The 72,089-nt window shown below is 43.5% G+C and overlaps 2 protein-coding genes across 4 annotated transcripts; one reads left to right on the forward strand and one right to left on the reverse strand.

The window, feature by feature from the left end:
- Positions 1 to 17,198: 17,198 nt before the first annotated feature.
- On the reverse strand, positions 17,199 to 47,751 carry LOC120528206 (zinc finger protein OZF-like). Of its 3 annotated transcripts, none has more exons than XM_039752291.1 (3): positions 47,642 to 47,751; positions 41,508 to 42,043; positions 17,199 to 19,324 (listed from the first exon to the last, which is right to left on the reverse strand). In XM_039752291.1, the coding sequence occupies exons 2-3, from the start codon at positions 41,902 to 41,904 to the stop codon at positions 18,147 to 18,149; spliced, it is 1,575 nt and encodes a 524-aa protein (XP_039608225.1). In that variant the 5' UTR covers positions 41,905 to 42,043; positions 47,642 to 47,751; the 3' UTR covers positions 17,199 to 18,146. The 3 variants fall into 3 exon arrangements, with proteins under 3 accessions (XP_039608225.1, XP_039608226.1, XP_039608228.1); XM_039752292.1 differs by lacking the exon at positions 47,642 to 47,751 and adding an exon at positions 47,492 to 47,617; XM_039752294.1 differs by lacking the exon at positions 47,642 to 47,751 and adding an exon at positions 43,956 to 44,072.
- A 13,094-nt stretch (positions 47,752 to 60,845) lies between these two features.
- On the forward strand, positions 60,846 to 68,702 carry LOC120528199 (oocyte zinc finger protein XlCOF6-like). The gene is made up of 3 exons (XM_039752284.1): positions 60,846 to 61,024; positions 64,256 to 64,789; positions 66,592 to 68,702. The coding sequence occupies exons 2-3, from the start codon at positions 64,411 to 64,413 to the stop codon at positions 68,253 to 68,255; spliced, it is 2,043 nt and encodes a 680-aa protein (XP_039608218.1). The 5' UTR covers positions 60,846 to 61,024; positions 64,256 to 64,410; the 3' UTR covers positions 68,256 to 68,702.
- Positions 68,703 to 72,089: the final 3,387 nt, after the last annotated feature.

Here is a 72,089-nt window from a genome sequence, read left to right on the forward strand (position 1 = left end):
GAAAGTTTGAGACAGTGCCACTGAACTACTGTACTTCACATTATTAACAAATTGCTCTTCCAAAACCCAGAACAATGACAGGCTGTCCTCATCCCCTTTAATTGTCACCATCTGCCAGGCTCTAAAAAGACTCTTATAAAAGTCCGGTATGTCCGACACATCAAATTTATTCACCTGGCACAGCAGCAGAGTTTTTCCAAATTTCAGGTTTTCAATGTGGTCAAAGAAACGTTGTGCCAAATCCATCCACGGCTGGTGCTCAGAAGGATACAACAATTTCTGTAAAGTCTGTAGCCGAAATGCAGCAACTCTCCCGAACACATCTATAATGCCTTGCCCACCTTCATCCAGTGGCTGAAACAGGACACTTCTCCTAAGCCAATGCAGGCCATCCCAAAAAAAGTTGATTAAAACTTCCTGAATATTTTGAAGCAGCTGTGCAGGAGGCTCTAAACAAATGCATTTATGCCACAGTCCTGAGGCTATGAGGTTGTTAATGATGAGCATCCTGCCTCTGTAGGATAACTGAGGTAGAATCCACCTCCACCGAGCAAGCCGATCCTTCACCTTCTGCAGTACTCCATCCCAGTTCTTTCGTATGAAGTGTTCATCCCCAAGAAACACTCCTAAATATAACAATCCTTCAGAGGACCACTGCAGGTCACCAACCAGTTGTGGTGGTTTTAAACCAGTCCAGTTGCCCAGTAAGATAGCACTGCTCTTTCCCCAGTTTATTTTAGCTGATGAAACAATTTCAAAAGATCTCTGGCATTGAAGCAAAATGTCAACGTCCTCCTGATTTTTAATGATGATGATGATGTCATCAGCGTATGCTGAAACCTTAACAGGCTCCGCAGTGCAACATGGAATTGATAGACCAGTCAACACTCCTCTCAGTTTCACCAGAAAAGGTTCTAAGGCCAACACGTAGAGCATTCCAGACAAAGGGCACCCCTGCCTGACTCCTCTTCTGACATCAAAAGGTTCGCACAAACCACCATTGACCTTAACTACACCAGAAATGTCACTATACAATAGCTGAATATATTTAACAAAACGGTCCCCAAACCCAAAAGCCTGCATGACTTCCCATAAATATGAATGTCTGACCCTGTCAAAGGCCTTCTCTTGATCTAAAGAAATAAGACCAATTGGAAAGTTAAAGAGTTTGGATACTGCAAAAATATCTCGAATTAAGAAAATATTATTAAAAATCATTCTATGAGGGACACAATAGCTCTGATCAGGATGCACCACCTGAGCTAAAACAGTTCGCAATCTGTTAGCCAGCGCCTTTGACAGGATTTTGTAATCAGCACAAAGGAGGGACACAGGCCGCCAGTTTTTGAGATTTTGTAGGTCACCTTTTTGGCAGTAGTGTTATTAGCTGCCAAGGCAACTCTGAGGTAACACACCCATTTTAATACTGTAGAGGAATACCTCCAATACATCAGGACCAATGATATCCCAGAAGTCTTTATAAAATTCCACTGGAATGCCGTCAATGCCTGGGACTTTTCCATTATTCAATTCATTCAGTGCATCAGTGAGCTCTCCTAAGCACAACTCCTTCTCCAGCTCTTCGGAGTCTGCATCATGAAGGTGAGGTAAATCCTTCAAGAAGGTCTGCTGTTCCTCAGCCTCACCGTCCTCTGTTGCAAAAAGAGTCTCATAATAGATAGATAGATAGATAGATAGATAGATAGATAGATAGATAGATAGATAGATAGATAGATAGATAGATAGATAGATAGATATGAATGGCACTATATAATATATAGATAGATAGATAGATAGATAGATAGATAGATAGATAGAAAGATAGATAGATAGATAGATAGATAGATAGATAGATAGATATGAAAGGCACTATATAATAGATAGATAGATAGATAGATAGATAGATAGATAGATAGATAGATAGATAGATAGATAGATAGATAGAGTGACAGGCACTATATGATAGATAGATAGATAGATAGATAGATAGATAAATAGATAGATAGATAGATATGAAAGGCACTATATAATAGATAGATAGATAGATAGATAGATATGAAAGGCACTATATAATAGATAGATATGAAAGGCACTATATGATAGATAGATAGATAGATAGATAGATAGATAGATAGATAGATAGAGTGACAGGCACTATATGATAGATAGATAGATAGATAGATAGATAGATAAATAGATAGATAGATAGATAGATAGATATGAATGGCACTATATAATAGATAGATAGATAGATAGATAGATAGATAGATAGATATGAAAGGCACTATATAGATAGAGATAGATAGATATGAAAGGCACTATAGATAGATAGATAGATAGATAGATACTGTGAATACTATAGATAGATAGATAGATAGATAGATAGATATGAAAGGCTATATAATAGATAGATAGATAGATATGATAGATAGATAGATAGATAGATAGATAGATAGATAGATAGATAGATAGATAGATAGATAGATAGATAGATAGATAGTAAAACTTAGCAGCAGCTACGGGGTCCAACCAAAACCTTACAATCATACACTGTATTAAAATAAATAAATAAAATACTCCAAACATCACATTAATTTCCATTAACTCATTAAATGTCAGAAATTGTTAATTTCACTGAAGAAAAGAAAGTCTTTAGCTCAACAAGCATCATATACGAGGATGAAAATTGACTGTTTAATAGAACGAGCTTTCCTGACTTATTTAAGAAATTTATTCAACACAACGTATGGATTAAACATGGAATTTGGGGAATAAAAAAGAGGAAAAAAAATAGACAATTGAATGTAATGTTGATGGCTATTTGAGCCCAGACAATTTTTGAATTTTTGATGTTGGGGTCCTCCAAGATGACTTCTCCACACACTCACATCAAATCATCATCCTTCGTTCAACAAGCAAACATCTTGCAGAGATGACTGGAGCGACACACGCATAGAGGAGCGTCACCCTTACTCTGTGCACTTCGGGATTTACCTGAACACAAAGCTACCTGCTGCATTTTGGAACCAGTTTATCTATTTATTTTTAGTACTGGGGGCTCTGCCCTCTGCTCGCTTCACTCACCAACCCCCGGGTTTAGTTAACCACATATACAATTTAAAGAGTTGGTTATTTTCATGGGAATTGTTACATATGCAGGATTTTCACTTTTACTTTAAAACTTCGGCTAAAAGAATATTTGGAATGAACTTTTCTTCAAAATCGCAATGAATTTTGCCTTTCTATCTATCTATCTATCTATCTATCTATCTATCTATCTATCTATCTATCTATCTATCTATCAGTATAGTGCTATAGTCCTAAAATAATCTTTCTTAATTACAACACAACATCAATCATCCTCCCCTTTTTGTCACCTGTGTCACTTTTCTTACTAGTGTTACTAATGAGAATGGGGAGCCACTGGGTATCAGTCCTTCAAACCAGTCCTATTAATGTAATGTTTTGTCCAGCGTTACATGGTTAAAATCTCCAGCGATTAGCACAAGCGCCTCAGGGTGCCGTTTGTAATTTAGTAACAGCGGAATGGATGATGTCACCCGCTATCTCCACGTCCACCCGAGGAGGGATGTAAAGAATAATTACACATCTCTAACATCTCAAAGGCTTCATCAATCCCAGGGAGCCCAGTAAAGTCCATCATAAAGAAGTGTTTGGTACTACTAGGACCCTTCCAACTGGATGGAAGAGCAAGGAGGACACTAGTAAGACAGGCTACCGAGAGGCCACTGTGAAGGAGTTCCAGGATCTGATGGCACAGAGAGGTCATTAATGGTGTGCCTGTGACAACAATTTGACAAGCGCTGCACCATTGTGACTTGTTCGGGAGGGTCGCACTTCTCAAGAAAGGCCACATGAAGGTTCGTTTGAGCTTTGCCAGAATGCATCTTGAAGATTCTGATGCCAAGTGGAAAAAAGGTCTTCTGGTCAGAGGAGACCAAAATCAAACTATTTGGCCTCAACACCAAACGGTCCACCAATGCAGCTCACCATCCACAATACACCATACCTACAGTAAAGCATGGAGGGGGCAGCATCCTGTTGTGGGGGGCCAGGGGCTCTCGTTAGAGTAGATGGAGAAATGGAGGGGGCAAAATACCATCAAATTCTGGAGGAAAACCTGCTACTCTCTGGCAGAACGTTGAAGATGGGCAGAATGTTCACCTTTCAACACGACAACGACACGAAGCACACAGCAGAATGGAGCACACAGTGGCTGACGGACACAAAAGTGAATGTCCTGGTGTGGCCAGTAAGAGCCCAGACCTAAATCACACTGAAAATCTGTGGAAAGATCTGAAGATAGCAGACCACCAACGCTCACCATCCAATGTGAGTGAACTTGAACAGTTCAACTGTAAAGAAGAGTGGGGGGCAAATATTGAGGGGGCTCAATCTAGGAGTGCAAAGCTGATCGAAAAGAATCAACAGACTCAAGGCTGGCATTAAAGCAAAGGGGGGGGGGTCAACAAAATGACATGGGGGTCCTTTATTCATCTCAGCAGGTCTTGTGTTTGATTTGTTATCAATCTTCTGAACTGTAGCTGTGATATCCTTCACTTGGATGTTAGAGGGTGCATTGAGTAAGTAAAGCTGGGAATAAATATTAGTTTGTGTGTTTACATTTAAGGCTGTAAAGCAAAAAAAAAAAGTGAGAATATTCCATGGGTGGTTGGGGGTCTTCTCTATACCCACTGTACATAACAGGTTAATTTAACAGCAAGAATTGGCTTCTTATTAAGAAATTGGTGATCTGTCGTCTCGTTTCACGTCTCTATTCCATAGACCCTGTGATTCCACTGATTGTTGCTGCTCTCATTCTGCCACAGCAGACATTTCCAAAACTGTTGATTTTCTGTTGTTTTCTAAGAACACCATCATTGAAGTTGGAGTCCAGTTTCTCAGCCTTGTTGGGTACCGTGGGTGCCGCCAGGGGCAGATAAGTAAGGACCTGGGCAGTCATGCTTCCTTAACAGCTTGGAAGGGCTTGGAAGTCATGAGGACGGAAGCCCCACAATACTATTACTGGGCTGATTAAAGACTTGAGATTCTCCGTCTGAACCGGAAGTGCTGGCAAGTCACACGGGAAGAAGAGCAGGAGCACTTCCGGGTCCAGAACTATATAAAGGACTGATGGAGATGGAGTTGACAGAGCTTGCTGGGAGGCGTGGAGGAGAACAATAATTATTGTATTTATTATATTACTTGCCTGTGGATTGTGGCTGTGGTGCTTTAAAGGCACTATCTACTAAAGAGCTCATTAATAGAATAATTCTTGGTGCTTTTACCTGGCGTCCTGGACGTTTATCTGTCGGGTTAGAGGAGCGACAGCGCCCTCTAGTGTCACAGGGAAGGGTGGAGTCGAGTGAATTAGCAGCAAAAACAGGTCACCAATTAAGTAAAGGATTAGAATGAAAACCTGCAGCCGCTGGGGCCCTCCAGGAGCGGAGCTCAACAGCCCTATTGCCAATGCTACACAATGACAAAACGCTGAAAGATGGATTCCCAGAACCTCCCCTCCTGGCATACAGACGACCTCCAACCCAGCAGCCACTAATTGTCTGAAACTCCCTAAGTGAACCAACAGATAATGGCACAACTCCCTGCCCATAGAAAAGCTGTAAAACGTGGGCTCACATTTATAATACAGATTGTGCGATTATATCACACTGACGACTAGAACATCACATAATGGGATCATTGTCCTGCAGATCATCTAATTCTGGGTATGAAACGTCCTGACACTGCACCAGTGACCTCCTCATCCGAGTCATCAGATGTGTCTGTGTCTTCTGGATGATACTCCACATTGTCTTCCTCCTCATAGACCTGCTCATCTGAATCGCTATGCTGCTCTGTGTCCTCTCCTTCATTTTCACCACAAATATGATCCAGAACTTGGCTCACTGTGAATCTTCATCTCATTTTTGCATGCTGTAAATTGTAAATGTGCACTCTGCAAGTCAAATGGCCACTCAAATGAGTGAATTCACCTCACATGTCTGGACATGGCCGTCTTTGTTTGTTTTGTTTTTGTGCAGGTATCCTGGAAAGCCACGCAAAATGAGAAAGCTCACATGATTAGGAGCGGAGCTGGTTGTCAGTGTGTCAGCTGACAGTGCGCTTAGGATTTCAGTTTTGGCTCTAATTATTGCTTTATCATCGTATTATCATAACTGGGTCGAAACCGACCCTAACAACACAAAGGTCATAATTTCAACCAGAGCATTTTATAATTTAGTAAAAATATTATTTTTTTTGCTTTATTTTGTCAAAAAGCCTTGATGCAATAAACAAATTTATGTGATTCTTGTATGCATTTAAAATTTAAAATGGGTCGGTGCAGACCCTAACACAAGAGGAGGGATAATGGGATATCATTGGATCAGCCCAATCACCTTTTTATATAATAACTTTGGATCCGCCCAATCACCTTCTTATACAGTATAACAGGATTTCTTTGGATTCCAATCATTTAATTAAACAACGGATATCTTTGGATCCGCCCAATCACCTTATTATATAATATCATTTGATCCGCCCAATTACCTTCTTATATAATATAATTGATCCCAATCACCTTCTTATATAACAGGGTATCTTTGGATCCACCCAATCACCTTCTTATATATTATCATTGGATCAGCCCAATCACCTTTTTATATAATAACTTTGATCCGCCCAATCACCTTCTTATACAGTATAACAGGATTTCTTTGAATTCGCCCAATCATTTAATTAAACAACGGGATATCTTTGGATCCGCCCAATCACCTTCTTATATAATATCATTTGATCCGCCCAATTACCTTCTTATATAATATAATTGGATCCACCCAATCACCTTCTTATATAATATCATTGGATCCGCCCAATCACCTTCTTATATAATGGGATATCATTGGATTCACCCAATCACATTCTCATGTAATATCATTGGATCAGCCCAATCACCTTTTATATAATAACTTTGGATCCGCCCAATCACCTTCTTATACAGTATAACAGGATTTCTTTGGATTCGCCCAATCATTTAATTAAACAACGGGATATCTTTGGATCCGCCCAATCACCTTCTTATATAATATCATTGGATCCGCCCAATCATGTTCTTATATAATACCTTTGGATCCATCCAATCACCTTCTTATATTACAGGGTATCTGCTAACCCCCAGTCTTTAGGTACTTCCTTAGTATGCAAAGATTTCTGCGAAGAAAAAATAAAAAACATAACCTAACAAAACATATGTACAGCATAGAAAATAAGCATTGGAAGTGTTAACGTTTCTCTCAGTACATCTATTTCTAATGGGGATATTGATATGAAATTTCCCCCAGATGTCAGAAACAACCCAAGTATTCCACACATACAAAGAAATCCAAACCAAAAAGTGATGTGTGATATAAAGTAGAATGAGACGGGGACTAAGTACTGAACACATGAAGGAAAGGAGGTGCAGAAAGGCCTAAAAAGCCAAGAAAGCAGTTGACTCCTGATCGCCCCCACAGTGCCAATGAATCTCAGCTGCTTTAGTCCTAATTGGTGGCTTCTTATTCCCAAGGTGTCACCCAAGAAGCATCTCATGATGGGTAAAAGCACAGAGCGCTCTCAAGACCTTCACAAACACACTGATGGCACTGGTGACAGATGAACTTCTAAACTTCTGAATGTTCCTGTGAGCACCGTGGGGGGCCATAATCCGCAAGTGGAAACAACATCAGTTCACCATAAACCGGCCACGACCAGCTGCTCCTCGATTTCTGAGTCAAAAGAAGAATCTGAGGACCACCCGCCGAGAGCTCCAGAAAGACCTGGAATGAGCAGGTCCAGTAAGTGATGCACTCCACCGCCATGGCCTCTATGCACACTCACCATGCTGAAGAAAACTCATTTGGACAAACCAGTGAAATAACTGGGAAAGTAGAGTCTGGTCAGAAGAGACCACAATGGAACTCTTTAGATGTCACTGCACATGCCATGTTGGGAGGAGAAATGGCGCTGCACATCATCATCAACCGAAAACACCACAGCAACAGTGAAGTCTGGCGGGGGGAACATCACTGTGTGTGTGCTGGCAGACTTCACAGAATTGAAGGAAGGATGAATGGAGAAATGTAGCGGGACATCCTGGATAAGAATCTGCTGCCATCTACCAGGATGCTGGACATTTCAGAGAGACAAGCCAAGGAAACTCTCAGTTGGTTTCAGAAAATCAAGAAGCTGCTAGAATGGCCCAGTCAGTCAGTCACCCAACTTGAATCCAATTGGAAAGAACTGAAGATCAGAGTTCATAGAAGAGGCCACCAGAACCTTCCAGATTTGAAGACAGTTTGGGCCCAAATCCCACCTGAGCAATGCGCATACTTCGCTTCTCCACACAGGAGGCGTCTTGAAGCCGTCATCACCAACAAAGGCTTCCCTACTAAGGATGAAATAAATTTCCGTCAGCGTGTTCAATCCTCAGTCACGGTGTCATTCCACTTTATTACACATCGCTTACTAGTTTTGATTTCTTTCTACGTGTGGATTACTTGGAATGTTACCGACACCTGGTGAACATTTCATGTCAGTAGCCCCATCAGAATTACATTGACGGAGAAAACCGTTGACACGTTCAGTACTTACTTGTAGCAAGGCTACATAACTTGACAGTCGGGTTGGCCTCCTGGACTGTCTGTCACTTTATTATGTCGCCCTCCAGGCTTCTTTGGTGACGTCCCAGTGCTGGGAGGACCCGCCCGGTAAACATTCCAGCTGCCTGTTGCCGGCGTGAGGTTTCCATAACAACCGAGAGGGGCAAGGATGTTTCGGTGGGAAACTTTTTCTATTTAAGGGGAATGGCGGATCAAGGCAGGAGGGAAGAAAAAAAAGGAAGGAAAAGGCTGAAGGCAAGGCAGAGACTATCCACGCTCAAAGGATCATTCGGGATCTTTCTTCACTGGACGCCTGCTATTTGTGGGTGGCCACCCCGGAGAAATAATCTGGTGACGAATCCCCGAGAAGAGGCCAGGTGCTGGTGTTCCCCGGGTGCTCCCGTCTGGCGAGTCAGATTCCTGAATCTGCATTTCTTCGTGATAGTCAGCGGAGAAGCCGTTTCGCCAGAGGACTGTTGTGTTTTCCTCCTGCCCTACTGGAAGGAACTGAACTGCAGGATTTATTGTTTTCTGATATGCGGACTTAGTACATTTTTTATTTACAGTTTTTAGTTTTTTTATTGTCTACGCCAAACCAGGGATTACGAGGGCTGGGTAGGGCGTAGGGAATGGGGTTCACTAATGAGCACTCAGGCACCGGGCAAGTAAATGTTAACAGCAAATGTCAATAGATTTTTCAGTCCCACTTTCTTTTGCCAGTTATATAAGGGGACAAGAGGGGCTGAGGACCGAATATGGTAACGCTTCTTTAACTTTCTATTATCGTCCACTTCCCTTTGGGTGGTGAAGTGTAGGAATCAAGGTGCCAGATCTTGCAGTTGTTATCTACAGTGGGGTAATGGAAAGTATTCAGACCCCCTTCAATTTTTCACTCTTTGTTATATTGCAGCCATTTGTTAAAATCATTTAAATTCCTCATTAATGTACACACTGCACCCCATATTGACAGACAAAAAAAAATTTTTTAAATTGTTGCAGATTTATTAAAAAAGACAAACTGAACTATCACCTGGTCCTAAGTATTCAGACCCTTTGCTCGGTATTTAGTAGAAGCCCCCTTTTGAGCTCATACAGCCAGGAGTCTTCTTATGAAAGATGCAACAAGTTTTTCACACCTGATTTGGAGATCTTCTGCCATTCCTCCTTGCAGATCCTCTCCAGTTCTGTCAGGTTGGATGGTAAACGCTGGTGGACAGCCATCTTTAGGTCTCTCCAGAGATGCTCCATTGGGTTTAAGTCAGAGCTCTGGCTGGGCCATTCAAGAACAGTCACAGAGTTGTTGTGAAGCCACTCCTTCGTTATTTTAGCTGTGTGCTTAGGGTCATTGTCTTGTTGGAAGGTAAACCGTCGGCCCAGTCTGAGGTCCTTAGCACCCTGGAGAAGGTTTTTGTCCAGGATATCCCTGTACTTGGCCGCATTCATCTTTCCCTCGATTACAACCAGTCGTCCTGTCCCTGCAGCTGAAAAACACCCCCACAGCATGATGCTGCCACCGCCATGCTTCACTGTGGGGCATGATTAGGAGCGGAGCTGGTTGTCAGTGTGTCAGCTGACAGTGCGCTTAGGATTTCAGTTTTGGCTCTAATTATTGCTTTATCATCGTATTATCATAACTGGGTCGAAACCGACCCTAACAACACAAAGGTCATAATTTCAACCAGAGCATTTTATAATTTAGTAAAAATATATATTTTTTTGCTTTATTTTGTCAAAAAGCCTTGATGCAATAAACAAATTTATGTGATTCTTGTATGCATTTAAAATTTAAAATGGGTCGGTGCAGACCCTAACACAAGAGGAGGGATAATGGGATATCATTGGATCAGCCCAATCACCTTTTTATATAATATCATTTGATCCGCCCAATTACCTTCTTATATAATATAATTGGATCCACCCAATCACCTTCTTATATAACAGGGTATCTTTGGATCCACCCAATCACCTTCTTATATAATGGGATATCTTTGGATCCACCGAAAAACCTTCTTATATATTATCATTGGATCCACCCAATCACCATCTTATATAATGGGATATCATTGGATTCACCCAATCACATTCTCATGTAATATCATTGGATCAGCCCAATCACCTTTTTATATAATATCATTTGATCCGCCCAATTACCTTCTTATATAATATAATTGGATCCACCCAATCACCTTCTTATATAATATCATTGGATCCGCCCAATCACCTTCTTATATAATGGGATATCATTGGATTCACCCAATCACATTCTCATGTAATATCATTGGATCAGCCCAATCACCTTTTTATATAATATCATTTGATCCGCCCAATCATGTTCTTATATAATACCTTTGGATCCATCCAATCACCTTCTTATATTACAGGGTATCTGCTAACCCCCAGTCTTTAGGTACTTCCTTAGTATGCAAAGATTTCTGCGAAGAAAAAATAAAAAACATAACCTAACAAAACATATGTACAGCATAGAAAATAAGCATTGGAAGTGTTAACGTTTCTCTCAGTACATCTATTTCTAATGGGGATATTGATATGAAATTTCCCCCAGATGTCAGAAACAACCCAAGTATTCCACACATACAAAGAAATCCAAACCAAAAAGTGATGTGTGATATAAAGTAGAATGAGACGGGGACTAAGTACTGAACACATGAAGGAAAGGAGGTGCAGAAAGGCCTAAAAAGCCAAGAAAGCAGTTGACTCCTGATCGCCCCGTCAGTGCCAATGAATCTCAGCTGCTTTAGTCCTAATTGGTGGCTTCTTATTCCCAAGGTGTCACCCAAGAAGCATCTCATGATGGGTAAAAGCACAGAGCGCTCTCAAGACCTTCACAAACACACTGATGGCACTGGTGACAGATGAACTTCTAAACTTCTGAATGTTCCTGTGAGCACCGTGGGGGGCCATAATCCGCAAGTGGAAACAACATCAGTTCACCATAAACCGGCCACGACCAGCTGCTCCTCGCACGATTTCTGAGTCAAAAGAAGAATCTGAGGACCACCCGCCGAGAGCTCCAGAAAGACCTGGAATGAGCAGGTCCAGTAAGTGATGCACTCCACCGCCATGGCCTCTATGCACACTCACCATGCTGAAGAAAACTCATTTGGACAAACCAGTGAAATAACTGGGAAAGTAGAGTCTGGTCAGAAGAGACCACAATGGAACTCTTTAGATGTCACTGCACATGCCATGTTGGGAGGAGAAATGGCGCTGCACATCATCATCAACCGAAAACACCACAGCAACAGTGAAGTCTGGCGGGGGGAACATCACTGTGTGTGTGCTGGCAGACTTCACAGAATTGAAGGAAGGATGAATGGAGAAATGTAGCGGGACATCCTGGATAAGAATCTGCTGCCATCTACCAGGATGCTGGACATTTCAGAGAGACAAGCCAAGGAAACTCTCAGTTGGTTTCAGAAAATCAAGAAGCTGCTAGAATGGCCCAGTCAGTCAGTCACCCAACTTGAATCCAATTGGAAAGAACTGAAGATCAGAGTTCATAGAAGAGGCCACCAGAACCTTCCAGATTTGAAGACAGTTTGGGCCCAAATCCCACCTGAGCAATGCGTGCGACTCGTTTCTCCACACAGGAGGCGTCTTGAAGCCGTCATCACCAACAAAGGCTTCCCTACTAAGGATGAAATAAATTTCCGTCAGCGTGTTCAATCCTCAGTCACGGTGTCATTCCACTTTATTACACATCGCTTACTAGTTTTGATTTCTTTCTACGTGTGGATTACTTGGAATGTTACCGACACCTGGTGAACATTTCATGTCAGTAGCCCCATCAGAATTACATTGACGGAGAAAACCGTTGACACGTTCAGTACTTACTTGTAGCAAGGCTACATAACTTGACAGTCGGGTTGGCCTCCTGGACTGTCTGTCACTTTATTATGTCGCCCTCCAGGCTTCTTTGGTGACGTCCCAGTGCTGGGAGGACCCCGCCCGGTAAACATTCCAGCTGCCTGTTGCCGGCGTGAGGTTTCCATAACAACCGAGAGGGGCAAGGATGTTTCGGTGGGAAACTTTTTCTATTTAAGGGGAATGGCGGATCAAGGCAGGAGGGAAGAAAAAAAAAAAGGAAGGAAAAGGCTGAAGGCAAGGCAGAGACTATCCACGCTCAAAGGATCATTCGGGATCTTTCTTCACTCGGGACGTCTGCTATTTGTGGGTGGCCACCCCGGAGAAATAATCTGGTGACGAATCCCCGAGAAGAGGCCAGGTGCTGGTGTTCCCCGGGTGCTCCCGTCTGGCGAGTCAGATTCCTGAATCTGCATTTCTTCGTGATAGTCAGCGGAGAAGCCGTTTCGCCAGAGGACTGTTGTGTTTTCCTCCTGCCCTACGGAAGGAACTGAACTGCAGGATTTATTGTTTTCTGATATGCGGACTTAGTACATTTTTTTATTTACAGTTTTTTTAGTTTTTTTTATTGTCTACGTCAAACCAGGGATTACGATTTGGGCGCTGGGTAGGGCGTCAGGGAATGGGGTTCACTAATGAGCACTCAGGCACCGGGCAAGTAAATGTTAACAGCAAATGTCAATAGATTTTTCAGTCCCACTTTCTTTTGCCAGTTATATAAGGGGACAAGAGGGGCTGAGGACCGAATATGGTAACGCTTCTTTAACTTTCTATTATCGTCCACTTCCCTTTGGGTGGTGAAGTGTAGGAATCGCGTGCCCGTATCTTGCAGTTGCTATCTACAGTGGGGGTACGGAAAGTATTCAGACCCCCTTCAATTTTTCACTCTTTGTTATATTGCAGCCATTTGTTAAAATCATTTAAATTCCTCATTAATGTACACACTGCACCCCATATTGACAGACAAAAAAAAAGAATTTTTTAAATTGTTGCAGATTTATTAAAAAAGACAAACTGAACTATCACCTGGTCCTAAGTATTCAGACCCTTTGCTCGGTATTTAGTAGAAGCCCCCTTTTGAGCTCATACAGCCAGGAGTCTTCTTATGAAAGATGCAACAAGTTTTTCACACCTGATTTGGAGATCTTCTGCCATTCCTCCTTGCAGATCCTCTCCAGTTCTGTCAGGTTGGATGGTAAACGTTGGTGGACAGCCATCTTTAGGTCTCTCCAGAGATGCTCCATTGGGTTTAAGTCAGAGCTCTGGCTGGGCCATTCAAGAACAGTCACAGAGTTGTTGTGAAGCCACTCCTTCGTTATTTTAGCTGTGTGCTTAGGGTCATTGTCTTGTTGGAAGGTAAACCGTCGGCCCAGTCTGAGGTCCTTAGCACCCTGGAGAAGGTTTTTGTCCAGGATATCCCTGTACTTGGCCGCATTCATCTTTCCCTCGATTACAACCAGTCGTCCTGTCCCTGCAGCTGAAAAACACCCCCACAGCATGATGCTGCCACCGCCATGCTTCACTGTGGGGACTGTATTGGACAAGTGATGAGCAGTGCCTGGTTGTCTCCACACATACCGCTTAGAATTAAGGCCAAAAAGTTCTCTCTTGGTCTCATCACCATCTCAGAGTCCTTCAGGTGTCTTTTAGCAAACTCCATGCGGGCTGTCATGTGTCTTGCACTGAGGAGAGGCGTCCGACAGGCCACTCTGCCATAAAGCCCTGACTGGTGGAGGGCTGCAGTGATGGTTGACTTTCTACAACTTTCTCCCATCTCCTGACTGCATCTCTGGAGCTCAGCCAAAGTGATCTTTGGGATCTCCTTTACCTCTCTCACCAAGGTTCTTCTCCCCCGGTAGCTCAGCTCTAGGAAGGGTTCTGGTCGTCCCAAACGTCTTCTATTTAAGGATTATGGAGGCCACTGTGCTCTTGGGAACCTTAAGTGCAGCAGAAATTTTTGTGTAACCTTGGCCAGATCTGTGCCTTGCCACAATTCTGTCTCTGAGCTCTTCAGGCAGTTCCTTTGACCTCATGATTCTCATTTGCTCTGACGTGCATTGTGAGCTGTAAGGTCTTATATAGACAGACAGGTGTGTGGCTTTTCTAATCAAGTCCAGTCAGTAGAATCAAACACAGCTGGACTCAAATGAAGGAGATCTCAAGGATGAGCAGAAGAAATGGAAAGCACCGGAGTTAAATATACGAGTGTCACAGCAAAGGGGCTGAATACTTAGGACCAGGTGATAGTTCAGTTTTTCTTTTTTAATCTGCAGCAATTTCAAAAATTATTTTTTTTTTGTCTGTCAATATGGGGTGCTGTGTGTACATTAATGAGGAAAAAAAATAATTTAAATGATTATAGCAAATGGTTGCAATATGACAAAGAGTAAAAGACTAAAGGGGGTCTGAATACTTTCCGTGCCCACTGTACTTTCCCTGCTGTATTTGTATTTACTGCCTCCCTTAGTCCCTCCTTGATAAATAATGCAAGGCCATGATGATTTGTTTGATGTCAGCCAATTTAATCTTAGCCGCGCGTCTCCCTCAGCACCTCCTTAGTAGTCCCCGTTACTGCCAGAGGATCTACAAAACCCATCAAAAGTTTTACTTTTTTCCCCCCAGTTGCTCTTCAAATGTCAACAACTGAAATGCAATGAATGGCCTAAAAATGGTACAAAGGTAAGCAGTAAACTGGAAGGAGGTTTACATTTAAAGTTTAGGTTAGCAACAACCGGATTAAAAACCAGAATATTACAAATGGACCTTCTTCAGGAAGCAACTAATCGATGACAACCTCCAGAAGTTCTGCAGCAACTGAAGCAAAACAATTTGCACAGGTGTCCCAACTTGTGTCGATGACTTAAAACCCCTCCGGCCGGCCGGCCTGTCTGACTGTCTGTCTGTCTTAAAGCAGAGTTGGCACAGACTGTGTCGCTGCTCCCTCTCAAGTAAGCCACACTGCTTCTTCACAGACACAACACTTCCGTTTATCTTCTTGTCCATCAAGTCTCTTAAGAATTGCGCCAGTCTATAGCAAGCAAGTCCTCCATCTTAGAGGGAAAACTGGGGGGGGCGGGTGGCAGGATTGGCACTCCAGCCACCATAAAAATAAAAAGTCGCATTGTTCCAGGGCGGTGCTGCCACCCACTCGGGTCTCAATCCGGATGGTTCACCGTGTGCTGGGTGCGGCAATGCGCTGTACAGTCAGCACATGCGCCCAACCTGAACCCGATAGCGGTGCTTTCACCGATTGATGATCTCCCATTGTGAAGGGGATGCAACATTTATGACATGAAACCGTAAAGGAGTTAAATCCGTTAAAGACTTGGACGTGGACAATAATTTTTAATACCAATTGCTCGATGCTGCAAAAAAATGATGATCCAAAGCCAAATTTCTTCTGTCGCTTGTAAGTCTGTGCTTTTCTTTAAAATGGATCGCCATCCCTCTACCTCTCCACCAGAACCTTGTCCCATTGACCCGACACTACAGAAGTAGGACACCGAACTCCACGTCAGCTCCTCAGCCCTCGTCACTTGCTGTTATGAGGTGCTTGTGCGAGTTTTTGGATGAGGTGTCCAACAGTGCTCTCCCAACAGGCTCAGTCACCCTGCGTCTGCGGCAGACTTTGCCTGACGCACTTTTTAAGATCTTACGCCAAATCCGCTTTCGTAAAGGGAGAGTTTAGCCAGTGTTTTCTCCAGAAATTCCCTGGTACTTTTAGCACATTTACTTGGGGAACTGAGCCAGCCAGACAAAACATTCCAGTCTTTTCTTTCATTAGAATTATTAAGAGGCTTAGTTATGTTTGCTGTGAAAATTTCAATAGCTTCTTAAACAAAACAGTGCCATCTGGTGGAATTCTGAGGCTTGTGCCTCACTGGCCCTTAATACAGAGAGGCCACTAATTGAGAAATTGAGGTCAGTATGAATTCCATTATGAATTCCTCCAAAATGTCCACCTTTAAGGGCGGCACGGTGGCGCCAGTGGCATGGCACTCCGATTTCCTCCCATGGTCCAAAGACATGCAGGTCAGGTGAACTGGCGATCCTAAATTGTCCCTAGTGTGTGCCCTGCAGTGGGCTGGCGCCCTGCCCGGGGTTTGTTTCCTGCCTTGCGCCCTGGTGTTGGCTGGGATTGGCTCCAGCAGACCCCGTGACCTTCGTGAACCTGTAGTTAGGATATAGCGGGTTGGATAATGGATGGATGGATGGATGTCCACCTTTAATTTGAGAATCAATTACTTTTCAGGACTTCTGAGAGATAATCATTTTCCGAGTGTGTCTGCTCATATTTGGGTGTTTCTGATTTTTTTTTTTTTGTTTTGTTTGTTTGTTTTCCCTCACATTTGGCTGCTGATGCTTTCATGTTGAGAGAGAGAAAATCAGAGTCATTTCAAAGTAATTTAGAGCACAGGTTCATATAAGGGCAGGTAAGATAGACAGACAGATAGATATGAAAGGCACTGATAGATAGAAAGCAATTTCAAAGTAATTTAGAGCACAAGTTCAGATAAACCAGCAGGTGGGTACAGCGGACAGGGCAGGGGGCAGGGCAGGGCAGGGCGACAGACAGACAGACAGATAGACAGATAGATAGATAATCAATCCCAAGGGGAAATTCACATACTCCAGCAGCAACATACTAATAATAAAAAAAAAAAAAAACAATATTAAATTAAAGAGTGATGCCACCCTATATGAGGTTTTCCTCTTTTCTTCTTCTCTCTGCCAGTTCTATACTCATGGCTTACAACTGTGCCTTTTTTCACTATTATTTCTTTTGCTGTTTCTTGATGACATTCTCATTTATCTTCATTTATTTGCCATCTTACTAAAGTTATTTCAATTAGAGATTTTAAGTTTGCATCAGTTCCCTCAGTGAATTTGGAGGCCAGGACTGGTTTTCTGTGAGCCCACCTGGCATATCTTTTTCTGGAATTCTTTCTCCTCTGTAACTTCAGTCGACTGCTGGAATGTGCCCAGTTCTCTTACATTTGAGCTAAAGTTGCACTTTTCTGGTCTCCACTGCCACACTGTTCATCTGCCACCACGTTGGTGGCCTTCGTCTTTCATTTGAAGATGTCACAATATCACTACCACTGCACTGAGGCCGCCCATGGGGACCATTTTATCCTGGGAGATGTGTGTGTCAGTAAGGAGGACTTTTTTAGGCCCTTCTCATACTGGAAAAGTATATTTGCTTGGATGACTTGTACAACATAGCCCTCTGGGTGAAGGAACTTATCAAGACCTGAGCAGTTAGAGGAGTATGACATTTCAGTCATCCCCCCATTCTTTCATTCTTCTCCTATCTTCGACCTTGAGCATGGAAAAGTTGCTATATAAATAAAATGAATTATTATTATTATTATTATTATTCCTGCGGCATTCTCCAGTGTGAACTGTTAACCACACTCAGTTAAACAATAAAGCTTCCCTGCGGTCATTACTTCAAAGTGAGAATCCTTTACCACGTTGACCACAGCGATAAGGTTTGTCTTCTGTGCGAGTTCTTAAATGACTGCGATGGCTACTGTTAGGGGAACACAGTGTGACTTATTTTCTATGTTGGGAGAATCGTTTGCCACATTAAGGAGAGCATTATGGCTTCTCTCCAGTATGAATCACTGTGTGGCTCTGAACGGGGCTACTGTCCACATATGTTTTTTCACATTCAGAACTATCATAGGGCTTTTGTTGAGTGTGGGTTCTTTTATGTCTTTGGAGGCTGCTGCTGTCAGAAAATCTCTTGTCACATTCAGGGCAGCTATGAGGTTTTTCTCCGGTATGAATTCTTATGTGTGCCTGAAGTTTGCCACTTTGGGTGAATCTTCTGCCACACTCAGGACAGCCATATGGCTTCTCTCCGGTATGAATCCGTGTGTGCTGCCAAAGGCTACTACTGCTGGTGAAGCGTTTGCCACATTCAGGACAGCCATATGGCTTCTCTCCTGTATGAATTCTTTTGTGACTCTTAAGAGCGCTAGCCCCAGAAAATCTTTTTCCACATTCAGAACAACAATATAGCTTCTCTCTGGGATTAATTTCTCCTCCAGAATGAATTTTCATGTGCTGCTGAAGATTGCTACTGACAGTAAACTGCTTTCCGCACTCTGAACAGCAATATGGCTTCTCTCCTGTATGAATTCTTTTGTGACTCAGAAGATTACTACAGATACTGAACTGTTTGCCACATTCAGAACAGACATACGGCTTCTCGCCAGTATGAATTCTTGTGTGGCACTGAAGATAGCTACGTTTAGAGAATCGTTTGCCACATTCAGGACAGTAATATGGCTTTTCGCCAGTATGAATTCTTCTGTGGTTCTGCAGACGGCCACTATCAATGAATCTTTTCCCACAATCAACACAGCCATAGGGTTTTTCTCCAGTGTGGATTCTAGTATGTGTTTGGAGACTGCAGCTATGGGAAAATCGTTTGCCACATACGGAGCAGGAATGAGGTTTTTCTCCAGTATGAATTCTGACGTGTGTCTCAAGTCTGCTCTTATGGAGGAATTCTTTGCCACAGTCAGAACAGCAAAACGGCTTTGGTTTTGTTCGGATCAACTTGAAATCCGTGTAATACCCATGATGTTGGTCAGGGTTGACGGTTTCTCTCACAGGAAGAGAGTTGCACTGGAAAGAGGTTGCCGTCAAATTCTCTGATCCTCTTGTTGCTTTTTTCATCTTTTCCTTGTCCCGTTTGTGTTGCAGTCGGCACTCAAGAGAGGGCTGAGGAAGCGAAGATGGGGAGAAGCTGCCGTTCTCTTTGAAATCTGCAATGATACAAAGAGTTTGGTTACACGCTTTGTAATTGATAAAAAAAAAAAAAAAAATGAGCTAGGAGGAGCAAGGGTTGGTGTTTCTACCTCACTCTTTCATTCCATTCCTGGGACTATTCCATGAAGAGCACTTAAGAAACTGAGACTTGGCTGAGTAAGGAGCAGGAGCTCACAGGGTGTTAGGCCAACACCCGGATTGGGACACTCCGGTTGAGCTTTTCAGAGGAGCAGGAGTGACCAGGATCATAGACGGCTCGCCGCGTAAGGCCAAGAAGGCAGCAGGAGTCTGAAAGGTTGAGCTCCAGCTTGAGCAGCCTGGCCGTTGGGGGAACCGGGGCATCGGATCAGGAGGAGAGTCGGCTGCACCTGCGGATAGGGCTACTCCCCAGTTGCAAGGCCCGTATGGGAGAAGCAGTTAAAAAGAGAAGGCACCAGGGCTTTTTTAAAATAAAAGGACAGCTTCCAGCCAGTATTTTAACCTCATTTTATTTTACGGAATTATTTATTGGGATTTTAGCCTCCACTTTTTCCAGTACTGTTTTTTTTTTCTCGAGTATTTGTGCACTACACTTTAATTGGACACTGCTTTGGTTTAGTTTTGTTATAATAAAAGCACTGGGCACACTTTCCACCTTCCCCTTGCTCCAAGTGTGATTTGTCCTCATTGCACAGCTCATCCGGTGACATTACCAACAGGTCAGTTGGGTTCAATTGGCTCCCAAAACAAGAAGAGGGAGAGCAGGACCGTCACACTAGCACAAAGCGGGACTGAGGCAATCCATAATTTTGTGTGCACTCGTGATTTTTAAGAAATGCTGACAAGCCCATCACGCCTCAAAAAACAGAGGAAAGCGTGTTATCTGCAGGAGAGCTCGATAATTGTTAGATTGAACATCTGTGATTTGAAACCTTCTTAATGTTAACTGTGTTTCTGTGTGAAACTCTTACCTGGGATAACTTGTAATGATCTTCTTTACAATGGTAAGTCTGAACAACTCTCAGGACCCAGGGCCGGATTGAGGTGGGTGCTATCGATGCTGCAGCATTAGGCCCAGATGAAAACAGACGAGAATTTTCCGGAAGCTGAACAGTTTTCCTTTTGCTATATTAACCTCAAAATAATTCTTAGAATGAAATTTGGAGTCCGACTTTTGGTCGCCTAGACACAGCGCTACTTATTATAACGTTTGTTTTTTGCGCTGTGACGAAACTATAACGTCATTGTCTGTGTATTGTTAACCGAAGATTTCAAGTTAACGCTATTAATTTTACGTTACACCGTTTACTTAGTAATTTAGCTGCGTTTTTTTTGTAATATCTTAGGGATTCTTGCCACTTTATTATTGTCTGGTGACGGCCACGTAGTCAATTTTTCACCTTGAAAGTTAGTTGTATACAGTAAAAATCGATGGCTACTTAAATGGTTATCTGTAAAGTTAAAACTAAAAGGCGGCCCGCAGGCCCGGCATGGATGTTTAGAATTTTTAAAATCATCGACGGGATTCTGGTCTATTATGAAATTTAAATCGTGGACAGATTTTTACCCTCAAGAGCCTGAACGGAGTCACTTTGACCCAACGTCTGTGCAAATTCATTTTTTCTTACTCTGTTTGGTAAGAGAATTGCAACATTTTGCGTATTTCATTGTTAGGTTTTCTGCATTAATACTTTAAACCGGCATGAGAGACACCAAATGGCTGTCGTGACGTCATCTGTCCCGTCAAATGCTTGAGGTTATACTGTAGATCAATGGTTACTTTTCTAGAACTCAACTGAACTGCCTGAGATTTTATTTCAAAGGAAAACGGCCGCATACGACACCCCTGCCGCGATATGTTCTGGTAACTCCGGTCGCGTGGACGTGTCCGGCTGCAGCCTGCTGAAAAATGATTGCGATCTCGGAAAAGGATAAGAAAGACGTTAGCGTCCCAAGCAGTTTTCACAATTCAGCAACTGTTAGGGAAATGTGGAAGACACTAAGCCTTGTGCTGCGGACAGGCCACGATAACACAAGGGGCTCGTCGATCGCGCCGGTCAGGTACAAGCAACAGGACAAATATAACAAACCAAGTCTCACGACGTCTGCTCAAAGAATGCCTGTGCGTGACGGCGACCGTCTCAGAACACACTGTTAAAGAACGGCATGTGGGGAACGCTGGGGGCGGAAACCAATCAGGGTGCACACATTTTCGGTGGGACAGGAAGGCGGTGATTCCCAACGTGAGACCCACTGGGGGGGGGGCAATTCAAGAATTTAGATACGCTAAACAATTTATAAAATGAAAGAGAGAAATTCACTGTTAAAAATGACAGAAAAAAAAAAGAGACATTTATATAGGGCGGCACGGTGGCGCAGAGGGTAGCGCTGCTGTTTCGCAGTTAGGAGACCTGCGGGTTCGCTTCTCGGGTCCTCCTGCGTGGAGTCTGCACGTCTCTACGTGGGTTTCCTCCATCAGTCCAAAGACATGCAGGTTAAGTGCGTTGGCGATCCTAACTTGTCCCGAGTGTGTGTGGGTGTGTGAGTGCCCTGCCCCGGGGTTTGTTTCCTGCTTTGCGCCCTGTGCTGGCTGGGATTGGCTCCAGCAGACCATCGTGACCCTGTAGTTAGGATATAGCAGATTGGATACTGGATGGATGGACATTAATATATTTATATAAACATAGAAGGGATGGCAAAGAACTCTTTTATTTAGGATTTTACAACCAGCTTGGTTCTCCTACTTAGAAATCATTTTTAACATCAAAATAATAAGAACTGTAACAATGACTGTAAAATTGTGCAATACAACAAAAATATAAAGTAATCAAAAAATTACAGAAAAAGTGGTCATTAAAGTTATTTTATATTTACGAATATCACATTTCTTATTATAGGTTTTCAAAACTGTATTTTCATATTACTTCATATTTTTTTTTTTATAATTTCTTAGTGATTTCTTTGTCAGTACTTCAACTATCCTTTCCCTCTTTTGTCCTTCGTAAGCTTGCTGCGTCCAAATGACTGACATAACGTGAGTAGGAGTTCACTTTTTGAAGAGGTAATAAATTAATAAGAATAAGGTACAGCCATATAAAAAAGTTTGGGACCCCCCCTCAGCCTGCATAATAATGGACTCTCCTCTCAACAATAAAGATACCAGTGGTCTGTCTTTCATTTCCTAGGACCATCTGAGCACTGCAGTGTTTTCTGAACAAAGATTTTTAGTGAAGCCGTATTTAGTTATGAAATGAAATCAAATGTGAAAAACTGGCTGTGCACAAATGTGGGTCCCCTTGCCATTGTGCTGATTTGAATGGCTGTCACTGCTCAATGCTGATTACTTACAACACCAAATTGGTTGGATGAGCTCATCAAGCCTTGAACTTCATAGACAGGAGTGTCCAATCATGAGTGGTCAAAGGTATTTAAGGTGGTCAGTCGCATGTTGTGCTTCCTTCCCTTTGACTCTCCTCTGAAGAGTGACAGACAGCATGGGATCCTCAAAGCAACTCTCCAAAGATCTGAAAACAAAGATTGTTGAGTCTCCTGGTTTAGGGGAAGGCTACAAAAAGCCATCTCGGAGGATTAAACTGTCAGTTTCAAGTGTAAGGAATGGAATCAGGAAATGGAAGGCCACAGGCACAGTTGATGTTAAACCAGCAGGTCTGGCAGGCCAAGAAAAATACAGGAGCGGCATATGAGCAGGATTGTGAGAATGGTTACAGACAACCATAGATCACCTCCAAAGACCTGCAAGAACATCTCGCTGCAGATGGTGTATCTGTACATCGTTCTACAATTCAGAACATCTGTATGGCAGGGTGATGAGAAAGACGCAAACAAACAGTCGCTTGTTGTATCAAATGCTCATTTAGACGAGCCAGATTCATTTAGGAACAAAGTGCTTTGGACTGATGTGACAAAAATGGAGTTATTTGATCAGAACTAAAAGCGATTTGCATGGTGGAAGAAGAACACAGCATTGCAAGACAAATACCTGCTACCTACTGTCAAATTTGGTGGAGGTCCCATCATGCTGTGGGGCTGTGTGGCCAGTTCAGGGACTGGGGCCCTTGTTAAAGTCGAGGGTCCGATGAATTCAACCCAATATCAACCAATTCTTCAGGATAATGTTCAGGCATCAGTCACAAAGTTGAAGTTACGCAGGGGTTGGATAGTCCAACAAGACAATGACCCAAAACACAAAGGCATTCATGCAGAGGGAGAAGTACAATGTTCTGCAATGGCCGTCACAGTCCACTGACTTGAATATCATCAAAAATCTGTGGGATGATCTGAAGCAGGCTGTCCATGCAATTGAACTGAACTGGAGAGATCTTGTATGAAGAATGGTCAGAAATACCTCCATCCAGAATCCAGACACTCATCACAGGCTACAGGAGGACAGCGTCGAGAGGCAAAAGGAGGCTCCACTGAGTATTGATGTCATCTCTCTGTTGGGTGCCCACATTTATGCACCTGTCTAATTTTGTTATGATGCATATTGAGATTTTCTGTTAATCCAATAAACTTCATGTCACTGCTGAAATCCTACTGTGTCCATAAGGTATGTCAGATATTAAAAGGAAGTTGCTACTTTGAAAGCTCAGCCAATGAGAAACAAAAATCCGACGAATTAGGAGGGGGTCCCAAACGTTTTCATATGACTGTATATGTCACAGTGGAGGACATCATGATTTGAGAGAGGCCTAGGTGGGACATGGCCAAAAAAAAAGGTTGGGACACAACTGATCTAGGGTGGCATGGTGGTGCAGTGCCATGCAGTTAGGAGACCAGTGGTTCGCTTCCCGGGTCCTCCCTGTGTGGAGTTTGCATGTTCTCCCCGTCTCTGCGTGGGTTTCCTCCCACTGTCCAAAGACATGCATTGGCGATCCTAAATTATCCCTAGTGTGTGCTTGGTGTGTGTGTGTGCCCTGCTGTGGGCAGGGATTGGCTCCAGCAGACCCCCACGACCCTGTGTTAGGATATAGTTGGTTGCATGATGACTGACTGACCACCGATCTACGCTTTGTGCTTAGGGCTAAAGCGCCACAACCCTGATGGTGATAACCTGCACCTTTGCCGTTTATTGTTTTCCTGAACAAACTCTTGGTGCCGAAAGGTGTTTCTCGTGCAACTACCTCACCTGCGCCGATTTGGAGGAAGCTCACGACAATCTTTCCCAAACAACAGTGGACACCAGACCTCGAATTCCTACCCAGATTACGGTGTTAGATATTTTTTTGCTGTTGAAAACGTTCAATGTTTTTGGGCTAGTTGATTGTTTGTACCAGGAGGAAACAAAGCGTGTGAAACTGTCGTCTTATGGGCCAGCGTGGAAAAGATTTACAGCTCCATTGGAAGAGGGCGCAGAAAAAGACCACCACCATCTCCCTTCAAAATAGTCAAACTCTGGTGCTTTCCAGCCTGAAACTGAAGACTGCAGGAGAACAGTTTGGACCCTGGCTTGGCGTTAGGGTGGAGTGGTGGCCTGGCGGCGAGGGATCTGCACTGGATATCGGAAAGGTTGCCGGTTGGAATCCCGTAAACGCCAAAAGTGACTCTGCTAGTCGATTGAGCAGGGCCCTTAATCTGCTATTGCTAAGTCCTGGGTATGACGTTACTCTGTATCTCCAACCACCTGGGGCCTCATGTATAAACATTGCGCACGCACAGAAATGTTGCGTAAGAACTTTTCCATGTTCAAATCGCGATGTATAAAACCTACACTTGGCGTAAAGCCACACACTTTTCCACGGTACCTCATGCCTTGTCGTACACAAGTTCTCCGCTCGGTTTTGCAAACTGGCGGCACCCAGCGTCAAAGCAGTGCTACTGTTCCTGTGTGGTTACTCTTTATTTTCCTGGCGCGGCTTTATAAATACACAGAAACTAACCGCATATTGTTTATTAGTGTAATGCATCTGATTGTAATTAACTCGTAACAATATAATGGTCCAGGGAACAGCCATAGTATTCCAAATACCATAACTGCTTTAGCGTTGTTACTCTCACTTCTTCTTCTTCTTCTTCTTCTTCTTTCAGCTCCTCCCGTTAGGAGTTGCCACAGCGGATCATCTTTTTCCATATTCCTCTCACTGCACCACTCGGAGTATTTATATCACTGTATCTGAGTGTGAATCACAGCAGCAGCTGATCAGAAAGAGAATTATCGGTATACAGCTTCAAGGACACGCTGTCTCAGCCACTGCAAAATGTTTTAAAGCCTTTCCTGTAATGGACCTCGCGGTTCACAAACAGTTTAATCCCAAGAACTTTAAATGCACTCAATCAATTGCTCCTTGTAGAACTGTCTTGACTTATAAGTACAATCACCTCACTGTAAACTTGCACTACAGTTATAATATCTCACAACCTGAGCCACTTTATAAAGCGCGTATTTACATATGATGACGATATCATTTTTAAGGTGAAATGCAGCAAAATATGTTTGTTAAATTATACACATAAAACTTGAACTTCATTTAAATAATCTCTATTCTTCACTGGGAGTGTCGTGAAGGATAGAATAATTAAACATGTACTACGAAGATATTTCAATGTTCTTTAAACGTTTTGAAGAATCAGCTAAGCTTACAGATGGCTTAACTTCTATTACAGAGCTGATTGTGTGGCGATCGGTTACTTGGGGAAAGAAAAGCAAGAACTGCAGTGACGGCTACGCCAATATATATTGAATATAAAACAGAAAGAGAAAATAACAACACAGCTAAAACGCAGCGACAAATTTCGGCAAAAGTTAAATGCTTGTGTCCTGAGCACGAGGCGGCTATGCAGTGTCCGCAACGGACGTGGCCATCCACCGTGATAAGCTACCTTACTGACGGGCGGGCGAAGGAGCCACCGATTCTTCCTCTGCCCAGTGCCACCACAAGCCTAGAGTCGCCCCTGATTGTACTGCTGCAATAAATTATTTCATCGAAGTGAAACACATGTTTAATAACGTGCTTTAACTCCTATCATCATGAAAATGATATCACGTATACATCTCAGTATTTTAGTTATTCAGAGAGCTGTAATATCACGAATGTAATGGACTCTGTGTCCAGTTGGAGGAAGAGAGCCAGTTTAAGAAGCAAGTAGTGATTCACACACACAGAGCACATACGAGTAGAAGATCAAATACAAAACAAAGCATTTAACGTGCTACTTTAATTACGATGTGATTTGAGAAACTGGTTAATTAAACGATTTTAAGATGAAGTTTATGATGTTCTACTAAATGACAAAATAAACTACGTGATTAAAGTGGAAATGTCGAGATTGAAGTTGACATTTCGTGTTTTTTCCCCACCGTGTGCCTTTTTTCTCTGTACCCTAATAAACTTTCATATGACACTCAGACAGTGGGCTACAACTCTTCTTTTCACGACAACTTTGATATGTGACTTCTTTTTTATTTCCGGCACTGTGCGATTTTGTGAACTTGAGCTTTCAAGTTTCTCCAACACGCTATGTCACTCGATCAACTTCCTTTTGTTGATTATACCACGGTTTATTTGAACAAATTGTATGTTTTTCCTTTGCCTCCACTTGGTATTCGCTGAAATTCTTATATTTTCCCCGTGCTTTTCCCATTGTCTTTTCACAGAAGGCTGCGCTTAAGGGCGATTTATATTGATTTGCATATTCAAAGAGGCGTAATTCTGGGAGGAGTTACATAAAGCGTGCACGAGCGTTAGTTTTCACGCTGATCGGGATTTATGTAGCGGAAGAACGTGGAAGTTGGAGTACGCACAGATTCCTGCATCTGGATTTTTCTGTGCGTAAACACATTTCAGCTTTTGTGCTTACGCCATGTTATAGTGCGAGTTCTACGCACGGCGTTATACAGGAGGCCCCAGGGTTGTTTGCATCGTGGACGGGCACAAAAAAACATCTCAAAGGCTTCATCAATCCCTTAATCAAGAATTGCAAAGGGTTTGGTGCTCCTTCCCAGATCAGGCCCTGACCCTCCAAACTGGGTGGAAAAGAGAGGAGGAAACTGGCAACAGGGGGGTACCAAGAGGTCTATATGCCAACTTTGAGGCAGTAACAAGACTTGTGGAATGGACGGCAGGCAGCGGGCAGGTAGAATGAACATCCTTTCCATAGCAAGACGTGAAAAAGAGGCAGGAGGTCCCCCTGCCTACAACAAGGATCTGGGCATAGGATGCCATATGAGGGAAGGGGGGTACGCTGGCATCCCATTACATTTGCTTTTCTCCGAGACAACTTGCAACATTTCTGATCCAATGGGTTCCATTTTCTTTTCTTGTTCCAATCGCAGCCCAGGCGGGTCAAGTGACTTGCTGACTGGTGTCAGCAGTGGGATTGGAACCCACAACCTCAGGGGTTTGAGGTATTTGGGGCTGAATATTAAATTTTCCCAAAATCTCAATTTTTCCGAAAAGTAATGGTTTCAACACATAAAATTTGACTGAAAATGTCCGTTTCCATGCGCCGTGGCTACTGTCGGCACCCGTTTGCCGTCGTAAGCGGCAGCTCGATGGCCAGCAGAAATAAATGGGCGGTGGGCGGGCTGGCTAGCTGTCTTTATGTAAGCAGGCGGGCAGCGGTGGCAGTTGCAGGGCGACGCCACATTTTATCGTAAATGGCAGCCCATCCAGGGCTAGCGGTGCCGTAGGCGCATCCGCTACATTAACGTCAGATGATCCTGGTACCTCGCTTTCATTTTTCCAATCTCCAGATCACTTGCGCCAAAATGGGAGTCCGACAAGTCAGCGTGCGATGATAACGCAAATCATAATCTATGGCAGGGGTGTCAAACTCCCGTCCTGGAGGGCCGCAGTGGCTGCAGCTTTTCATTCTAACCATCTTCTTAATTAGTGACCACTTTTTGCTGCTACTTCTTTTTAATTAACGTGACTCAGGCCCTTTAGTTGTTTCTTTTTCCTTAATAAGCAGCCAAACAATAATGAGACACAAAACAAGCCGCCACATCACACAATATCTGAAAATAAAGACAGGTGAAGGTCTCAGTAAGGTTGATCTCTCAACTGCCCAAAACACTTTTGACGATGTTCTTATGAGAAACAGAAAATCATCAGCTTTGGAAATGTCAGCTGTGGCAGAACGAGAGCAGCAACAAGCCGTAGAATTAAAGAGCGAGTTTAATTAACAGCAAGAATTGGCTTCCCATTAAGAAACTGGTTAGAGTTTGAAGCCCCAGTTTAACTGGTCATCTGTTGGCTCGTTTCACGTCTCATTTCTGTTTGGCTGCATTTCAATGAGGAAACAAATCAGTTCAGAGGACTGAATCCTTCTAACAGGGCTATTAAAACGTGAATTAGCAGTGAAAACAGCTCACTGATTAAGAAAAGGGTTAGAATGAAAACCTGTAGCCGCTGCGGCCCTTTCAGGCCTGGAGTTCGACACCTGTGATCTATGGAGATATTTGACTTTACACATTTGCTTTGGTCTCTCACTAGACGTCGATGTCGTTTTAGAGGTTGTTTGCTCTTCGCTATTCATGGGCGGGCGGGGAATTGAAGTTAAAAATCAGCAGGGCTAACTTTCCTTCTAACTTAGGCAAAGAATTTCTAAGTCTTAGAAAGTTCAAATTTTGTGTTATTGGTGTCTGGTTAATAACTTTTTCGGGGCGGATGTCGACTTTTGTCGAAATTCAGCGGTAGAGGATGGTAATCTATTCATAAACGGCGAGTGTGGTCTGTTTTAGCTCGACTCTCTCTAACGTTAGCTTCGTTGATTTGACCGAGGTTTCCCGGCTCGTGCGCGAGTAGCAAAGAGCCCCTCGAACGGCATCGACATCTGGCGAGAGACCAAAGCGAATGAATGCGCAAAGCAAAATACTCTGCGGACGACGTTTTCCGTATCATATTGCCAAGTCAGACTCTTTGAGTTGTCGGATTTTGATGTAATAATTCTTTAAATAATCATTGTTTGCATTTATATGGCACTTTTCTCACTAGTCAAAGCGCTCAGCAATTGCAGGTTAAGGGCCTTCCTTACTCAAGGGCCCAACAGAGCAGAGTCCCTAATGGCGTTTACGTGATTCGAGCCATCGCAGATCCCTAACCTCAGAGCCACCACTGATCTAGTGATCTGGAGATCAAAAACGAAAGTGAGGGGCCAGCATCACCTGATCGTGTCTGTGGAGCTGATGCCCCCCCACGCCAACGTTCACCCGGGAGGACCACCAGAGGTACAAACCTGATTGTGTCCCACTGTGACTGCTACTGCCGTGCAAAGCCAGCCAGGCAAGCCGGTCCATCGCGTATTCCTGCTGGTCACCGAGCTGCCCCCCCCTGCAGCCGCTGCAGCTAAAGACGTTTTATATTGACTTATACGTGAAACCAGTGCTTTGTGTGCTTTTCAGAAAACTGGAAAAAATATTCAGCCATCAAAGAGTTAATCTGAATAGAATATCATTTCCTTTCACAGTCGTAGACCAAGGGTGTCAAACTCCAGGCCTGGAGGTTCTCATTCTCCCCCTTTTCCTAATCAGTTTTCACTGCTAATGAACTCCTTTTCCCTTCATTTGAATAGCCCTGTTTTTGAGGATTCAGTCCTCTGAATGGATTCCTTTCTTCATTCAATGAGAGCCAAACAGAAATGAGACGTGAAACGAGATGACCAGCTAAACTGGGATTTCAAACTCCAACCAATTTCACTCCAACCAGTCTCTTAATGAGAAGCCAATTAAACTCGTCATTTAATTCCATGGCTTGTTGCTGCTCTCGTTCTGCCACAGCAGACATTCCCAGAACTGTTCATTTTCTGTTTTTTTTTCCCTAAGACCACCATCAAAACATTTTGGTGACCTGGGAGATCAGTGTTACTGAGACCACCTTCACCTTTCTTTATTTTCAGATAGATAGATAGATAGATATCTATTGTGTCTTGAGCACAGGTGAGCTGGTCGTGTGGCAGCTTGTTTTGTGTCTCATTATTCTTTGGCTGCTAGAGATGGGAGTAGATTCACACCTGGTGGCATGGATCGTGGACCATCTTACAGACAGACCTCAGTATGTGTGTCTCAGGAACTGCAGGTCTGACATTGTGGTCAGCAGCACCGCAGGGGACTGGACTTTCTCCAGTCCTGTTCAGCCAACATACATCGGACTTACAATACAACTCGGAGTCCTGACACGTACAAAAGTTCACCGATGACACTGCTATCGTAGGCTGCATCAGGAGAGGGCAGGAGGAGGAGTATAGGAACCTAATCAAGGACTTTGTTAAATGGTGCGACTCAAACCACCTATAACTGAACACCAGCAAAACCAAGGAACTGGTGGTGGATTTCAGGAGACCCAGGACCCTCATGGACCCCGTGATCATCGGAGGTGACTGCAGAGGGTGCAGACCTATAAATACCTGGGAGTGCAGCTGGATGAAAAATTGGACTGGACTGCCAATACTGATGATCTGTGTAAGAGAGGACAGAGCCGACTAAACTTCATTAGAAGGCTGGCATCCTTCAACATCTCCAATAAGATGCTGCAGATGTTCTACCAGACGGTTGTGGTAAGCGCCCTCTTCTACACGGTGGTGTGCTGGGGAGGCAGCATAAAGAAGAAGGACGCCTCACGCCTGGACAAACTGGTGAGGAAGGCAGGCTCTATTGTAGGCATGGAGCTGGACATTTTAAAATCTGTGGCAGAGCGACGGGCGCTGAGCAGACTCCTGTCAATCATGGAGAATCCACTGAACAGGATCGTCTCCAGACAGAGGAGCAGCTTCAGCGACAGACTGCTGTCACCATCCTGCTCCACTGACAGACTGAGGAGACCCCACACTATGCGACTCTTCAATTCCACCCCAGGGGGGTAAATGTTAACATTATACAAAGTTATTGTCTGTTTTTTTATACCTTCATTGTTATCACTCTTTAATTTAATATTGTTCTTTATCAGTATGCTGCTGCTGGGGTATGGGAATATCCCCTTGGGATTAATAAAGTATCTATCTATCATATAGAGTCTTTTCTATCTATCTATCTATCTATCTATCTATCTATCTATCACTCCATCTGAACTAGTGTGGTGCCGAGGTGTCACCCGTCACGTGGCTGCACTCGGGTCCTAATCTGGGATCCTAACTTGGTTTGTCGTGCGGTGGGTGCGGCAATGTGCTGTATCAGCGCCTGCTCCTAACCGCTCTCTCTTTCTGTCTCTTCATCCTTTAAAGTACTTTCAGCGACATCTTTTGTATGAAAATGTACTCTAGAAATAAATGTTGTTGTCATAATTGTAGCAAAGACGGTCAAACCCTCAGCAGGGTCACCACCTGTGCCATCTCAGTGAGGTTGGGTGGCTCACAGCTAATTGGAGGATCAGCCTCAAGAACTGTGGGCCCAGAGATATCCTCCAGCTAGGACCTTGGGTATGTACACAATACAGTACAATCTCTCGCATTAACCGGTCTGTTAAAATAAAACATTATATATATATATATATATATAGAGAGAGAGAGAGAGAGAGAGAGAGATTTAATCCCGAGTTTTTCTTTATATTATATGTATGTACCTACTTCTTTCCTGGAAGGTGACAGGGCTCCTACGCTCAGAGTCGATTTCCGTTTACATATTCTTTTATGAATTTTCCACGGTGCCGCCTTCTTTCTACCTGCCGGCTCCCCTGCTTCTCCCATCGGGCTACGCAACAAGGGAGTCGCCCTACCTGTGGGTGCAGCTGCCTGCCGATCCCTAGGCTACGTCGGGCTCCATCCGGACCGAGACTTGGGTTCTTGCCCCAGCGGCAAGGGCGCTCACGCTGGGGGTAAACCAGCCCAAAGCCTCCATGACTCCCGCGGCCTTTCGATGGCCAGTCGCCTTCAATACCGGTCACTCCAGCTCCGTCATCACTCAGCTGGAGCGACCGCTTTCTTCAGCCCCACCGAGTGTCGGCCAAACACTCCTCTGCAGGGGGTTCACCTCCCAGCTGCCTGCCTTTGCTCCATCGAATCTGCTCGCTCTCCTTCCTGCACCAGCTTTCCTCTATCTGCTTCCTTCTCCATTAACCTCCCTTTCTTTCCTGTTCTCCCTCTATCCGCCTCGCGCTTCTATTTATCACAGGGACGTGGATCAGTTGTGACAATTAGCAGTTCCCGGGAACAATTACGGTTGCGGACAACTCCTCACCTACACGTACTCGCTAAGCCGTGAGTTTGGCGATTATTTTGAGGATTTGTTCTGTTCTGTGTACTGTACTGTATTGTATTGACCCCCTTCTTTTTGACACCCACTGCACGCACAACCTACCTACAAACTGCCTTTCCCCTAAGGTTTCTTCCATTTTTTTCCTTACAAGGGTTTCTTCTTAGAGAGTCAAGGCTGGGGGCTGTCAAGAGGCAGGGCCTGATAAAGCCCACTGCAGCATTTCTTGTGTGATTTTTGGCTATACAACAAATAAATTGTATTGTATTGTATTTCAAATCCCGGCTGTAGACTCACTACTTCAGTTTAGCACACCCTGACTAGAGCTGCTGATTAACTCTACAGACTGCATCTCTGTTGTCAGTCATTAGCACTAAAACACAAGTAACATGATAGTTCGAATAGGTGAGGGTTAGTATCAAATTCTGTTTCTCAGCTGGATGGCCGAGGTCTCCAGGACTCTAAACAAATCCAAATCCTATTATGGGATATCATCTACTGTTGAATTCTGCTCTGTCCTTGTACTACTACTGTTGCACTATTGTATTGTATCAGGGATGACTTGTGTTCTGTTCATTGTATTGACTGCCATTTTTTTTTTTTTTGACACCCACTGTCTGTCCAACCTACCTGGGAAGGGGTTTCATCTCTAAATTGCCTTTCCTAAGGTTTCTTCCATATTTTTTTCCCCCGTCTTCTTAGAGAGTCGAGGCTGGGGGCCTGTCAAGAGGCAGGGCCTGATGAAGCCCATTGCAGCACTTCTTGTGTAATTTTGGGGCTATACAACAAGTAAATTGTATTGTATTTCAGATCCCGGGTGAAGACTCACTACTTCAGTTCAGCACACCCTGACTAGAGCTGCTGATTAACTCTACACACTGCATCTCTGTGGTCAGTCATTAGCACTAAAACATAAGTAACATGATAGTTAGAATTTGTTAGTAACCCTCACCTGTTCTGTTTCTCAGCTGGATGGCCGCGGTCTCCAGGACTCTAAAAACAAATCCAAATCCTATTATGGGATATCATCTACTGTTAAATTCTGCTCTGTCCTTGTAATATTTTTAATTTAACTGTTATACTGTATTGAAGATTACTTGTCTTCTGTGTATTGTTTTGATCACCCCTCCCCCTTTTTTTTTTGACACCCACTGCACGCCCAACCTACCTGGAAAGGGGTCTCTCTCTGAACTGCCTTTCCTAAGGTTTCTTCCATTTTTTCCTTACAAGGGTTTCTTCTTAGAGAGTCGAGGCTGGGGGCCTGTCAAGAGGCAGGGCCTGATAAAACCCATTGCAGCACTTCTTGTGTGATTTTTGGCTATACAACAAATAAATTGTATTGTATTGTATTTCAAATCCGGGCTGTAGACTCAATATTTCAGTTTAGCACACCCTGACTAGAGCTGCTGATTAACTCTACAGACTGCATCTCTGTTGTCAGTCATTAGCACTAAAACACAAGTAACATGATAGTTCGAATAGGTGAGGGTTAGTATCAAATTCTGTTTCTCAGCTGGATGGCCGAGGTCTCCAGGACTCTGAACAAATCCAAATCCTATTATGGGATATCATCTACTGTTGAATTCTGCTCTGTCCTTGTACTACTACTATTGCACTATTGTATTGTATCAGGGATGACTTGTGTTCTGTTCTGTGTGTTGTATTGACTGCCATTTTTTTTTTACATCCATGGTCTGTCCAAACTACCTGGGAAAGGGGTTAATCTCTGAATTGCCTTCCCTAAGGTTTCTTCCATTTTTTTTCTTGTCTTCTTAGAGAGTCGAGGCTGGGGGGCCGTCAAGAGGCAGGGCCTGATAAAGCCCACTGCAGCACTTCTTGAGTGATTTTGGGCTATACAACAAATAAATTGTATTGTATTTCAAATCCCGGCTGTAGACTCACTACTTCAGTTTAGCACACCCTGACTAGAGCTGCTGATTAACTGTACAGACTGCATCTCTGTTGTTAGTCATTAGCACTAAAACACAAGTAACATGATAGTTAGAATTTGTTAGTAACCCCCACCTATTCTGTTTCTCAGCTGGATGGCCGCGGTCTCCAGGACTCTAAAAACAAATCCAAATCCTATTATGGGATATCATCTACTGTTGAATTCTGCTCTGTCCTTGTACTACTTCTATTGCACTATTGTATTGTATCGGGGATGACTTGTGTTCTGTTCTGTGTATTGTATTGACTGCCATTTTTTTTTTTTTGACACCCACTGTCTGTCCAACCTACCTGGGAAGGGGTTTCATCTCTAAATTGCCCTTCCTAAGGTTTCTTCCATATCACCACCAGTCTTCTTAGAGATTAGAGGCTGGGGGGCGTCAAGAGGCAGGGCCTGATAAAGCCGATTGCGGCACTTCTTGTGTGATTTTGGGCTATACAACAAACAAATTGCATTGTATTTAGGGAATCCATTCCCAGGAATCCGGGAATCCCAGGCTCCCAGGGATGACACAGTGCACGGGCATCTCACATGTGAATGGTTTTAGAACGACCGACACTTATTTTTAATATAACTACATAAATATGTTGACACCAATAAAAGACTGACCTTATCTACAAGCAGTTCATGCTGTCATATAAGTACATGTATCTAGTTAGTTGTGGTAAGAAGAGCGTAGATGTGTCCACTGTGCAGACGTCCAGGCGAGAGTGCACCTTCCTGCCAGACTACGCCAGCCGCTGAGACAGCACGCAGTGCCTCCACTGAAGTAGGCGGCACAGTCATCAGATACAGATACACTTGTTCTAAACAATGCCCGCGCGTGCTGTGAAACACCGCCATTTCAGCGGTTACTGATGCATCCACTTTCTTGTCATCATTCTGCGATGGCAAGTTTTCTTGGCACAGATAATGCGGATGCAATAGACTGACGCATTGCAATTTCAAGTTGCTGTTCAACGCTGTTGTCTGACAGACGTCAATGAAGTCTGCCCTTCGAACCGGCAACCTTCCAATTGCCAGTGCAGATCCCTAACCTCAGAGCCACCACTCTGCATCACAGCAGACAGTCCAAGCAGCGCCGCAGATGTCACACACCCACCCACGCACGCACGCAAGGAATGGCAGCGGTAAAAAGTTAAATCATAAAAAGCCAGTCCAAGATGAGAAGAATACCTTTATTGACATGTATGTGGATTGACTTGGTATATCGAAAGATACGACCGCCTTTCAGATCCACTTTGTCAGTTCCAGAAGTGCGTGATCAGTTTCACATCTCATGTCCTTGCGACGTATTGATAAACAGGACCCCCGGGGGTCAGGATTCTGCTACACTGGATGGTCAACAAAGCTCACCAGTCCCTTCCTTTAACTCTTTGAGGGCTGAATATTTCTTCCAAGAAAAAAAAAAACGGTTTCTGAAAAGCAATAGTTTCACACAGAAATCAACATCATGTGGCTGCCAGTTTACCAAGAGTGTGCGGCAGGCTTGCTTGCCAGGCTGTCTTCACTGGCTGCTGTGCATTGCAATCTGGTTTCTACCTCTTGCCATCGTTAAGTGGCAGTCTTCCTGGCGAACATTACCGTAGGCATGTCACCTACATGAACCTGCTCAGTACAACGATCAGCTGGGGACCAGTCAGCTGAAGTTGGAACCTCACATTCGTTTTCAATCGCTTGTATCAAAATCCGAGTCTGACAAGTCCTAGTCCAGTTCAGAGAGAATAATAGGCAAAACGTCGTCCACAGAGTATTTTGCTCTATGCATTTGCTTTGATCTCTTGCCATTATGGCAGGGCCATTTTTGCCGTTGTTTGCGCCTTACTACTCACACGAGCGCAGGAAAACAATCAAACCAATGAGGCTAACTTTCCTTCTAGCAGTGAGAGTCCAACTAAAACTTTACAACAGTTTACAGTTGATTACCTTCTTCAACTCCTCCTTTTGACAAAAGTCGACATCAGCCCTGAAGGACTTAAACCACGGGTGTCGAACTCCAGTCCTCGAGGGCCCCAGTGGCTGCAGGTTGTTCATTCTGGCCATCTTCTTAATTAGTGGCCACTTTGTGCTGCTAATGAACTTCCTTTGCCTCAGTTTTAATTGACTTGACTTAGACCTCCTACTTGTTGCTTTTCCCTTAATTAGCGCCCTCATGCTAATTAAAGTACTACTACAGACAGACAGACAGACAGACAGACAGACAGACAGACAGACAGACAGACAGACAGACAGACAGACAGACAGACAGATAGATAGATAGATAGATAGATAGATAGATAGATAGATAGATAGATAGATACTTTATTAATCCCAAGGGAAAATTCACATAATCCAGCAGCAGTATCCTGATAAAAATAGTAAAAAGTGTCCAGCACATTTAAATGACAAAAGACGTTGACGGAGAGGTGCGAATGGTTAAGGTAGACTCTTAATTCCACGGTTAATGGAGAAAAGAATCAATTTAGAGGACTGAATCCTTAAAACCAGGGCTGTGAAAATTAAAGGAAAAGAAGTTAATTAGCACTGAAAAACGGGTCACTGATTAGGAAAAGGGTGAGAATGAAAACCTGCAGCCACCGCAGCCCTACAGGCCTGGAGTTGGGGACCCCTGCTTTAAACTCTTCTAAAAGAACTTTGAGTTGACATCTGAAAGTCCCTTAAGCTCGCTGTCTGCCACACCACTTGCTCGCTTATGCCATGCATCTGTAGTTCTCTTTGTGAGTTGTGAATTTCCCCTTGGGTTTAATAAAGTATCTATCTATCTAATGTTGGTGTGAAACTTACCCTTGAGTTTCCAACCCACAGGAGCACACCAGATCAAGTGTTATGTGTGTGTCCTTAACAAGGAGTACGGAAACTCATACCTTGAGTAAGACCATGGAGAGTCAAGGCGAGTGTTAAAGTCACCAACCGAGAAGATGCACTAAAACAACTACATTCGATACACCGTGTAACATCAACATTTTGGGTCCGTGGGCAGGAAACTCCCCAGAACTTAATCCTCAAGAGGCAGTGGATGGACAAACAAAAACCCACCAATTCTGCCCAACTCCGAGTATCGATTATGTAAGAATGAGGCGGCGGCTGCCATCAGTCAGGATTTGGTCCAGAAGTTGATTGATGGACAGCCTGCCAGGTTAAATTCCAGAGGTCTTGGAAAAAAAAAGAAGAGCCAACCCTGCAAATATGGACTCATAGAATTGTCAATAAAAGCCTTTGAAACTTCTTAACTGCTTGTCATTCTACTTCAGTACACCAGACAAACATCCGACACAAAGATCTCAAAACACTGAAGCAGCAAACGTGGTGAACACCAACACTTGGGTCCTTCTCAGAACTTTGGGCAACAACTGTATATCCATGCATCCATTTTCCAACCCACTGAATCCGAACACAGGGTCACAGGGGTCTGCTGGAGCCAATCCCAGCCAACACAGGGCACAAGGCAGGAACCAATCCTGGGCAGGGCGCCAACCCACCATAGACAACTGTATATATACATATATATTAATTGATGGAAGAAAATACTGAGGTGGTACAATACATTTTATAAATGTCATTAAATGTTATCTGAATAAGTACTGCAATCTTTTGAAAATGGTAAACATAATAAACCTACATACCCTGCGCACATCACACAAAAACAAAACACGAAAACATTCAAGTACAAACGACACAACAGTGGTATCCTCTAAACAGATGTTCAGAAAAGCAACACCCAAACAGACCACTAGCACCCTGAAGGGCTTGGCATCAGTGCAAACGGTGCACACCGCATTCCTTGGGTACATAAACCATGAGGACTTTGCAACTTGAAAATGTTTTACAATAAAAAAAAAAAAAAAAAGACCAGCAAGTCGATCTGCTCTTCTGCGAGGCCGTAAAGCGCTTTGACTGAGCTGCAAATGAGTTTGAGACCTACGACACAGACGCTCTGAAGGACAGCTGGAAGCACGTGAGCCCAATGTCACCCCACTGTTTACAGTTCAGCACTTTGCATTACTCTGCTACCTGTCTAAGACGGGATGAAATCCAAGTGATCGACGTAGACCTCAGAGTTAAACACCATCTCTATTAAATGGCATTTGGTAGAAGTTTTGTGAAAGCAGTGTTAATGTTTGTGATGCGCTATCTGTTAGAATGACAAATGCAATGCATACGTCTCTGTTATATGCCATTTGGTATGGAATTCCAAAAAGCAACGATGAAGTTTGTAATGCGCCATCTAATAGAATGACATATACAATGCACTTTAATACCAAAAAAAATAAATAAATGCGTGACATGCCATCTGTTGGAAAAACAAATGCAATGCATATGTCTCTGTTACGCGCCATTTTTGTATTGGATTTGTAAAAGCACCACTAATGTTAGTGAGGTGCCATGAACTGGAATGACAAATGCATTGCACTCATTTCTCTTGTATGCATTTAGTATGGGGTCATAAAAGCATTGTTAATGTTTGTGATGTGCCATCTGTTAGAATAACAAATGCAATGCATACGTCTGTTATATGCCATTTGGTATAAAACTCAAAAAAGCAGTGATAATGTTTGTAATGTGCCATCTAATAGAAAGACATATAAAATGCACCTTATTACAAAAAAAAAGTGTGACATGCCATCTGTTGGAATAATAAATGCAATGCATATGTCTCTGTTATATGCCATTTGGTATGGAATTCAAAAAAGCAGCAATGAAGTTTGTAATGCGCCATCTAATAGAATGACATATACAATGCACTTTATTACTTAGAAGAAAAAAAAATGTGTGACATGCAATCTGTTGGAATAACAAATGCAATGTATATGTCTCTGTTATATGACATTTGGTATGAAACTCAAAAAAGCAGTGATGAAGTTTGTAATGCATAATCTAAAAGAATGACATATACAATGCACTTTATTACTAAGAAAAAAAAAAGTGTGACATTCCATCTGTTGGAATAACAAATGCAATGCATATGTCTCTGTTACGCGCCATTTTTGTATTGGATTTGTAAAAGCACTGCTAATGTTAGTGAGGTGCCATGAACTGGAATGACAAATGCATTGCACACATTTCTCTTGCATGCATTTAGTATGGGGTCATAAAAGCATTGTTAATGTTTGTGATGCACCATCTGTTGGAATGGCAAATACAATACACACATCTCTGTTATTTGCCATTTTGCACTGGATTCATAAAAAGCAGTGTAATAATTTTGATGCACCATCTGTTGGAATGGCAAATGAAAATGTCTGTTGCCACTTGATACAAGACTCACAGAAGAACTCAGCCACAGGGGATGCACAAACCAGTGTGTTTCTTCACGCCAGTCACGAGCACAGATAAATGGGGCAGGTTACGTCAAGAAGGGCATCCAGTGTAAAATTTTGCCAGACCACAATACAGATTTCCATACCGGATCGGTCGAGCCCCGGTTAACGATCTGTACTGATACTGATACTGTACTGTACTGCCATCAGTACTGTTAACCAACAGGGTGCTGGTGGAAATTGAGCTGAAGAAGGAGAAGAAGAGGGAGACATGTCCAGAGGAAAGAGGAGAGGAGGAAGGTAAAGAGAGTGGAACTGAGGGTAGGAGCTTCGAAAGTTGGCAGTATGACTGATAAGGGGAGAGAGTTAGCAGATATGATGGAGAGGAGGAAGGTTGATATATTGTGTGTGCACGAGAGTAAATGGAAGGGGAGTAAGGCCAGGTGGATCGGAGGGGGGTTCAAATTGTTGTATCATGGTGTGGATGGGAGGAGAAAAGGCGAAGAAACAGTATGGACAGAGTGAGGAGGATGAAGCTGGAAATTGGAGGTGTGAAGATGAATGTTGTTAGTGCAAATGCCCTGCAAGTTGGGTGTGCGATGGGTAAGAAAGAAGATTTTTGGAGTGAGTTTGATGAAGGGATTAACAGATAGTGGTGATTGGAGTGGATTTGAATGGACATGTTGGTGAAGGGAACAGAGGAGACGAGGAGGTGATGGGTAGGTATGGTGTCAAGGAGAGGAATGAAGAAGGTCAGAGGATAGTGGATTTTGCCAAAAGGATGGACATGGCTGTGGTGAATATGGATTTTAAGAAGAGGGAGGAACACAGGGAGACATACAAGATGCACACAGGTAGATGATGTCCTATGCAGGAAGGTCAATCTGAAGGAGATTGGAGACTGCAAAGTGGTGGCAGGGGGAACTGTAGTTAAGCAGCATAGGATGGTGGTCTGTAGGATGACGTTGGAGATCAAGAAGAAGAAGAAGAGAGCGAGGGCAGAGCAAAGGATCAAATGGTGGAAGTTGAAAAAGGAAGACTGCAAGGTTGAGTTGAGGGAGGAGGGGAGACAGGCACTGGGTGGCAGTGAAGACAGCTGGGCAACTACAGCAGAAGTAGTAAGGGGGACAGCAAGAAGGGTGACATTTGAACATGTTGTTCCCCTGATCGTTCATCTGAATTTCTTCATTTCTTATCTTAAACGGCACCCAAACAGAAATGAAATGTGAAGTGACTGAGCCAACAGAAGACCAGCTAAGTCAAGGGCCTCAGACTCCAACCAGTGGCTTCATTAGGAACCGATTATGGTCATTAATTAATTCCACGGCTTGCTTCTGCTCTCACTGTACAATAGCAGACACGTCCGAAATTGCTGATTTCCTCTTTTTTAAGAGTACTGGTCAAATGTTTGGTGGACCCGAGTAGATCGACATTCCTGAGAACCTTCATCTTTCTTTATTTTCAGATATTGTGTGATGGACACCAGTTGGTTCGGCTCATTTCGTATCTCATTCTTGTTTGGCTGCTGATTAAGGAAAAAGAGACAATGAAGGGGTCTGAGTCTTCAACAGCAAATCAATGAAAATGAATGGAAAAGGAGTGAATTAGCAGCCAAAACAGGTGACTAATTAAGGAAAGGGTTAGAATGAAAACCTGCAGCCACAGCAGCCCTCCAGGACTGGAGTTGGGGTCCCCTGGTGTAGACAGTAAAACATTAGCAACTTTCTAAACTTGATTTTTTTTTTTGTTTTTTTTTTTGAAGAATTAAGTGGACAGAACTGGTGAGCTTTGGTGGGCTGAATGGCCTGTTCTCATCTCGATTGTTCTAATGCTCTAACGTTACTTACCGATTCCAGCTCTCAGAGATGACTGCGGCCCATCGGCTTCTCCACAGACTTTCTCTTCAAACTCGGATTTCACCTCCACGGAATTCTGCAGGGTGGCCAGTTGTCCGGGGTTCATGAACTGGGGCTGTAAACTGCAGTGAGGTTCCTCACCAACGTCTTGCTTGAAAACGTTTCCAGTTGCACACGTTTGCAGTTTGGGGTTAAGGGAGAAATGTTCCGAATCCTCCACTGTAACCCGAACAATTTCCCCCTCCGACTGCTCCTCCTTCAAGACTGAAATTTGTTTTTCACAGTCTTCCAGCTTTACGCGCAAATCGACCGGTGTGCCCCACTCACAATCATCTTGTTTAATGCGAGCCAGTCGCTCATCCATGCTCTCCTCTTTGGCCGAGGCCATGCTCCGTGGAAAACTCTTCTCTGCCCTCACGTGTCTGCCCCTCTCTCCTATTCCGTTTCCTTCTCACGTGGATGGCCCCGACATGGAGGCGATTAGACACTTCAAAGCAGAGACCATGGGAAGTGGGGAAGGTGGTCCTCTGTGAAGATAAAAGGGACAGATTGAATATATAATATAAAGTTGGCACAAAGACCTTGAGCACATTTCAGAGCTAACCTCCACATTTTACTACCAGAGCTTCTAAATTTGGTGAATCCTTCCATGTTAGTCTGAGAAGATCTCAGCAGACCTGAAGTGAAAACCGACCTGGGATGGAAACAAAAGCCTGGCTGGTAAAGACAAAGTCAAGAACAAGGAAACAGCAAAAAATAAGGACATAATTAAAAAGACATGTCTGTTTTGATCACTTTGAACTTCTTTATACTGGCAATGTGTGTCAAAGCTGGTCGAAATGCAACAGTGAAAGATCCAAAGCTTAATTTGACCTCAACTAAGACCCCCGCACCCCAATGTAAAGAGATTCCGCCCATGACGTACTGATATGTCAAACTTCGATTACACTAAAACAGAAATACACGTTCAGGACAAAACACATATCAAGTCACGTTTGACTGCTGTTAAAAATATCACCAAACAAACCTCAAGACTCGGGGGGTTGGGTTTGGTGGTTTTTGGGGTCCTACCTGAATGATCAAACCCCGTCTGTTAGGAGAGGCGGCTCTAACACCCGCCCACTGCTCCACGCTCAACAGCACTCCTCTTGATTTCTCTGACTCCTGCACTCCAGCTTACCCCTCCACTCCTAACTCAACATAATTATGGCACGGAGACAAGTCGGTCGGCCAGCCTGAATGACCAAACCCCCCATCTGTTAGGAGAGATGACTCTTCCACCCGCCCACTGCTCCACGCTCAGCAGCACTCCTCTTGTCACTCCTCTTGATTTCTGACTCCTGCACTCTAGCTTACCCCTCCACTCCTAACTCAATATAACTGAGGCATGGAGATAAGTCAGTGGGCCGGCCTGAATGACCAAACCTCCCCCCCACCACCAATATCTGTTAAGAGAGACGACTCTTCCATCCGCCCACTGCTCCACGCACAACTGCACTCCTCTTGATCTCTCTGACTCCTGCACTCCAACTTACCCCTCCTCTCCTAACTCAACATAATTGTGGTATGGAGACAAGTCGGTCGGCCGGCCTGAATAAGCAAACCACACCCCCACAAATCTGTTAGGGGAGATGACTTTTCTTCCAGCCCACTGCTCCATGCTAAGAAGCATTCCTCTTGATTTCTCTGACTCCTGCACTCCAGCTTATCCTTCCACACAACTCAACATACGTCTGGCATGAAGACAAGTCAGTGGGTCCCGGGTCCCAGAAAACTCCCCAACCAATATTAGAGGAGACGACTCTTCCACCTGCCCACCGCTCCACGCTCAACCGCATTCCTCTTCTCAATCCCCTTCATTTCTCTTACTTCCACACTCCAGCTTACCTCTTCACTTCTAACTCAAAACACTTTAGGCATGGGGACAACTTTAAAGCCCCGCCAACCCCCCCCCGGGGTGTCACTTTCAGCCCAGCCCCAAAATGACTTCTTCTCCAGTTCAGAGGCTGCCCCATTTCTGCTTCACACACACACACTTGGATTGAATGCCTGCTGGCTGGCCTGAAGGCCCCACACCCAGAAGTATCCACTGAAAATCCATCGGACATTCCCACAGGTTTGTTCCACTCTCACTTCAGACGGCCCTTTCTAATACTGGCCTGGTCACTTGTCACCTCTGGTTTTTGCTCTCAGACCTCCAGTTGCCCTCCTACATCCAAACACGCATGTGCCCAAAATCACTGGCAGCTCTAAACGGAGCGTGACGGCCAAGTGTGCGGACTGGCGCCCCTTTCAGGGTTGGTTCCCGTCTGGCACTTCATGTTCTCAGCTTCCACCCTGAACTCTCAACTGAATTAAGTGGCTGTTACCATGAAAAGGGTGGCGAGCACTTCATCAAGTGGCGGTGCTGTGCCTACAGAGACCTTGCTGTGTGAATACCTGCCATGTTAACGGACCTCCTCAGCGTTTACTCCAACTTGCTCAAGATGAGCTCCTCACACGTCCTCTCATTTCTTGTATTTTCACTGAAGTCTTCTTGATGTTTGTGTTTGTTTTTGAAGTCTACATGTCTGGCACTTTATGATAGAAAAAGAACAGATGGTGCTTGATTACTAAGAAAAAACACGCAATATTAACAAATTAAAATAAAAAAAATATTTGGGGATGACAAAAATAGGACAGAGGTTTGGATAAATACTGGCATCCACTCTGTGAAGGCCGAATTAGTCTAAGCATTTTATGAATCCAAAGGCCGCGCCTTGAAAGACATCTGTACAGAGTGGGAATGTTCTGCCTGCGCCTCGTCGGCCTGCTCTTTGTACTCCGGTCTTCTGTCCTCACATTCAGCACACGTGCAGGCTATGCTGAGTGGGGACCCTAGGTGGGTACGTAGGTAGGTAGGTGGGCATGAAAGGCATTACATAATAAACAGAAAGATATGAAAGGCTCTGAATGGATGGATGGAAAAGGCACTACAAACAGATGAAAGGCACTATATGGGGCACTGCCAGGGGTCCTCAATCACAGTCCTGGAGGGCCGCAGCGGCTGCAGGTTTCTGCTTCATCCCAGTTACTTAACAAGAAGCGCTTATTGCTCAAGTAACACTTCTGCTTCACTTCACTTGTCTCGCTCATTAAGATTTTGAACCCTTATTGCGTATTTTGTTTTTAAAACAGCTGAAGGCTTCTAATTAGCAACAGCATGTAAATGACAAGAGAGACCAGCAGTTCTCCATTTAGCTGGTTACCATTTACACCTCTGTGTGTATTTATCATGCACTACTGGGTTTAATTAAACACTTGGAAGGACAGTGAAGGACTGAGAATTGCTCGGCCATTTTAGTCTTCAACTCATTTGGTTGATGTCCTTAGAAAGGGGAAGAAAATCGAGGACATGAGAATGACTTGACATGGCAGAGTTAAAGCACTAGCAAGCCATGAAATTAAATTATTGGCAAGAATTGCTTTCTAATTAAGCAACTGGGTTAGAATGAAAACCTGCAGCCACTGGGACCGGGATTGAGGACCCCTGTGATAGACTGACAGATATAAAAGGCATTATATAACAGATAAAGCGACAAAGATATAAAAGGCACCCAATGGACAGACAGACATATAGATAGATAGAAAGATATAAAAGGCATATAGATAGATAGACAGATAGATAGATATGAAAGGCACTATAGAAGAGAGAGAGATAGATAGACATGAAAGGCACTATAGATAGATAAACAAGGCACTATAGATAGATAAACAGACAGACAGACAGGAAAGGCACTATAGATAGATAGACAGACAGGAAAGGCACTAGAGATAGATAGACAGACAGACAGACAGGAAAGGCACTATAGATAGATAGACAGACAGACAGGAAAGGCACTATAGATAGATAGACAGACAGACAGACAGACAGACACTATAGATAGATAGAGAGAGAGAGAGAGATAGGAGATATGAAAGGCACTATATGATAGACAGACAGATAGATGAAAGGAACAATGATTGACAGACAGACATAAAAGGCACATTTAATTTGAATTTAGTGTAATAGACAGACAGAGACAGATGTGAGATAGATATGAAAGGCACTAGATAGACAGACAGATAGACAGATAATTAAAGACACTATATAATATATAGATAGATATGAAATGCACTATATAATAGACGGACAGACAGATATTAGGTGCTATATGATTGAGAGACAGACAGATATAAAAGGCATAATATAATAGATAAACAAATAGAAAAATATAAAAGGCACTAGACAGAAAGAAAGACATAAGGACAGAGATTGACTGATAGATATAAAAGGAGGGTCTTGTTCAGAAAGAGGACGCCACTTGAGACGCCCTTCCCCTCACCCAAACACTAACCTTAAGGTCAATAAAACAGGTCCCTGATGTTAAGTCACTATTTTAGGGCTAAAATGATAACAGAAATGTGAAAACCTACTTATATACCTAATCGTAATTATTGTGAAACAACCAAGTGGTGTCCGCTTTCTGAACAAGGGCCGAAAAGGCAGTATATAATAAATAAACAAAGATATCAAGGCAGTGAGTATATAAGAGAGAGAATTTGAATTCAGTACAATAGGTAGGATTAGATAGAGAGATAGATATGTGAAAGGCGCTATAACAGACACAAATATAAAAGGCAGTAGACAGACAGATAGAATTTAATTTTAGTATAGCTGGCAGGGATGGATGGATGGATGGATGGATAAGGCATTATATAACAGATAAACCGATAGAAAGATATAAAAGGCACCAGACAGATAGCTATAAAAGGCGGTATATGATTGATAGATATATAAAGCACAATGTGTTAGACAGACAGACAGTATTCTTCTATAATACGCTACCGTGGCTGTTCGTTTGTCTGTTCAGGATTTTAAATCACCTGTAGCTCGCAAACCGTTTCACCTATTGACCTGAAATGTAGTACACGTATACTACATCACGTCTACTATCCGCTTTCGCGGGGATGATTTTTTATTACTGTTTTTATTTTATTTTATTGTTGAACCAATTCTCGGCAGTGCGCAGCAGGGCGGCCCTGCGGCGCATGCCTATGTGCGCCGTTCTCATTCCCTATCACTTTCGCGATCACGTCACCTACCTCTTCATATCTTTAATCATTCTTGAGGCAGATTGAAGACTTAAGTGCCAGCTTAGGTGACAAATTAAAGAAAACGTACTAAGTAATTGCAACACAAAAACGAACTTAATGCGTTTTAACGCGAAAAGATGCCGACGAAGGAAGAGAAGCAGCGGACCGCTACTGGGTGGAGAAAAGATGAGCCGCTCAGAAAGCAGCAAGCGCATCAACCTCTGAGCAAACGAATGCTCAAGTGTATTCACTGCACGTTATCGTGCAGTACGCCGTTACTGGTATATATATGAGATAAGCAAACAACAACCGCCCCTTCAAAACACACATAAAAACTTTTGGCTTGGATAACAAAGAGCTGCTAGGTGGAAGTAAGATGAGGTTAGACCTGCTCTGATTGCGCACAGGTTTATGTTTAATGACATTAACATTTAGGTATCGCAGTGTCCACGAAAGCAGCAGCCCTAATATGTCTTGACTTCTTCTTTGAAGATGAATGAATCGTCCAAAAACCGTTCCTGCAGAGTGAATCATTTCTGTGGCTGAGTCAGCCAGGATGATGTCACTGATCTTTTCTGGCTGTGACATGGACGAATTCAGTCCGCAATGCAATGCCTGGATCGCACATTTAGTTTTAATTGCACGGTGCTCCCTTTCCCCCTAAAAAAACCCTCCAGTCCTACTCCTTTTTCTACTCAGTCTGATCAAACTCGTCCAGCATTAAAACAGCGTCTGAAATCAGAGGTGTAAGTCGGTTCTCCGCAGCACCCAAATACTACAGTACCTGAACTTGCCAAAACTCGCTACGAGACATAACAATTTAAACAACTGGTATGAAAACAATCGAATATATCACTCACTCTTCCATTCTCCCTCTTTCCGCATTCATCTTCTCTACTCTGCCAATGCCCTTCCGTCTCTTCGACATGCCTGCCCACGCCCTGCTCGCTTTCCTTCCTTTTCGTTTCCCACTCTCTATTCTTACCCCGCCCGATCCTCCTGCTACTCACCGACAGTTGTCGTCTTCGTCCAACGACTCCTCCTCGCCGCTCTTTTCTCTTTTTACTTAATTCTGTTTTCTCGATTGTGTCCCGTACAGCGGTGGAAGATGTCGGAGGGCGAAAATAAAACAACGAGAAAAAAAAACACGAGGGTAAAAAGTGATGTTAAGTCGGTATATACTGCCATCTACTGCTCGGAGGAAGGATTACTAGTAATGTTCGGTTTACCATATTCTTTCTATTCCCCGGCTGCGGTCTTATGTCTTAATGCTGCTAAGATAGATAGATAGATAGATAGATAGATAGATAGATAGATAGATAGATAGATAGATAGATAGATAGATACTTTATTAATCCCAAGGGGAAATTCACATAATCCAGCAGCAGTATACTGATACAAAAAAACAATATTAAAGTAAGGCTCCCCTCCATTATGATCTTAAATTAGACTACTTCAGTGATAGATAGATAGATAGATAGATAGATAGATAGATAGATAGATAGATAGATAGATAGATAGATAGAGAAAGGTATGATATAAAAGATTGATAGATAGAAAGGAAAGGCACTATATGATAGACACATACATACATATACATATATATATTGTGAAGGACAGCCGGGTCCCATGCCCGGCAGGGACGCCCCTGCTGCTTCTGTTCCGGGGGAGCCGCCATGGGCAGTCCAATACCTCCCCCGGGACGCTTGGTGGCAGCCTCCCTGGCCGACGGTGACTCCCCAACCGCCCGCAGGGCTCCATGGGAGATGGAGTCCTCCACTGCTTGGTTGGGGCCCGGCGTGGCCGCTAGGGGGAGCTGCCTGCTTCCCACAGCCCGGCAGGACGAGCTTTCAGCCCCGCCCGGAAGTTCAATTAGGACCAGGTGGTTAATCACCTGGAATGCTTCCGGGTGGGCTATAAAAAGGCCCAGCCACCACCACTCAAAAAGCCAGGGTTGGGAGGAGGAGTGGTGGAAGAGAAGGTGAAGAAGAATTGTGGTTTGTGTTTTGTTTGGTGCTTTGAGACTGTGTTTGGGCTGTGTGGTACGGGGAAGACGTGTCACACAGCTGAAGAAAAATAAAAGCCTGTGTGTTTTGTACACGTTGCCTCTGCGTGGTCTGTGCTGGGTCGGGCGCTATATAGCGCCTTTTACAATATATATATATTACAATATATACTGCCATATATATATATATATATATATATATGGCAGTATATAATAAACATAGACATATATAATAAACAAGATATAAAGGCACTATATAATGATAGAATTTGAACTCAGTATAATAGGTAGGATTAGATAGAGATAGATATGTGAAAGGCGCTATAACAGACACATATAGAAATATAAAAAGGCGCTAGACAAACATCCATCCATCCATTTTCCAACCCGCTGAATCCGAAAACAGGGTCACGGGGGTCTGCTGGAGCCAATCCCAGCCAACACCTCCACTCTGGCTTCTCCTGATTTGTCCCCTCCTCACCCGACTCCAGCCTCAAATGAAGGGAGGCGGCCCCTTTTATCCACACCCGGATGTGCTCCAGGTGCTTCCAGGCACAAGCCCTCCTCCGGTCCTCCTGGGCATCCCGGCTGGGTACCACCCCCAGCCGCGGGCCACATGTGTAAGGCACTATATGATAGATACAGTGCATCCGGAAAGAATTCACAGCGCATCACTTTTTCAACATTTTTATGTTACAACCTTATTCCAAAATGGATTCAATTCATTTTTTTCCTCAGAATTCTACACAAAACACCCTATAATGATAACGTGAAAAAAGTTTACTTGAAGTTTTTGCAAATTTATTAAAAAATAAATAAATTGAGAAAGCACATGTACATAAGTATTCAAGTCTGGCTCTGCTCTGGCTGGGCCACTCAAGGACATTCACAGAGTTGTCCTGAAGCCACTCCTTTGATATCTTGGCTGTGTCCTTAGGGTCGTTGTCCTGCTGAAAGATGAACCGTCGCCCCAGTCTGAGGTCAAGAGCGCTCTGGAGCAGGTTTTCATCCAGGATGTCTCTGTCCATTGTTGCAGTCATCTTTCCCTTTATCCTGACTAGTCTCCCAGTTCCATCCCCACAGCATGATGCTGCCACCACCATGCTTCACTGTAGGGATGGTATTGGCCTGGTGATGAGCGGTGCCTGGTTTCCTCCAAACGTGACGCCTGGCATTCACACCAAAGAGTTCAATCTTTGTCTCATCAGACCAGAGAATTTTGTTTCTCATGGTCTGAAAGTCCTTCAGGTGCCTTTTGACAAACTCCAGGTGGGCTGCCATGTGCCTTTTACTAAGAAGTGGCTTCCATCTGACCACTCTACCATACAGGCCTGATTGGTGGATTGCTGCAGAGATGGTTGTCCTTCTGGAAGGTTCTCCTCTCTCCACAGAGGACCTCTGGAGCTCTGACAGAGTGACCATTGGGTTCTTGGTCAACTCCCTGACTAAGGCCCTTCTCCCCCAATCGCTCAGTTTAGATGGCCGGCCAGCTCTAGGAAGAGTCCTGGTGGTTTCAAACTTCTTCCACTTACGGATGAATGAGGCCACTGTGCTCATTGGGACCTTCAAAGCAGCAGACATTTTTCTTTAACCTTCCCCAGATTTGTGCCTCGAGACAATCCTGTCTCGGAGGTCTACAGACAATTCCTTTGACTTCATGCTTGGTTTGTGCTCTGACGTGAACTGTCAACTGTGGGACCTTCTATAGACAGGTGTGTGCCTTTCCAAATCATGTCCAGTCAACTGAATTTACCACAGGTGGACTCCAATGAAGCTGCAAAAACATCTCAAGGATGATCAGGGGAAACAGGATGGACCTGAGCTCAATTTGGAGCTTCATAGCAAAGGCTGGGAATACTTATGGACATGTGCTTTCTCAGTTTTTATATTTTTAATAAATTTGCAAAAACCTCAAGTAAACTTTTTTCACGTTGTCATTATGGGGTGTTGTGTGTAGAATTCTGAGGAAAAAAATGAATTTAATCCATTTTGGAATAAGGCTGTGACATAACAAAATGTGGAGAAAGTGACGCGCTGTGAATACTTTTCGGATGCTCTGTTTCACATCAATTCTCTCTCAGCTTCACTGGCTCCCTGTTAACTACCGAATACAATATTAAATACCGCTCTTAATATTCAAAGCTCTCCACAACCTCACTGATCTCCTCCTGACTGACACTCCCTCTCATTCACTCAGATCCTGCAATTTGAGAGTATTCAGTCTGGCGATATCGTGCCGTCTTAGTTTGTGGAAGTCAGACACAACTAAAGACATGAGCATTAAATGATGGCTGTCAATTTCAAACTGTGTTTAAAAAGACGCTACCTTGCTCGCCATGGGAAAGGTTTCGTGAAAACAACAACTGCTTACGTCTGTAACTAACAAAATTAAATCCTAGTTATTAATTACGGAATGAATAGGCTTGATACTTCACATTCGTAGTAAAATATCTCTTATAAGCTTTATATCTGAATATGTTGTTGTAAAGACCAAGAAATCGATGTGAGAGGAAGTGCCGTGTTGTTAAATTTAACTTAAATGTGTTCACTTCACAGTATAGTTTTTTTTTTTTTTACTTAGAATAAGTTATAAAAAATGTTAACATTTTAAGAAAAATAAGTTAACATTATTTTTTTTCTCTTGAATTAGAATTAAACAATCAATTAAAGGGGTAAAACCCATTTTTTGTTAAAGTAATGATTATTTTTTGTTATTAGTATTCACATACACATTTATTTTTTACAGTGTATGGCGGCTTACTAGAAATTGGCAAATGTGGCTGAAAGCGGGCGGCACGGTGGCGCAGTGGTAGCGCTTCTGCCTCACTGTAAGTAGACCCGTGGTTCACTTCATTTCGCGGACCCTCCCCGCGTGGAGTTTGCATGTTCTCCCCGTGTCTGCGTGGGTTTCCTCCCACAGTCCAAAGACATGCAGGTTAGGTGCATTGGCGAACCTAAATTGTCCCTAGTGTGTGTGCGCTTGGTGTGTGGGTTGGCACCCAGCCCTGGATTGGTTCCTGCCTTGCGCCCTGTGTTGACTGGGATTGGCTCTAGAAGACCCCCGTGACCCTATGTTATGATATAACGGGTTGGATAATGGATGGAAACCACTTTCAGTGGTGAGAGTCGTGGTGACTGCAGGCCAAGCAAGTCAGCCCAGACAAAAAAAAAATACACACATTTTGTTTTCACGACGATAATTCAATAAAAGGACCTGTTCATGCAGCCTTTGGAGCCAAAATCATTAACTCTTTTAGGGCGGATGTTGGCTTTTGTCGACATCCAGGGATAGAGGGCGATAATCAGCTGTTAATGGCGACAAATCTCACTGACACGTCACAGGCATTCCCTCTGTGCTTGGAGGAATGATAGACTCGTTGACTCGGCAACTAATCCTAGCGTGTGCGTGAGTTGCCAAATGTAAATGATGGCAAGATGGCATCGACATGTGACAAGGGAGCGAAGCGAGTGCAGAAAAGAAATCACTCGTCAGACAATGTTTTGCGCATTATCGCGGAGTCGGACTCTTTTTTTTATTGTTTATTGTTTATCGGTGAGGGATGCCGTCAAGCTGAAGAAGGAGTCCTATAGGACTTTTTTGTCCTGTGGGTCTCTGGAGGCAGCTGATAGGTACCGCAGGCCAAGCAGAACGCGGCTTCGGTTGTTGCTGAGGCAAAAACTCGGGCATGGGAGGAGTTTGGAGAGGCCATGGAGAACGACTTTCGGACGGCTTCGAGGAGATTCTGGTCCACCGTCCGGCGTCTCAGGAGGGGGAAGCAGTGCAGTGTCAACACCGTATATGGTGGGGATGGTGCGCTGCTGACCTCGACTCGGGACGTTGTGTGTCGGTGGGAGGAGTACTTCGAAGACCTCCTCAATCCCACTAACATGCCTTCCAATGAGGAAGCAGAGCCTGGGGACTCTGAGGTGGGCTCTCCCATCTCTGGGACTGAAGTCACCGAGGTGGTCAAAAAACTCCTTGGTGGCAGGGCCCCGGGGTGGATGAGATACCGAGTTCCTTAAGGCTCTGGATGTTGTAGGACTGTCTTGGTTGACACGTCTCTGCAACATCGCATGGACATCGGGGACAGTGCCTCTGGATTGGCAGACCGGGTGGTGGTCCCCTCTTTAAAAGGGGACGGAGGGTGTGTTCCAACTATAGAGGGATCACACTCCTCAGCCTCCCTGGAAAAGTCTATTCGGGGGTTCTGGAGAGGAGGGTCCGTCGGATAGTCGAACCTCGGATTCAGGAGGAACAGTGTGGTTTTCGTCCTGGTCGCGGAACAGTGGACCAGCTCTTCACCCTTAGCAGAGTCCTGGAGGGTGCATGGGAGTTTGCCCGACCGGTCTACATGTGTTTTGTGGACTTGGAAAAGGCATTCGACCGTGTCCCTCGGGGAATCCTGTGGGGGTGCTCCGGGAGTATGGGGTACCGGACCCCTGATAAGAGCTGTTCGGTCCTGTACAACCGGTGTCAGAGCTTGGTCCGCATTGCCGGCAGTAAGTCGAGCCCGTTTCCAGTGAGAGTTGGACTCCGCCAGGGCTGCCCTTTGTCACCGATTCTGTTCATAACTTTTATGGACAGAATTTCTAGGCGCAGCCAGGGTGTTGAAGGGTCCGGTTTGGTGGACTCAGGATTGGGTCACTGCTTTTTGCAGATGATGTTGTCCTGTTTGCTTCATCAGGCCGTGATCTTCAGCTCTCTCTGGATCGGTTCACAGCTGAGTGTGAAGCGGCTGGGATGAGAATCAGCACCTCCAAATCCGAGAGCATGGTCCTCAGCCAGAAAAGGGTGGAGTGCCCTCTCAGGGTTGGGGGAGATCCTGCCCCAAGTGGAGGAGTTCAAGTATCTCGGGGTCTTGTTCACGAGTGAGGGAAGAATGGAGCGTGAGATCGACAGGCGGATCGGTGCGGCATCCACAGTGATGAGGGCTCTGCATCGGTCTGTCGTGGTGAAAAAGGAGCTGAGCCGTAAGGCAAAGCTCTCAATTTACCAGTCGATCTACGCTCCTACCCTCACCTATGGTCATGAGCTATGGGTAGTGACCGAAAGAACGAGATCGCGAATACAAGCGGCTGAAATGAGTTTCCTCCGCAGGGTGTCTGGGCTTTCCCTTAAAGATAGGGTGAGGAGCTCAGAGTAGAGCCGCTGCTCCTCCGCATCGAGAGGAGTCAGATGAGGCGGCTCGGGCATCTGATCAGGATGCCTCCTGGACGCCTACCTGGTGAGGTGTTCCGGGAACATCCAACCGGGAGGAGGCCCCAGGGAAGACCCAGGACACGCTGGAGGGACTTTGTCTCCCGGCTGGCCTGGGAACGCCTTGGGATTCTCCCGAAGAGCTGGAAGAAGTGGCCGGGAGAGGAAGTCTGGGCTTCTCTGCTTAAGCTGCTACCCCCGCGACCCGACCTCGGATAAGCGGAAGAGGATGGATGGATGGATGGACGGATTTTATTGACAGTGATCAGGAGATCGAGCAAGAGAGTGAGAAGCCGGCATCAGCTGATCAAACACCAGCTGATGCCACGCCAGCAGATCTGCTGCCAGTTGAGCGCCTTCACGCAGCCGATTCATCTACGGCAAGGTTCGCGTGGGAGACACAGACATTGATCCGTTGAGAGCCGATCTTGCTGCTGGACTTCACAAGACGGCATGGCTTGCTGTTGGACACGTCAGATCACCAGCTGCTGTACTTCAGGCTGCTCTCTCCTGATGCTGCTTTTCAGCTACCGTCAGACAAGACAAACAGGTAGGCAGAGAAAGGTTTTGAATCGCGGGCTGCGTTTGCATCGCATTCTCGTTTTTCAAAGTGTAAACCCACAACAAAAGACGAGATGAAGCGTGCTGTGGTATTACAAATAGAGATGGCACAGAACTGGTGATATCACTTCAGGGAGCACTGGTCCAAACGTGCTTTGGACAGGTTATGCAGCATGGTGATAGGTACGTGCTGCTGCAAAGTTTTATTCACTTCTGTAATAAACAAAAGCAAACCCCATGGCGTGAGCCAGGCTATAATGCCATGCATAAAGTTCAGAAAGTTTCAGAAGATGAAAAGAGGTGACAATACGGTTTTCATGCGGGCAGAAAACTTGGTGGCAGTGGAATGGCACGATGGCAAAAGGGTGACTTGTCTCTCTACAGTACACACTAACAATATGTGTGAGAAAGTGCAGCAACAGACAACTGAAAAGTAGGCACCACAGCAACACGTATTGTAAGCAGTGCAATGTGGCAATGACTGAAATCGGCTGCTTTGAGCGACATCAGACTGCGCAGGACTTTGCTGTGTAAAATGATTGTGAAATCATCGAGTATGCAGGCTCATACAACATGGAAGACAGGAAGATTTGTCAGAAGTAAATATTTGTTGTTGATTTGATATGTTAAACAATTGCTTTGTGTTCTTTTAAAAAAAATGTTAGTTTTTGGAAAAATATTCAGCCCTGGGAGATAAGAAACAAAAAAAAAAAAATTAGCCCTAAAAGAGTTAAAGTAGAAGAATATGCTAAGCATCTTGGGAAATGTAGGCATCGGTGAACAACTGCACTGGAGTCTGACTTTCAGTGGGTTGGAAAACGGATGGATGGATGGCTGAAAGCAGACAGTAGTCAGCTAATCATAAAAGTGATAAAGTAATAATAATAATAATAATAAAAATTAATTACATTTATAGAGCGCTTTTTTTATCAGTTACTCAAAGCACTCAGCAATTGCAGGTTAAGGGCCTTGCTGAAGGGCCCAACAGAGCAGAGTCCCTTTTTGGCATTCGAACCGGCAACCTTCCAATTACCAGTGCAGATCTCTAGCCTCAGAGCTGCCACTCCACCTAAGTATTGCTGACGTGCAGTGCATGTTTAAAAGAATAAGCAAATAATATTAACTTTACAGAAAACTAACTAAATTTAGAACTAATTTACCTTGCTGACCAAGTTAACTTTCAAAGTATTAATTATAAAAATAATAATGAATAATGAGTAGGGAATTTGCATTACTGAAGAAAATGACACTTAAGTGTACAACTTCATTTACCTGACTGTTCATTTAAGGTTGTCTCTGACGGATTAATGCATAGAAATTTTGCAGCTCATCGTTTGGAAAAATCCAGATTGTTTGAATTTACTCCTTAATTTGAGAAGTCGCAGGATTTTGCTCAGCAGACATTTGTTTGTTTGTCAAACCTGAAAAGTTTACAAAGTACAGAAACATTATTTCACTTAATTAAACATTTTAAGTTGACTGGAGTAAATAACATATTCATCTATTCAACACATTTTTCTGTTTAAAAGCAGCTCAACTGTTGCACCAACATTGTTTTCTTCATAACCCCAAATGTTCTTCTCATGGATTGTTTTTACAGTGATATTTGGTGGAATTAATTAGGGGCAGATCTTAGATAGATAGATAGATAGATAGATAGATAGATAGATAGATAGATAGATAGATAGATAGATAGATAGATAGATAGATAGATAGATAGATAATTTATTAATCCCAAGGGGAAATTCACATAATCCAGCAGCAGTATACTGATACAAAAAACAATATTAAATTAAATAGTAATAAAAATAAAATTAATGTTCGCATTTAGTCCCCGGGTGGAATTGAAGAGTCGCATAGTGTGGGGGAGGAACGATCTCCTCAGTCTGTCAGTGGAGCAGGACGGTGACAAAAGTCTGTCACTGAAGCTACTCCTCTGTCTGGAGATGACACTGTTCAGTTGATTCTTCATGATTGACAGGAGTTTGCTTAATGCCCGTCGCTCTGCCACAGATGTTAAACTGTCCAACTAAACTCCTACAATAAAGCCTGCCTTCTTAACAAGTTTGTCCAGGCGTGAGGCGTCTTTCATCTTTATGCTGCCACCCCAGCACACCACCGCGTAGAAGAGGGCACTCGCCACAACCGTCTGGTAGAACATCTGCAGCATCTTACTGCAGATGTTGAAGGATGCCAACCTTCTCAGAAAGTATTGTCTGCTCTGACCTTTCTTACATAGAGCATCAGTATTGGCAGTCCAGTCCAATTTATCATCCAGCTGCACTCCCAGGTATTTAAAGGTCTGCACCCTCTGCACAGTCACCTCTGATGATCACAGGGTCCATGAGGGGCCTGGGCCTCCTAAAATCCACCACCAGTTCCTTGGTCTTGCTGGTGTTAAGATGTAAGTGGTTTGAGTCGCACCATTTAACAAAGTCTTTGATTAGCTTCCTGTACTCCTCCTCCTGCCCACTCCTGATGCAGCCCACAATAGCAGTGTCGTCAGCGAACTTTTGCACGTGGCAGGACTCTGAGTCATATGTGAAGTCTGATGTATATAGACTGAACAGGACCGGAGAAAGTACAGTCCCCTCTGTTGCTGATCACAATGTCAGACCTGCAGTTCCCAAGACGCACATATTGAGCAGTGAAGCATTAAGTATTAAGGAGTCAGATGAGTGAGATGAGAATTGTAATGAATAGAAGAGTTACTTTTAGTCGTTTTGCTCAATTCTTTTGGAACGGAGTCTGCATGTCCTCCAATAAATCTCGATTGGGCTGTCTGTCCCGAGACTCGGAGAGTTTTTATTGAGGGCGATGGCGCCCCTGATGTGTCAGCCTGCTTCAACAGAGTTTTTGGTGAGCCTGAGGTGATAGTAAAAGGCCAAATGCTGATCCGTAGGTTGGGACGAGGGTCAGGGAACACACACACACACACACGTCTCTGCTGCCCACTAAGCCTACGTCTGTGTGACATTTGCAGCCCGCAGAGTTTGCTCGGCACTGCGCTCTCCTTAATAATAATAATAATAATAATAATAATAATAATAATTCTTTGCATTTATATAGCGCTTTTCTCACTACTCAAAGCGCTCAGCAATTGCAGGTTAAGGGCCTCGCTCAAGGGCCCGACAGAAAAGAGTCCCTTTTGGCTCTTGTTTTGTTTTATGGCCGTCTTAACTGTCCGGAGGCTGGCAGTTCTGCTACTTTAGATACTCCTTCCTGAATAGATGCTTTGGATTCTCGGATTTATTTATCATTTGATCATTTGTTGAATTCTATTTATTCTGCGCAATTCATCATGTGTCCTAAATGTTTGCTTTCATACACCAACAAAGAGATAGATAGATAGATAGATAGATAGATAGATAGATAGATAGATAGATAGATAGATAGATAGATAGATAGATAGATAGATATGTAAGGCACTATATAATAGATAGATAGATAGATAGATAGATAGATAGATAGATAGATAGATAGATAGATAGATAGATAGATAGATATGAAAGGTGCTATATGATAGATAGATAGATAGATAGATAGATAGATAGATGCTATATGATAGATAGATAGATAGATAGATAGATAGATAGATAGATAGATAGATAGATAGATACTTTATTAATCCCAAGGGGCAATTCACAAAATCCAGCAGCAGTATACTGATATAAAGAAACAATATTAAATTAAATAGTAATAAAAATGCATATAAAAGCAGACAATTACTTTAAATAATGTTCGCATTTACTCCCCCGGGTGGAATTGAAGAGTCACATAGTGTGGGGGAGGAACGATCTCCTCAGTCTGTCAGTGGAGCAGGACGGTGACAAAAGTCTGTCACTGAAGCTACTCCTCTGTCTGGAGATGACACTGTTCAGTTGATTCTTCATGATTGACAGGAGTTTGCTTAATGCCCGTCGCTCTGCCACAGATGTTAAACTGTCCAACTTTACTCCTACAATAGAGCCTGCCTTCTTAACAAGTTTGTCCAGGCGTGAGGCGTCTTTCATCTTTATGCTGCCACCCCAGCACACCACCGCGTAGAAGAGGGCACTCGCCACAACCGTCTGGTAGACGGTTATGTGGAGCACGGTGTAAGAATTTCTAAACACCCTTGTAGAAATTTAATTTTGATCTCTCTGCATAGCGGCTCCTCGTTCTAGCTTTTAATAATTTAGCTTCAATATACGGTCCCCACACTTTAGGTCAGTTACAGTTTGGCCGATAGAATGAGGTGGTCTGCCCCCCTATTAGATGTAACACCTCGTATCATCATTTGTGTCTGATCATCTTTTGGAATCAAGCATACGCCGTCCGGGGTACACCGAATAGTCAGGTTGAACTTGCACATTAACAAATGTATAGCAAGTAGTTAGAAGTTAATATCGGAATTTGCGTCGTTCAATCTTGCAGACGCACCGACGCACTGGAGCTGTCACAGATATTAATTGCATTTGTCTCGTGAATCCTCCCGTCTTAACGTGTCTGCCAGACATGGGAAGGTGCATCGCATCCCTCTTTTATAGGAAGCTCCGGTGTCCATCACTACAGGGCACTTTTCCCCCTCAATACCAATATTTACTGACTCTGCATCTGCGCGCCCTCTTAACATGGACACGGACCTTCCCAAGTAAGATTCTCTAATAATAATTCTTTACATTTATATAGCGATTGTCTCACTACTCGAAGCGCTCTCCACACAGGGAGGACCTGGGAAGCAAAGCCACGATCTCCTTACTGCAAAGCAGCTTCTCTGTGTCGAGCTGAGCCCGCTTTCACTCGATCTCCACTTAGCTCTTACTTTATCACTCCGATATTTGTCCACGGCATTAAAACTTATTTTATCCATTAAGCTTTTTTTTTTTCATCATTTGGCTGATTTTTTTTCTTGAATACGAGCAAAACAAAACGCATTTCGTTTTGTATCCCCCGTGGTGTTTTTGCCGATGCCTTTTTTTGCCGTGTATTTTCTCTTTCTGATCTTTCGTATACTGAATGCGAACGATCGGCACACACCGTTCACCTCCAAATGCATAACGATTTATCCGCTCTACTCAAACTTTGATTGCTATTTTTCTTTTAAATATTTATATCATTTTTACACTGCGGTGGGTTGGCACCCTGCCCAGGATTGGTTCCTGCCTTGTGCCCTGTGTTGGCTGGGATTGGCTCCAGCAGACCCCCGTGACCCTGTGTTCGGATTCAGCGGGTTGGAAAATGGATGGATGGATGGATAATTCTTACAATTTATACTCATCTCATTTGGATTAGTTTAGCTTTTATATCTCTAATTGTTATACCAACAGCAACAATGTCTTGATTGAAAATCTCTCAATGTGCTTTCATAAAAAGGTGCTCGGCTACAAAGTCCCACTCACCATGTTATGTGCTGAATGACTTGATTTCGACTCTCGTTACCTACTACGTGGGTCCCAGAGCTCATTCACACTCACACTCACACACACTCACGCTCTCATCTCCGTCCCATCTGCAGTTCAGGAGCGCACAGTGGAGAGTCACATCAGATTGTAATCCTTGGTTACTCCAGTCCGACATTTGCGGCAGGTGTCTCAGCCGATTCATCTGCCTACTCGATCGTCTTTTTTTTTTTTAAGAAAACAGGCCTAACAGACCAAATCGTGGAAATAGTGTCAGCGGATGCAGAGGTGATATTCAAATACTGCGGACGAGCAATGCTAAGCTCCATGCGTATCTAGTCTGGAGTGCATACGGTAAGCGCGTACTTGTGTTGTAGAGTAGGTAATCATCTTCAGAAAAAGCAGTGAAACCGAGGTCCTGACTCTCTGCGGTCGTATAAGATCCCTGAGAATCCATTGTAAAGCGTACGGGGTATCCCGATGTCCTGGATAAATGGCCTTGTCATTCTGGCCCCCTAATCCTCCCCTGTCTCTAGTTGGTTATCTCTATCACTACTTCAGCACCTAACAGCTCATGTGTTCTAAATGTATTGGCACAAAAATGGCTGCTGGTGGGTGCTACACATTAGTGGGGGTTGAAGTGGCGCCCCACTGAGTTTGAGTAGTTAGAAAAGCATTATATAATGTAATGTTAATAATAATAATCATTTCTCTGTTCTTAAAAAAAAAATAGTGCTTAAAGAAATCTGCTCATTTTACTTTTAAAATATCACAATCATAAATGCAAATCTGAGAAAAACGCTTTTTTTGGATACAGCAGAAAACTATTAAACGTATTCAATCATTTATTTACTTTATTATATTTATCATCATTGCTTCCTGTTTTTACCATAGTTTTAATTATTTTCTTTAAATAATGGCATAATATAACGTATTTTGTCTAGCTATATCGTAAGCCCCTTAATAGGAAGTCGGGTGCGAATTTTCATGTCGACGTCTACTTGGCATCGCAGATATTTCCCCGGCCCGACGTGTTTTTCAATTGACCTCTTTTATTTTGACAGTATAGTTTGCTCGCTTTTGACGTCATTTATTTTGCGACGCGGGGAGGTGCATTTCGATTGGTTCGTCGTCAACAAAGCAGATCCGTGGAAGTTTGCGTTCGTCTTCTGACTCGAGTGTGATTTTCTGAAGCAAAGGAGAAAAGAAGAAGAGAAGAAACAAAGAAAGATGAAGATAAAGAGTCTCCGTAAGCAACTGGAGCATTGGGCAAGGGGAGGGAATACCGAGTGGGAGAGCGGAATGTGGACAGAAATGTCGGTGCGATAGGAAAGCAAGGGCGGCGAGTGGCCGATGCACACAGACAGAGGGACATAAAAACAGAAGAGGAGAGAGAATCGCGGCGGCCTGAGCAAGTCCGGTTTGGTGCTGAATGGGGTCCCGTCCACCTTGCGTAGACGCCGATCGAGTCTCCCGACTGCAGTGCGTGCCGCTCGCACGCCATTCAACTCGAAATTAGTGCATGGAGGAATCCACACAAACCCGAGACGCCTTATTTCACAAAGGGACCTTCTCTGAAATAGCAACCGCAATGCGAACAAAGCACCGGAAGAAGCGCCAGCGGGGGCGTGCGAAGAGGGCTGGCGTTGTATCCAATTCAGTTCGCTGTGGCAGAAACGTCAGGCAAACTTGGAAATCTGCAACATTTCACGATCGGGGCGTACACTGAAATCAACGGTAGAGCGCGCTCTTCTGTAGTGGTCAGTGCAAGGTCCAAAAAAGACAAATTAAAATATTCACGAGCAACTTGCAGCAAGAAAACACGCGGAAACGCGCTTTTCTGTGGTTCACTTACAGGGGAAAACTGCCAGTTATTATACTTACTTCTATGATGGTGCAGAGATCAGAACGGAGTATCACGCGGAGGTGCCTATATAATATATAAAATATAAGCGGTTATTTTACATATCTATTATGTAGTGCCTTTCACTATCTATTATATGGTGCCTTTCACTATCTATCTATTATATAGTGCCTTTCACTATATATTATATAGTGCTTTTCATTATGTATCTATTATATAGTGCCTTTCACTATATATCTATTATATAGTGCCTTAGTGCCTTCCACTATATATCTATCTATCTATTAGATAGTGGAAGGCACTATATAATAGATAATGAAAAACACTATATAATAGATAGATAATGAAAAGCACTATATAATATATAGTGAAAGGCACTATATAATAGATACATAATGAAAGGCACTATATGATAGATAGTGGAAGGCACTATATATCTATCATATAGTGCCTTTCATTATGTATCTATTATATAGTGCCTTTCACTATCTATTATATGGTGCCTATCACTATCTATAGTGGAAGGAACTATATAATAGATAGATAGTGATAGGCACTATATAATAGATAGTGAATGGCACTATATAATAGAGATGCATAATGAAACGCACTATATCATAATGAAAGGCACTATATCATAGATATATAGAGCCTTTCACTATCTATCTATCATATAGTGTCTTTCAATATGTATCTCTCTATTATATAGTGCCTTTCATTATCTATAGTGGAAGGCACTATATAATAGATAATGAAAGGCACTATATAATAGAGAGATACATATTGAAAGACACTATATGATAGATAGATAGTGAAAGGCACTATATATCTATCTATGATATAGTGCCTTTCATTATGCATCTCTATTATATAGTGCCTTTCACTTTCTATTATATGGTGCCTTTCCTTATCTATCTATAGATAGTGAAAGGCACTATATAATAAAGAGATGCATAATGAAAGGCACTATTTGATAGATAGATAATGAAAGGCACTATATGATAGATAGTGCCTTTCACTATCTATCATATAGTGCCTTTCATTATGCATCTCTATTATATAGTGCCTTTCACTATCTATTATATGGTGCCTTTCATTATCTATCTATAGATAGTGAAAGGCACTATATAATAGATAGATAATGAAAGGCACTATATAATAGAGAGATACATAATGAAAGACACTATATGATAGATTGATAGTGAAAGGCACTATATAATAGATTGATAGTGAAAGGCACTATATAATAAAGAGATGCATAATGAAAGGCACTATATGATAGATAGTGCCTTTCACTATCTATCTATCATCTCTTTACTCGGTTCCCAGGTGTATGGTCTACAGCCTCCCCAAACATCAGCACTAGAAGGTAGGAGGACTTTAACTTGTGATGTCCACAATTCACCTCTGACCAGTACCGAGTGCACACGTCTGTTCTTTATCTGCCATCAATCAATGCCTGGTCTTCTTAAATAGCCATTAGAGGATGACCTAGCCATTAATTCCTCTCCCCCTTTATTTTAAACTCAAACAAAAAAAAGTAAACATTTTCTTCTTCCATTTATATTATGAGACACAAGAATTGCTTAACATGTGTATTAACTGATCTATCTGGGCTGCTCCTCTATGAGAATGGCTGCTATCTGCTGCCAGTCTGAGATGAGTTTGTTATGAAATGACATCCCTGGTGTTTGTTTGTCCTCTATGGCCCACTGTCCTTTTCTTCCTCCTTTGTGTGGCAATATGGAGCTTACAAAGTGGAGTGGGTTATGTTTAGTTTGAGATGGCCTTTTTCTGTTTCAGTTTCACCAACCAGGCAGAGGTAGGGTGGCACAGAGATATCACAACCCAAGGGCACCTGAGTGGTTTAATTAGGCCCTGAACAGAGAGAGAGCCATGGGAGACTGTAGTCTTATTGTGGCAGCATTGGATATGAAGAAAATGGGACAACCAGTCCATCACAGCACACACAGACACAGAGTGTCCACCCGATATTTCAACTTGTGGAGGTTCAGTTTTTTCCCAGTAAGCAGGGACCCTCTTTATCCTCAAGTATCATACATTGGGAGACGTTTGTTTGAACTTCATAAAGAGTTTGATCAAGCATTGGATTAGAAGAAGTGTGAGGAGCTCATCTTAAACAAGGCCCAAGTGACGCTGAGGAGGTCCGTTAACATTGTGGGAATTCACACAGCAAGGTCACTTGTTTGTGAACTGCCAGCCATTCTTCCATTTTGACATCTGCCTAATTCAGTTCAGGGTTAGAGCTGGCACAGGTGGCATGGGGTGTTAGGCAGACAGGAGCCAACCTTGGAGGGGCAGGTCAGCTTGTCAGAGGACCATTTACTGCTCAGTTTAGAGCTGCCAGTGAACTGGACGCATGTGCATTTGGGGATGGAGGACTGAAAGAAATAAAACCTGTCATTAGATATAACATTGAAAGGGTCTTCGCTGTTGAAGGTTCTACGCATGAGTGAATGGAGAAGCGCTATCTGGATTGAGTGCCAGGGTTATAATACACAAGTATCATTTTTTGAACTGTTTAGCTCCTCTGGAATTTATTCAGCTTATTTTTGACAGCTGAATACATTAATTCTGTAACTTTTATTTTGACAGATAGAAAAGAGCCTCCCATAGTCATGCAGTGAGGTGTCTAATGGCCTCCACGCCAGGGCTTTACATGCGAGAAAGGAATCTTGGAAGAGAAGAGGAGCCATTCTTGGGCAGAGAAGAGTTTCTCAAACCAAGAGTTTCCCTCTGCCGACAATAGCATGGATGAAACACTGGCACGCATGAAAGAAGAGGATTGTCAGTGGGACGCATCGGAGGAATTGTATATAAAGCTGGAAAATGGTGAAGGAAGAGTTCCCGTTTCCAAAGAGGAGGAGTCTGAGAGGGAAATTACTAGGATAACAAGTCAGTATTCAGAAAATCTGTCCCTGAGTGTGGATCAGCAAAAACGTGAAGCTGAAATTCTTTTCAAGGAAGAATTTTCTGAAGAGTCTCAATCCAGTTGGCAGCCTGGGCTCACTGAAACGGGTCAAGTGTTTACTCCACAGAAGTCTGCGGAACTGAAATCTGAGTTATTGGAGTCTGAAGAAAACGGGAGTGAAGCAGATCAGCAGCCGTCGCCAAGGAATGTTGGAATAAGTGAGTATTGGGGTTAAGCACACAAGTGAAACTGCGCACACGTGCAAGTTGTGATGGTGGTTGTGCTGACGTTTTCAATAAGTGAGAATGAAAGTAGGATACACGTTTAATTGAAATTGAGTAGAGAGCATGTGCCTCGGTGCATGGAGACTAACAATAGCTGACGAAAAAATAAATCAGTAATTGGGGATAAAAAAACATCCAGCACGTGACTTTCACTGCATAAAATTGTAAATTCAGCAGGGAAATTTTGCAGGTCAAGATTGTATTATTTCTTAATGGAAAAAAGAATCATATTTTTATATTGTTTTTTAATATTGTTTTTTTTTTAATCAGTATGCTGCAGCTGAAGTTTGTGATTTCCCCCTTGGGATTAATAAAGTATCTATCTATCTAATCCTGTCAACTACGCTATCTAATCTAGCTATCTAATCCTGCCTACTACGCTATCTGTCTATCTATTTTGGAACTTGGCCTGGACACAGACAGACGGACATCGTTTTTGCACTCAACACACGTTTATTCATACCACACTATGTACAATACTTATGTGCACCCCCAGTGCCTCCAGCACCGATCCCCCAAAGTCCAGGCCTCACAGTCAAACTGCCTTTCTCCTGGCTGCCTCCAGTCCTCTCTCCAGCTCCGTCCTTCTTCCACCCGACTTCCGCTACTGAATGAAGGGAGGCGGCCCCTTATATAGGATCCCGGATGGACTCCAGCTGCTTCCCGGCATTCCTCCGTAGACACGCCCCAGTGTGGCGGATGTGCCGGCTGCGCACCCGGAAGCCCTTCGGGTGTCCCTGCTCCTCTTCCCCCCAGCACTTCCTGGTGTGGCGGAAGTGCTGAGGTCCAGGGTGGTTCGGGCACCGGGGCACGGGCCCCCACAGGGTTGGGCTTCCAAGCCCTCTACCCGTGGCCCCCAGTACAACCAGGGCGGTCGCCCCCTCACGGCCTGGAGGAGGTACAACCCCTCCTCCGGTCCTCCTGGGCGTCCCAGCTGGGCTCCACCCCCAGCCGCCTGCAACACTATCTAATCCTGCCAACTACGCTATCTATCTAATCCTGCCAACTACGCTATCTATCTAATCCTGCCAACTATGCGATCTATCTAATCCTGCCAACTATGCGATCTATCTAATCCTGCCAACTACGCTATCTATCTATCTATCCTGCCAACTACACTATATATCAATAATGCGTTTCAGTTAAGGTCCAAATCTGCACAAAAGAATTACAAACCCACGGGAGTATTTCTTAATTCAAGCCCAGCAGATGGTTGTCATTTTTCACTGCTGTATGCATAACACATTCTAACAGGAAGATTTATTCAAAATTAATGGGTATCTGGAGTTTTCTAGTGTTATTAACGTCACCTCCTTTCACTCTTTCCAGTAGATTTTGGTTTGGGCGATTGTGTCCACAGATTCACATTCTGACACGTACACCATGATAGACATTCGGTCCGATTGGGTGAATCCATATGAAAAATGCTGCCCAGGTCGCAGTCCTTTCCATAAGTCAACTATAATGTAATAAACACCTAAGAAATGTGTGGAAAATCTTCAGTAATCCAGTATGCATGTAATCCAGTCCTTGGCCATGTCCGAGGATGCCAGAGCCTAAAAGCTGGACAAAAGGCTGCCCACTATGGGTGCCAGTCTATCTCAGTCCTGAACTGAGTGAAAGGTGCTATGCAAAATAAATAAATTGTATTGCTGTAATTGTAAAGTGCAATCTGTCTCTTTTACACTCATGTATCTATTTAAAAGCATGTCATTAATCTGGTTGTGCTATTGCAGATTCGCAGGAGAATGGCAGCCACTCCCTGTCTACATTTACTCAGACCTCTCCTCAGTGCAGACTACAATACAAAGAGGACAAGGAAAAGCTGAAGAAATCAACAAGAGAACCAGAAAATGTGGCAGCAGCAGAATCTTTACAATGTCCTCCTGATGTCAAACTAAGATGGGTGGAAGCCATCAAAACTCAGCAAGTGAATAAACCTATCAGAATTCAAAATACAGAGAAGCCTCCGTGTTGTTTAGAATGTGGCAAACAGTTTTCTCGAATAAGTCATCTAGAGAGGCACTTACGAATTCATACAGGAGAGAAGCCATTTGGCTGTCCTGAATGTGGCAAACAATTTTCACTAAAGCACAATCTCCAAAGTCACATAAGAATCCACAGTGGAGGAAAACCTTATTGCAGTTCTGAATGTGGGAAACAATTCTCGGAGAGTGCAAATCTTAATATTCACATAATGAATCCCACTGGAGAAAAACCCTTTTGCTGTCTTGAATGTGGCAAATGTTTCTCACAAGCAAGACATCTTAAGAGCCACAAAAGAATCCACACTGGAGAGAAACCTTATTGCTGTTCTGAATGTAGCAAACGATTCTCTAACAGTAGCACTCTTCGACAGCATATACGAATTCATACTGGAGAGAAGCCCTTTGGCTGTTCTGAATGTGGTAAACTATTTTCACAAGTAAGCGCTCTTCATAGGCATAAAAAAATCCACACTGGCGAGAAACCCCATTGCTGTCCAGAATGTGGCAAGCAGTTCTCAGTACTAAGCCATCTTCAGAGGCACACAAGAACCCACACCGGAGAGAAACCTTATTGCTGTTCTGAATGTGGCAAACAATTTTCTGACAGCAGCACTCTTCGGCAGCACATGAAAATTCATACTGGAGAGAAGCCATATTGCTGCCCTGAATGTGGTAAACAGTTTTCATATATAAGCTATTTTCACATCCACAAAAGAATCCACACTGGAGAAAAACCTTATTGCTGTTCTGACTGTGGCAAGAAATTTCTCAAAAATAACAGTCTCCAAAAGCACATAATAACTCACACAGGAGAGAAACCCCATTGCTGTCTTGAATGTGGTAAACGATTCTCACAAATAAGCCATCTTCAGAGCCACAAAAGAATTCACACCGGAGAGAAACCGTATTGCTGTTCTGAATGTGGGAAACGATTCTCTGACAGCAGCACTCTTAGACAGCACACACGAATTCACACCGGAGAGAAGCCATTTGGCTGTTCTGAATGTGGTAAACAGTTCTCACAAGTGAGCCATCTTCACATCCACTCAAGAATCCACACCGGAGAGAAACCCCATTGTTGTCCAGAATGCGGCAAGCAATTTTCACTACTAAGACATCTCCAGAGGCATACAAGAATCCACACTGGAGAGAGGCCTTATTGCTGTTCTGAATGTGGCAAACGATTCACTGACAGTAGTGCACTTCGCCAGCACACACGAATCCATACCGGAGAGAAGCCATATTGCTGTTCTGAATGTGGTAAACGATTTTCGCAAGCAAGCAATTTTCAAATCCACAAAAGAATCCACACAGGAGAAAAACCTTTTTGCTGTTCTGAATGTGGCATACGATTTGTCAAAAATATTAGCCTCCAAAGACACATTTTAATTCACACTGGAGAGAAAGTGTGACGGTGCCTGTTGTGTTTGGATCAACAGGAGTATTGAACTTTCAGGTCCATGTTGAAACTTTACCGAGTTATGATTTTATAGACAGATTGCTTAAGTAAGTATTATTAGCGACAATGCTGGTGCCACACTAAGCCCTTGCTGTAAATTTAAGAGAGTAAGACGCAAAGCAGTAACACTGAACTCTCCTCACTAAAGAGCGGGTTCACTCCTCTTTGATAGTAAGAAAACATGGAGAAATGAACCTCAATAGACTCTCTCGAATGTGGTAAATGATGTGCAGGAAAAAGCAGAATCCTTAATGACAAACTGGTTTGGGACTTTACACAATACCTAAAATGATATGGTCCAGAAAGATATTCCATTATCTGTATGCTGATTGGGTTTTTGAAATGCTTCCTAGTAATTATATGTTAATTAACCTAGCGTAATAAAGGAAGTGCTCTGTTACATTTCTTCAGTTTGCCACACTGCATTAACAAGAGCATGTGGGACTCCACCTATACAGGGTGGTCCAGATCTAATTATGCAATTATGAAAAAACGAACACATTGCACCCGCTGTTCGACTGACAGCCGTCTCCCCGCCATTTTGGAATGCAGGGCAGGTGCTGCCATCTATCGGCAACAAGAATTTTTTTGGGAATTCTCTATGTAATAAACTTAAGTTATAGTGTAATGAAAATTGCATAATTAGATCTGGACCACCCTATAGGTGTAAATGAAGAACATCCATGTTTGGAGTTCATATGTAACCCTTGGTCAAAACTCCTGTTGCTAAGCTTTTGTGCAACAGTTTTGGTACCCGGGACGTTTTCACATTTTGCTAAAGGCTTTGGGCTGAATGTGTGGATATTACTGGAAATGTTATTTTAAAATTTGTGAATTTCACTGCTGTATTCTTGTGTGATATGTAGTGTTTAGTGATGCTAGATTTATGAATGACCAGCAGGAGTACCCGGCGACAATGTGACCGAGTGGGGGAAAGAAAAAAAAAAAAACTTTGATAAGAAAGAATGAAAGGAATCAATGGTGCCCTAAATGGTGGGATGTTTGAGGAAAAATGTCGCTGGTGAATACACTGGTTAAAAGAAGTGCAGAGTGTGTCTGAAAATGTTGTATTGTGGCTAGGAATCCATATGTCAAAGGGGTTTCTTTGTTTTTAATGGTACCATTGAAATTGTAAAAGCAATTGCTGACAATTATGCACCAGAAATTAGAAGTATGTGGCATAAATTAGGAGGGTTCTTGATAACTTAAAAAGGAAATTATGCAGTAGCTCTAATGCACGGGTGTTGAACTCCAGGCCTGTGGGGCCGCAGTGGCTGCAGGTTTTCATTCTAACCCTCTTCTTCATTAGTGACCAGTTTCTGCTGCTAATTACCTTCTTTTGCTTTAGTTTTAATTCACTTGACTCAGGCCCCTTAGTTGTCTCTTTTTTTTTTTAATTAGCAGCCAAGCAATAAGGAGACACAAAACGAGCCGCCACATCTGTGCCCATCACACAATATCTGAAAATAAAGAAAAGTGAAGGTCTCAATAAGGTTGATCTCTCCGGTCACCAAAACAGTTTGACGAAAAGAACAAATCGATAGTTTTGGAAATGTCTGCTGTGGCAGAATGAAAGCAGCAACAAGCCATGGAATTGAATAGCGGGCTTAATTAATTAACAGCAAGAATAAGCTTCTCATTAATAGATTGGTTGGGGTTTGAAATCCCAGTTTAGCGGCTCATCTGTTGGCTCGTTTGAAGTCTCAACTCTGTTTGGCTGCTATGTCATGAAGAAACTAATCAATTCAGAGGCCTGAATCCTTAAAAACAGGGCCATTAAAATGGAATGTAAAAGGAGTTAATGAGCAGTGAAAACTGGACAATAATTTAGGAAAAGGATCTGAATGAAAACCTGCAGCCACTGCGGCCCTCCAGGCCTGGAGTTTGACACCCCAGCTGTAATGGATGGTGCAATGTTGCATTGTGGGTGGCACGGTAGCGCTGCTGCCTCGCAGTTAGGAGACCTGTGGTTCACTTCATTTCGCGGATCCTCCCTGCGTGGAGTCTGCATGTTCTCCCCGTGTCTGTGTGGGTTTCCTCCCACAGTCCAAAGACATGCAGGTTAGGTGCATTGGCGATCCTAAATTGTGCTTGGTGTGTGTGCCTGCCTGCGGTGGGCTGGCGCCCTGCCCGGGGTTTGTTTCCTGCCTTGCGCCCTGTCCAGCAGACCCCATGACCCTGTATTTAGAATATAGTGGGTTAGATAATGGATGGATGGATGGATGTTGTATTGTGGCTAGGAAACCATATGTAAAAGGGGGTTCTTTGTCTGCAATTAGTTCAATGTTAAAATGGAACCATTGAAATTTTTAAGGCAATTGCTGAAAATTATGCACCAAAAAAAGAGAAATATCGGGTATAAATGAGCAGGGCTCTGAATAAATTATAAGGTAAAGACAATTAAAAAATTAGACAATTACGTGGAAGCTCAAAAGGGATAGCATCTGATGCAATCTAAAATGTTTGCCATGGCTTATGGGTAGTTCACACACACACACAGCGCAGACATTGAAGCGGAGGTCAAATAAACGTGGATGATGCACTGCGGGACTGCACTCTTGTTTAACAACACGCCATAGAGAGATTTCTGTGGGTGTTGGAAATGAAACATGCTACATTTTCACATTGCTTTTACTTTTTGATTTACCTTCTTACTTTGGGATTAAATACTTTCAGTTTTGAATAAATATAATATTTGGTATAACAAAAACATCTCCACATGTACTTACAGTGCATCCAGAAAGTATTCACAGCGCATCACTTTTTCCACATTTTGTTATGTCACAGCCTTATTCCAAAATGGATTAAATTCATTTTATTCCTCACAATTCTACACACAACACCCCATAATGACAACGTGAAAAACGGTTACTTGAGGTTTTTGCAAATTTATTAAAAATTAAGAAAGCACATGTCCATAAGTATTCACAGCCTTTGCCATGAAGCTCCAAATTGAGGTGAGGTCCATCCTGTTTCCCCTGATCATCCTTGAGATGTTTCTGCAGCTTCATTGGAGTCCACCTGTGGTAAATTCAGTTGATGTGACATGATTTGGAAAGGCACACACCTGTCTATAGAAGGTCCCACAGTTGACAGTTCATGTCAGAGCACAAACCAAGCATGAAGTCAAAGGAATTGTCTGTAGACCTCCGAGACAGGATTGTCTGGAGGCTCAAATCTGGGGAAGGTTACAGAAAAATGTCTGCTGCTTTGAAGGTCCCAATGAGCACAGTGGCCTCCATCATCCGTAAGTGGAAGAAGTTTGAAACCACCAGGACTCTTATACAGCTGGCCGGCCATCTAAACTGAGCGATCGAGGGAGAAGGGCCTTAGTCAGGAAGGTGACCAAGAACCCGATGGTCACTCTGTCAGAGCTCCAGAGGTCCTCTGTGGAGAGAGGAGAACCTTCCAGAAGGACGACCATCTCTGCAGCAATCCACCAATCAGGCCTGTATGGTAGAGTGGCCAGACGGAAGCCACTCCTTAGTAAAAGGCACATGGCAGCCCGCCTGGAGTTTGTCAAAAGGCACCTGAAGGACTCTCAGACCATGAGAAACAAAATTCTCTGGTCTGATGAGACAAAGATTGGACTCTTTGGTGTGAATGCCAGGCGTCACGTTTGGAGGAAACCAGGCACCGCTCATCACCAGGCCAATACCATCCCTACAGTGAAGCATGGTGGTGGCAGCATCATGCTGTTGGGATGGAACTGGGAGACTAGTCAGGATAAAGGGAAAGATGACTGTAGCAATGGACAGAGACATCCTGGATGAAAACCTGCTCCAGA

The sequence above is a fragment of the Polypterus senegalus genome, chromosome 4 (assembly GCF_016835505.1).
Source record: "Polypterus senegalus isolate Bchr_013 chromosome 4, ASM1683550v1, whole genome shotgun sequence".
In the NCBI taxonomy this organism is placed as follows: Eukaryota; Metazoa; Chordata; class Cladistia; order Polypteriformes; family Polypteridae; genus Polypterus; species Polypterus senegalus.

Coding starts and splice junctions, on each gene's coding strand:
- LOC120528199 (XM_039752284.1), top strand. CDS start 64,411: ATGGATGAAACACTGGCACGCATGAAAGAAGAGGATTGTCAGTGGGAC. Junction 64,790..66,591: donor GCCAAGGAATGTTGGAATAA/GTGAGTATTGGG, acceptor GTGCTATTGCAG/ATTCGCAGGAGAATGGCAGC.
- LOC120528206 (XM_039752291.1), bottom strand. CDS start 41,904: ATGGCCTCGGCCAAAGAGGAGAGCATGGATGAGCGACTGGCTCGCATT. Junction 19,325..41,507: donor ATCTCTGAGAGCTGGAATCG/GTAAGTAACGTT, acceptor GTATCATTGCAG/ATTTCAAAGAGAACGGCAGC.